Below are 72,089 nucleotides of genomic sequence, written 5' to 3'. Positions count from 1 at the left end.
GGACAGGGAAGAAGAAGGCTCATTCAGCAGTGTTTGAAAAAACAACAAGCTGTTCAGCATAGGAGAGTGTCCCATAACTCAGCAGAACATGGCATGCACGGCACAACACTGCAAATACAACTGAACATGAATAGGTTTTACAATGCAGCTTTATACAGAGCAGGAGTGAATAATGCAGGCAGTAATATTATAGTAAGCTGTCCATCCAGAGGGCGTTGGAAGCTTTTTCGTGCAGCAGCCGGGACAAAAGAACAAACAACAAACATTGCAAGTAAGACTGTGCCTCGTAGAACGGATTTTGCCACAGCCATCATCATGAGTAAGGACAGCCACCACTTTGAGAGCCATATCCTTGCCATCCTGGGATCGGGTCAGGCGGACCCGTTCCCTGCCCCAGTTGCGGTCCTCAGCCGGACCTCGTTGACCACCAGAGGGAAGTTGAATTTGCCTGAAGAGAGGATGAGTCCAAAGGTGTGAATTCCATCTCTTATTTAATTAGGTTATCCAGGAAGGAGCACAGTTCCCCCGGGTCGAAAAAGTCTTTGGAGCTGCAATCCTTCGTGATACATATGTGGGCAGGTACAAACAGTCCAAGCCTGCGGCCCAATTTTCTGCATTTGAAGCAGCAAAGCCAGGAAGGCTTTCCTTTTACCATTGGTCTCCCAAGAGTAGTTGGCAGCTGTTCAAATCTGATGTCCCTCATAGGCATATGAACAATGGGAACAAGCTGCTGTCAGGTGTTGCCGCACCTACTTAGGATAGAGGAAACAGGTAATAGGAGGCCATGCCAAGTGGACGGGGATTCCAAACGGTGGGGCTTTTGTATTTCCAGGGGAGGTAAGAAGGTTAGCCCAGTGAGCATGGGGAGTAGGTCCAAGAGGCAGCCTCTGGCGTCCGAGCCCTCTGTATATTTTGGAAATCCCAACAACAAGACATTGTCCCTGTGGTTTTTATCTTCCAGGTCTGTTAGCTTGCTCTGCAGGTGAAAGGTTTCCGGGTCTCACTCCAGAAATGCAGTTGAGGCATTCTTCCACAGTTGAGAGATGACGCTCCACCCCCTCCACCATGTTCTGAGAGCCTGCAATGTCAGATCGTATGGATTTATACTCTATAAGGAGGTCCAATATCTTGGAGTCCATGCCTTCCAACCAGTAACCCACAGCAGTGAGCTCCTGTAAGTTGTGGTACATTGTATTTTCTGGCAGCAGGCAGGGGGTGGCCACAGTAGCCAAGGTGGTAGACATCGCTGGGGGAGTGGCCATGGAACATCTGATGAGTAGCTGGCGAGAGCATTTGCCGGAGGATTTACCTGAGCACATTGTCAAGGCAGGGTATGAAGAGAAAAAAGCTTGGTCACCCAATGAGATGTGGCAAAATGTGGCTGATTGGTGTACAATTCCCTGTAGTGCTGCTCTGTGTAGATAAAATGTCCATGGACAAACAATGCCCGGAGGGCAATGCGTCCAGGTGACAGTGCTCAAGGTATGCGGCGTGCCCCACACCCACCAGGTTCTTTTCAAGTGGGACTGGTCAGCCCCTCCGCGGGTTGTGTTCTGGTGTCAAGGTCAAAGAGGTGGGGGAGAAGCAGAGCACCGAAGTTCTGAACACAAGAAGCTCTGCAGAAAGTCCCAAAGGACAATACACTCTGGAGCAGAAGACCTGAAGTTTTACCTGTCACTTACTAGACCAGTGGCCGGCATGGCTGTTGTAGACCCGTGGGCACAGTCCCAGATTCTCTGTGGGCTTGGTGCCCTAAGATATAGGGCTGTGGCCTGAGAGGGGGGCTAACAGGGTAGGAGGGGATCACTGGCTCCCTAAAGGGTTGGAGAGGGGTTGGGACTGCATGGCCTAAGCAGAAGCAGTTGTGCAGGTCTGTGAGTGTGCCGGGGATCACTGTCCCATTGAATGTCCTTGGAGCCAATTCCCTGTGTCTGATGGGCTCTTGGCCTATGGGAAGGAAGCCCAACAGCAAATGCGTGGCCACAATTTTAATAGTAGTAGTTGTATTTGTAGTGGTGGGGGCAGCCTGCAAAGTAATGCTGCCACTGAGAGTAGCAGATCGTAAGAGGTCACAGACTAACCTGGGTGTTGTATTGTAGGATATTCACTGGGCCCTGGAGGTTGAAGGGTGAAGAGGGCCCCTGAGTACAGCTGAGTGGGAGGGCACCGCATCTCCAAGCACATCATGCAGAGTCAGTTAGGTTGCATCCGGAGTTACCTGATGGACTGTGGTGAAGCTGTGCAGCCTGCCCAAGGTCAAGGGTGCTGTGTGCTACAGCAGTTATAAAGTGGGCAGCAGGTGTGTTGTAAGGTGTTCCAGACCCCCCCAGTGGGTCACCAATGAGGACCTAGTAGCACGCTTTACAGGGAGCCCGTCTTCTGGAAAATCAACAGCAAGGTCACGTACAATTCCCCTCCAGATGATATCACCATTGGTCCTGTCAGAGAGGGTTTAGGCCATGTACAGATGACAAGTCTGTCAGAGCAGCTGCCAAATCGTACGGACAAAAGAGATGTAGAGGCTTCTGGTAGCAGCAGAGACTTTAGAAGTGGAGACTATCTTTTATTGATAACAAATGAAGGATCTTCAGTGTCTGTTGTGATCTTATTATTTCAAGCTAGACATTGGCTGAGCATTCTGCTGTCAAACTGTAGTTTAAACAGAGATCTCCTCTATAATGCTTTGTCGATGTCATTACAAAAGAGCTGTGGCCACTGAAAGGACTACTGAGATAACCTTCGGCGATTTGGATGAGATGATCGATTCTACTAAGAAGTAGATGATGGACAGTTGATTCAACATCATTTATTTGAAGCAGGAGTAAGACCTCACTGTCCAACCATACTTCCAATGAACCTGTGCACTCCAAATGCTTTTCGGTTAACTTCTTTTTTTAAAGCGCGGTCATGTCTTCAGTCTCAGGCGCCATCCTATGTGCGCAGTGAAATGCTGCTCATTTGATCTGAGGAGATAGAAATTTTATGTGGTCAGTGTGTCCCCCACTCGCACCCTATCCATGTACCTATGCCCTATGTATGTTCATGTAATTCCCTTCCCGTGCCTGTAATAATAATGCCCCCGCATTTCCGTCTAAGGTTAACATGTCTGTTATTAATAAGCATGGGCGGAAAATCCGTTTCGCTCGCGGATTTTGCGGATTTTCGGTAAATTCGCAATCCGCGAGATTCGCGAATCTCCCGCAAAATCCGCAAATCCGCGAGCAGCGGATTTTGCTCGCACTGCTCGCACTGTTCGCGTGAGTTCGCGGCTTCCCAGTACAACTTCGCGCCCCGCGAATAAGTGCAAAATTACAGAAATACAATCTTAGCAAAACTGAAACTACTTACCAGGTTCAAAAGTTCAGGCTCATCATTAGTAGCCATTTCCTGTAGTGCTTCCTGAGGGGCCCCTCCAGAGTTCAGTTGCCAGTTGCAACTATTATGTGACCCTGCTCTGAACCTCAGAATAGTTACAGATATGCCACAAAGGTCCTGAATTACAGCTAAGGGAGACAAGCAGGAGCCAGGCTGGAGGTTCAAATCCATTAATCAGCCCCTAATTCATTATTGTCAGTTGGGGCAGGGCAGGTGTTGTAACTAATTTTGCAACAATGAAAGCACTTAGCAAGTGCAAAAGATCACTAATCAGGAAGCACTAAGGAAGCAGGTGCCAGCTAAAAAAATATTCTGTGACACATTAATCAGCCCCAAATTAATTCAGGTCACTTGAGGCAGGGAAGGTGTGCTTGCGTTGCCACAATAATGTACACTGACTGGACAACCAGAGGGTGCTGTGATGAAACAGAGGGTGGCATGGGTGGGCCAGAGGGTGGCATGAGTAGTCAGAGAGTGGCAGTGGTGACAGAGAGTGGCAGTGATGAAGAAGAGTGTCCCAAACAGGCTGGACACGTAGAAACAACAAGTTCGCGAAACTTGCGACCCGACAGGTAAGTTCGCAATTTGCGACATTGTACAAAACCCTCGCGAACTGGAAGAAACCCGCGCAAACACAAAAAAAAAAATCCGCAAATTCGCGAGAATTCGCGGATTTTGCGGATTGCGAGTTCGCAAATCCGCAAAATTCGCGAACGCGAGATTCGCAAAATTCGCCCATGCTTAGTTATTAAGCCCTCCATGTATGAAACGTTAATTCTGCACTGAGGCCTACGTTGCCAATGCATTTACATGGCACACGTTTAAATGTCGAGAAGCACACGTTTTTGTGGCCCAGCCGAGCCAGGCCCTGAATTCAGACTCCGAGCCTCTTCTGTCTCTGAAAACTGCAGTTTAGGTATGCATCCCTGACCTCTCCCTTACTTCCTGCCCAGCCGAGAGGTGCCCGGCCTGGCCTGCCTGCCAAGACGGTATTTTGCCTACAGTTATCTGTTCAGCCTCCGCAAAAACACATTCCAGTCTAGTGAAAGAGGTAAACATTTCCCGCCTGCAGAGCATAGGGCCTAGCCTACATGTCTCCATGCAAGTGATTTACTGAACCCGTTGCCATAGTAGGCCCAAGGCCCCCGCGTAATGCACGAAGAAATATATACGCACACTAGTATTTAGTGATGAACAGCCTTTACTCGAGAGACCTTTACTTCAGACAATACATCCTCCAAACACAAGATATCGGATGTGCCAAAGGTGCAGGTTGTTCTGACATCCCAGACTCCAGACTCCTCTACTAGTGCTAAAGTCACAGCCCCCAGTTTTCCCCAGTTACACGTCAATTCCACGTCATGACCAGTTGCGCGCACATGTAGGTTAAAGGTTTCTGCTGATCCTGCAGACCTCCTCTATGCATCCACCCACCTATGACACACCTACGTGTACGCCTCCTTACACGCCTTCTTTTACGCCCATATGTTCTTATCTCTCTCTTTTCACATTGCTCCGCCTGGAGTGATCCGCCTACTGTATTCGTTACAATTGTATGGTTTTACTATTTATAATGTGTGATGTTAATAAAGTGTGTGATATCCCTTCCTGAACCTTAGTGGTGATGGAACCCGATTCTCCCCCTGGCTCGAGCCATTGAAATAAAGCCCTTTTAACTCGGACACCACGGACTCTGCCTCTCATTTTATGAGCTATCCTTATTCTTTATTATAGAAATTATGTCTGGGTAATTATATTTACCACAGAGCTATCCTGTGCGGCAGAGCGAACAACTGATGCCTTGCCGTCACCTCGCCCCATAACAGATAAGATCCCCTTTCCTTCCCACCACAGTGGGGTCATAGGAGCAATGAGGCAGTGGGAGCTGTCACAGATTAGGATCCCACAGCCGTTAGGGTCCCGCCACCATCTCTTAGAATGCTCCGGCGTGCACAGCACTTCGGTTAGCTGCCATCTCTGTCCGTGGCCAGACCATGCCCCACGTTCTACATTTTCATGCAGGGCCGGACTGGCCGTAGCGGGCACCCGGCGTTTTCCCAGTGGGCTGGAAGGGTGGGGGCCGGTTTTGTTACTAGGGGCTGGCTATGTGGAAGTGCTGCAATATCGGCCTCCTGTAGCAAAAGGGGCAGCAGTGACAAAGCTGCCAGCGGCAGCAGCTATCCCCTCTCCCCAACTTCTCTGGGGCTGGTCCAGCTGTCTTTCCAGGTCAATCAATCAAGGGCACTTGTATAGCGCGCTACTCACCCGGAAGGGTCTCAAGGCGCTAGGCGGGAGGGGTCCGTTACTGCTCGAAGAGCCAGGTCTTGAGGAGCTTCCTGAAGGAGAGGTGATCCTGGGTCAGCCGGAGGTGGATCGGGAGGGAGTTATATGTCTTGGCTGCCAGGTAGGAGAAGGATCTTCCCCCGGCGGTGGCTTTGCGGATGCGTGGTACAGCGGCGAGGGCGAGGCTGGTCGATAGTAGCTGGCGGGTGGGTGCGTAGAAGGTCAGGCGATTGTTAAGGTACTTGGGACTCAAGTCGTGGAGGGCCTTGTGTGCGTGGGTGAGGAGCCTGAACGTGATCCTCTTGCTGACGGGGAGCCAGTGCAGGTCTCTCAGATGGCCGGAGATGTGGCTATGTCGGGGGATGTCCAGGACGAGTCGTGCGGAGGACTTCTGGATGCGCTGGAGTCTTTTCTGAAGTTTGGCTGTGGTTCCGGCGTAGAAGGTGCTTCCGTAATCCAGTCGGCTGGTGACGAGTGCCTGGGTGACCATCTTCCTGGTTTCGGTGGGGATCCATCTGAAGATCTTACGGAGCATGCGCAGGGTGTTGAAGCATGATGACGAGACGGTGTTGACTTGTCTGGTCATCGAGAGGGAGGAGTCCAGGATGAAGCCCAGGTTGCGTGCATGGTCCGTTGGTTTGGAGGTGGTGCCCAGGGCAGGGGGCCACCAGGAGTCGTCCTAGGTGGAGGGCGATGATCCCAGGATGAGGACTTCCGTCTTGTCTGAGTTCAGTTTCAGGCGGCTGTTCTGCATTCATTCGGCGACGTCTTTCATCCCTTCGTGTAGGCTGGTTCTGGCGGTGGCGGGGTCGTTGGTAAAGGGAGAGGATTAGCTGGGTGTCGTCGGCGTAGGAGATGATGTTGAGGTTGTGTTTGCATGCGATGGCTGCGAGAGGGCTCATGTAGACGTTGAAGAGGGATGGGCTGAGTGATGACCCTTGTGGTACGCCGCAGATGACTTTGGTGGCCTCGGATCTGAACGGGGGAGGCGGACTCTCTAGGTTCTTCCGGCGAGGAACGAGATGATCCACTCCAGTGCCTTCTCTCGGATTCCGATGTTGCTGAGGCGCTGTACTAGGGTGCGGTGATTCAGAAAAGGGGGTGGTGATGAACAGAGTGTCTGAATTAAGCAGACCACTCTTACCCAGTCCAAAGATCAGGGCTTGATCCATCACATCTGAGTATACCCTTCCACGCTTATGGTGGACAAAAATGATTCAGAAAAGGGGGTGGAAGGGTATACTCAGATGTGAGTCCCTAGCTCATTGCACCATCAGGATTCAAGCAAGCCGAAGACGGCTGAAATGCCAGAAACCGGTCCCCGGTAGCTTGTTTCCTTCCTAGTATAAGAATTGGCTTGGTAGTTTGGTCTGCCCTGTTCCCATGATGCACTGGGCCAGGGTCAGACTGATTTGCATATAGCCAGGTTCTGAGCTGGGATGGTGCAGTGAGAAAAATAAAGGTGATGGATCAAGCCCTGATCTTTGGACTGGGTAAGAGTGGTCTGCTTAATTCAGACACTCTGTTCATCACCACCCCCTTTTCTGAATCGTTTTTGGCCACTATAGGTGTGGCAGGGAATACTCAGACATGAGTCCCTTTCTCACTGCACCATCAGGATTCAAGCAAGCCGGGCCGAAGACGGTTGAAATGCCAGAAACCGGTCCCCGGTAGCTTGTCTCCTTTCTGGTGAAGAATTGGCTTGGTAGTTTAGTCTGCCCTGTTCCCATGATGCACTGGGCCAGGGTCAGACTGATTTGCATATAGCCAGGTTCTGAGCTGGGATGGTGCAGTGAGATAAATAACGGTGATGGATCAAGCCCTGATCTTTGGACTGGGTAAGAGTGGTCTGCTTAATTCAGACACTCTGTTCATCACCACCCCCTTTTCTGAATCGTTTTTGGCCACTATAGATGTGTCATGGTATACTCAGACATGAGTCCCTTTCTCACTGCACCATCAGGATTCAAGCAAGCCGGGCCGAAGACGGCTGAAATGCCAGAAACCGGTCCCCGGTAGCTTGTCTCCTTTCTGGTGAAGAATTGGCTTGGTAGTTTAGTCTGCCCTGTTCCCATGATGCACTGGGCCAGGGTCAGACTGATTTGCATATAGCCAGGTTCTGAGCTGGGATGGTGCAGTGAGATAAATAACGGTGATGGATCAAGCCCTGATCTTTGGACTGGGTAAGAGTGGTCTGCTTAATTCAGACACTCTGTTCATCACCACCCCCTTTTCTGAATCGTTTTTGGCCACTTTAGGTGTGGCAGGGTATACTCAGACATGAGTCCCTTTCTCACTGCACCATCAGGATTCAAGCAAGCCGGGCCGAAGACGGCTGAAATGCCAGAAACCGGTCCCCGGTAGCTTGTCTCCTTTCTGGTGAAGAATTGGCTTGGTAGTTTAGTCTGCCCTGTTCCCATGATGCACTGGGCCAGGGTCAGACTGATTTGCATATAGCCAGGTTCTGAGCTGGGATGGTGCAGCGAGATAAATAATGGTGATGGATCAAGCCCTGATCTTTGGACTGGGTAAGAGTGGTCTGCTTAATTCAGACACTCTGTTCATCACCACCCCCTTTTCTGAATCGTTTTTGGCCACTATAGGTGTGGCAGGGTAACTCAGACATGAGTCCCTTTCTCACTGCACCATCAGGATTCAAGGAAGCCGGGCCGAAGACGGCTGAAATGCCAGAAACCGGTCCCCGGTAGCTTGTCTCCTTTCTGGTGAAGAATTGGCTTGGTAGTTTAGTCTGTCCTGTTCCCATGATGCACTGGGCCAGGGTCTGACTGATTTGCATTCAGCCAGGTTCTGAGCTGGGATGGTGCAGTGAGAAAAATAACGGTGATGGATCAAGCCCTGATCTTTGGACTGGGTAAGAGTGGTCTGCTTAATTCAGACACTCTGTTCATCACCACCCCCTTTTCTGAATCGTTTTTGGCCACTATAGGTGTGGCAGGGCATACTCAGACATGAGTCCCTTTCTCACTGCACCATCAGGATTCAAGCAAGCCGGGCCGAAGACGGCTGAAATGCCAGAAACCGGTCCCCGGTAGCTTGTCTCCTTTCTGGTGAAGAATTGGCTTGGTAGTTTAGTCTGCCCTGTTCCCATGATGCACTGGGCCAGGGTCAGACTGATTTGCATATAGCCAGGTTCTGAGCTGGGATGGTGCAGTGTGAGAAAAATAACGGTGATGGATCAAGCCCTGATCTTTGGACTGGGTAAGAGTGGTCTGCTTAATTCAGACACTCTGTTCATCACCACCCCCTTTTCTGAATCGTTTTTGGCCACTATAGGTGTGGCAGGGTATACTCAGACATGAGTCCCTTTCTCACTGCACCATCAGGATTCAAGCAAGCCGGCCGAAGACGGCTGAAATGCCAGAAACCGGTCCCCGGTAGCTTGTCTCCTTTCTGGTGAAGAATTGGCTTGGTAGTTTAGTCTGCCCTGTTCCCATGATGCACTGGGCCAGGGTCAGACTGATTTGCATATAGCTAGGTTCTGAGCTGGGATGGTGCAGTGAGATAAATAACGGTGATGGATCAAGCCCTGATCTTTGGACTGGGTAAGAGTGGTCTGCTTAATTCAGACACTCTGTTCATCACCACCCCCTTTTCTGAATCGTACTAGGGTGCGGTGGCAGACGGTGTTGAACGCTGCAGAGAGGTCCAGGAGGATGAGGGCCGCTGTTTCCCCGTTGTTGAGCAGGGATCTGATGTCGTCAGTGGCTGCGATGAGGGCGGTCTTGGTGCTGTGGTTGTCCTGGAAACTGGACTGCGAAGGGTCGAGGGATCCGTTCGTCTCGAGGAAGGCGGCAAGCTGTCTGTTGACGGTCTTTTGGATGACTTTGGCAGGAAAAGGGAGGAGCAAGCTGGGGCGGTAGTTTTTGAGGTCGGTGGGGTCCGCTGTTGGTTTCTTCAGGAGGGCACTGAGCTTGGCATGCTTCCAGGTCTCCGGGAAGGTGGCGGTGTTGAAGGAGGTGTTGATGATGTCCTGGAGTTGGGGTGCGATGATGGAGTCGACCTTGCTGAAGACGTGGTGGGGCAGGGGTCGGTTGGTGATCCGGAGTGGATGGTGTTCATCGTGCGGGTGGTGTCTTCGGTGCTGATCGGGGTCCAGGCGCAGAGGGTGGTGGTGGGGGGCATTGGTTCGGTGGTTGGGTGCGTGGTTGGTGCGCTGAAGCTGTTGTGTATATCGCGATCTTGCGGTGGAAGAACGAGGCGAGTGAGTTGCAGAGGTCTTGCGAGGGAGTGATGTCGTTGTTTCCGGCGCTGGGGTTGGAGAGCTCTTTGAGGATGCTGAAGAGTTCCTTGCTGTTGTGGGCGTTGTTGTCCAGTCGTTCTTTGAAGGCTGTCTTCTTGATGGTGTGGATCAGCTGGTGGTGTTTGCGGGTGGCGTGCTTGAGGGCCGTCATGTTGTCCGTGGTCTGGTCGTGGCGCCAGGCTTTCTCGAGGGTGTGGCAGTTCTTCTTGGAGGTCTTGAGTTCGTCGGTGAACCAGGGGGCTTTCTTGCTGCCGGGTCTGCTGGGAGGGTACTTCAGTGGTGTGTTCTTGTGTACGATAGCGATGCCTCCTCCAGTCTGGTTGATGCGGTCCTTCCGGGTGATCTTGTATCCATCCGGGATGGCTATGGCGATGTCAGGTGCTGAGGAGGCGTTCGCCCAGGTTTCTGTGAGGAAGGCGACGTCAGGTGATGTTGTGTCGAGCAGGTTCCAGCGTTCGATGGCGTGTCTGTGGATTGAGCAGGTGTTGAGCAGGATGCATTTGAGGTGGTTGGTATTGGTGCTCGGCTTGTCGGCTGCGGTGCAGGTCCGGAGGCAGGTGAATTTGCAGGCTTGGCAGGTGAAGGGTCCGTGGGTGCGTTTCGGGGTGGCTCGGTAGCAGGCGGGGTTTCGGCAGGCGTTGAGTGCGTGGAGGGTGGCGGCGCCGTAGGTCTGTTGTGTGGTCTGGCGGCGTCGGGGGCCAGGGGTCCTGGTGCTGGGCGTGGTCCAGGCACCCCTGGGCTTGCCTTTGGCGCACCTTCGGCGCACAATCGGCGCGGCCGCTGCGCGTGAACGCTGCGCGTATACGCGGGTCCCATTTAAGGGGAAGAGGGAGGGAGGAGCAGCTGGGAGGCGGGAGCGGGGGGCAATGGGGTTAGACAGAAATGCAAAGGGGCGGGGCTGCGTGGGAGCAGCGGCAGGAAGCGGGGAGCGGAGGGGGGATCACACAAGGGGAAACCGTGACAGAAAACAAGGCTCAACAGTTCTACTTACAGAAAAAGAAGCACTAAACAGGAATACAGTCGAAATACAGGCACAGAGGGCAAAAATCGACAAAATACGGGCGAAAATCGCGAGCAGCAGCGAGGGGGCACCTGAGGCCAGGTCTGGTTTGTTTTCCCAGTCTGGCCATGTTATCGAGCAAGTTGCTGTTGCGGCTGAGAATGACTGGAATGCATACCATTTTTAGGAAGGACCTGAAAACATTTTTCTTTGTTAGGCTTTTATTGAGTCAGTAAACTAGCTCTACATTCAGTTTTGTTCTTTTGTGCCAAAGTGTCATTAAAGATTGGACCCAGAATTTTACAAAACAAAAAAGATTGGATCCAGGTTGTTTAGGAGCGCCCCACAAGGGATATTAAATGTTTTGCTGATACTCAGGATCACATACGTTAATAAAATGGAGAAGGGGTAATTAGGAATAGGGTCGGATGCCCATCGGTAATCATTTGTGATTACCAAATAGCAAATGTTTGTGATTTGCTATTTGGTAACCATAAACACCAACGTACAAATGTGTATTTGGCACATTCTGCAATTCCCAGTGGGTGCAAATAGAACTACCTCATTAATATTCACGAGGTAGGTCTAGGTTGGCGACCCATCGGGAATCGCAAAAATCAGAGGGATGGTGGCCTGCTGGGGTCAGCAGACCACCATGTCTGTGCTGGCTTTTCATTAAAGCAATGTTTATTTTTTTACATTCAGCCCATTTTCCTTAAAAGAAAATAGAAAGCGTTTCAAAAACAAAAATTAAAAGTCCCTTTATTTTTTAAGAGCAGACAGTGGTCTGTGGGACTAGTACCTGTTCTTAAAAATTGTTTTTGCAAAGGGTCACTAGCTCCTTGTAGTAGCAGGTAAAATGTGAATGTTTTGCAACTACATTTCAGTTGCAAAACATTCACACATACCACTGTAGTTCAGTATTCGGAAGGGACGCCCTATACACACTCCTTCCTAATACCAAATTGCAAACCCAATTTGAAATTCGGTAATAGGTTAACAAAAAGCAAATTGGGCCTTCGTATATTGTAAAAAAACTTTTTTTGTTCGCAAATGGCCTGATTCTGCGAAAAAAATTGTACATCAGGCCCATGGCTTTCTAGATACAGAGTGAGCAAAGTGACCTCTACGCCACGTCTATTCATTGCAGTGTGCCCCACATTTTTCACCTGCCGTTTTAATGTGCATCATAGCTCCTACCAAACGTGGAAATAATAACCGAAGGGCACCATCTGAACCATGGTTCAATGAAGACCTTAAACTAACCAACAATCTTGCAGAAGACTAGAGAGGAAGTGGAGGCTAAATTACAGTGGTGGGGACAAGGATTCTTATAAGCAAAAGACACACAATTGATGGACGGAATGCAGAGCAAATCAAAACATTCACCACCAGTCAAGAAATCTGGGTTAAATCCATCATTCTTTTGATCAGGATTCTTATAAGGCAGAACTATTACACTATAAAAAACTGCTGACCAAAACCAAATCTAACTTTTTTATAAATAAAATCAACTCAACATTGAACACTCTCAAAGAGTTATTTTCTACGGTGCTCAAGCGTAGCAACATCCCATCAGCCAGGAATCATAATGCGGATGCCTCCTTCTGTAACAGACTTGCTAAATTTTCTGAAAATAAAGTAGAAGTTATCTTCAATGTGTTAACCCCCAGCTCAAACCCAGCAGGAACCTGCTCGAACATTAACCCACAGTCAGAAGCTTCCAATGGGCCCAAAACAGGAAGTGTTATTAGTAAAGCCAACTCTTTGGAAACTGATTCCTCAGTGCCCTCTCTATCTAGGAATACTATTCTGTCAGCATTCTCCCCCCTTACAATTGGTAAAGTAACCAACCTGTTTAGACAAATTAAATCGGGGTCACTGTTGGACCCTTGTCCCCCTAGTTTTACAACTAGCCCCTACCATAGTCTCTGGACACCTCTTAGAGACCAAATGACCCACTTTGGTTACTTCCCCCAAAATTGGAAAATTGCATCAATTCTTCCTCTTTTAAAAAAAAACAGATCTGGATGCAGACAACCCCCACAATTATAGGCCAATTTCCCGACTTCCCTTTCCGGCCAAGCTGATAGAGAAGACCATAAACACTGAGCTTTCTCTATTCATCCAGGATCATAATCTACTGGATCCGCCCAGTTTGGTTTCAGAACCAACACAGTACTGAGACAGCTTTGATCACAGCTGATGAATACATTAGAACAACCTTAGATAAAGGGGGGATACTGGGATGCCCTTGGGTAACCACACTCTTTACAAATGTTCCTTCATTCATACTGTCAACCATGAACTTCAAATGCCTGTTCGAGTTAGGAGTTAGAGGTACCACTCTCATGCTCCTCCGAACCTTTCTCACTGACGTAGCAGTTTGCGGAATGTAATGGCCACAGATCCACCTCTTTCACTCTTCCTTGTGGGGTACCACAAGGGTCGGCGTTGAGTCCCACCCTCTTTAATCTGTATGTCACCCTGTTAGCCTCTCTGTTCAAGGGTCTTGGGTTCTCAGTTGTGTCCTATGCTGACAACACACAAATTGTAGTGTCAGTCCCAGAAAACCCTGACAGCAATGCAGAGCGTTTTCACAACTGCATGTCACAGATTGGCTGCTGGATGTCCAACAATAGTCTGATGCTCAATACTGATAAAACTGAAGTGCTGTTGTTTGGCAAGCATACATCATTTTGGTCCCCTAACTGGTGAGCTCAAGAAATGGGTGCGCTCCCAACTCCTGTGCCTATAATGGAAAATATGGGAGTTCAATTTGATGAAAAATTCTTCTTGGTGGGAAACGCTAATGCCATTACCTCGTCTTCTTTATTCATTTTCAAATCACTGAGGAAGGTTTTCCTGTTCATCCCTCAAGACCTACGGAAAGCAGTGATCACTGCTTTGACCTTATCTAACATTGACTACTGCAATGGGCTTTTTCTGACTGCCCATAAGAAATCTCTAGACAAGCTCCAAATGGTCCAAAATGCAGGGCCAGATTGCTTTTAGGAATACTGAAATATCAATCAATCTCCAAGGCTCTCCCCGCACTACACTGGCTCCTGGTTAAAAAGCGGGTGGTGTTCAAATCTCTATGCATAGCTTTAAGGCCCTTCATCTTGTGGGCCCTGAATTGATCAAACAACTTTTTCAACGATACACCCCCCCCCCCAGAACTTTAAGATCCTACTGCAAGGCTAATCTGGTGGTACCTAAATTTAGGAGCGCCACCTGGGGAGGCAAGAGCTTTGCAGTATCCACTTCCAAACTACTTACGTTTCGCAGGGCCCTTAAAACCAGGCTATTTAACAACTAGCTCAGGATCATCACCTACTGGTGCCACACACGCCGTTGACTGATGTTGTCCTTACATTGGTTCACCCCTGGAAGTCAGCGCCTAGACACCTACGGGTAGGAGTGCATTTTTTAAATCCTAATTTACTTTCATTTCATGTATAGTGCATCCAGGCAGATACAAAGGTTAACTGAACATTTGCAGACACCTTTCTGAAATGCTACATCAGTTCTAACAAATGTGAAGCAGCAAGGTGTTCTTTCTGGCAAATAAAATTGCAGAATTGAGAGTGGATTTTTTTTCTGTGGCTGATCGTTAATTTTTGTTAGACCTTCTGCAAAATAGGTGCTCCAACTGAATTTAGTTGCCTGCGAAGGCTCAAAATGCATCGTTTATTTGCTTATTTTAATATAATATATGGTATTTAACACTAATGTTAAGATCTTTTCAGACCCCTCCTAATTTTGACAAACAAATAAACTAAGGCATATTTTTTTTTTGTGATGATTGCGACTACATTCGTAATACTAGCTTTTACAATATCCCAGCAGAGCGGTACTTATTTGATAGGATAAAGGTGAGCCGAATTGGTAAGCAGAACTGGTGATTAAGCCGTAACCAGCCAGTTGAAAAAAAGATCTTTATTCTAGTGGCGTTAACATTCCTAGCGAGCAATATTACCATTATCTGCATTGTATAAGATGTTCACTTATAATAAAACAAGCATTAGCAAAGTCAATTGGTCTGGCATTAGCATCCAGTCTATAGGCTTTGCCCTTGCTTGTTTTGCCATGGTTTTTACACAACATTATTGTTGGGTTAGCTGCCGGCTTCTTGTACATCAAAAAACATTTTTAAACGTTTACTGAAATCACAAATATTTATTAGGTGTCATAATTACACATTGCTGTAGAGGCCCCAAACATTTAAGTGAGCTACTTTGTGTGTAGATGGGGTCCTTCTGAAATTTCAGGTCATCACTCACAGGGAAGTTAGCCAATGGATTAACTGGGCTGGATCACTGCCCCATACTGTATGGTGTAGGGGGTTGCATTCAAATGTGAACGACACATTAACAGACCAATGAATGAAGAGGACTGGTTGAAACACCTTTTAAGTACACTATACAAGTAGGTTTAGTGAAATCAAAAGGTGTTGGCTAGCACCAGAGCTAAAAACGGTGCTTAGCCATAAAGGTTTGATTAATCAGGGGTAAGTACTGAAATGTTGTTTTGAGTACATCCTGGTGGGCAAAGAAGCAAGGTAGAAAGAGCAATGCTGAGGAATGATTTTGCCCCAACTGCTTACTTCTGCCAGAACATGGAAGCCTGGGGGAAAAAAAATCATAAAAACTAACCGCCTGCGGAGGTGGCAGTGATTCATCTCAGCAGCAGCATTGGTGTTCACCTATGCTGCCCATGCATCGAGGTGGCTGTTGTATCTTACATCTTCCTGCTGCTCAGCTTGTATGTATGACTTGTGGAATGTTAGATGATTGGAATGTTGGTGTGCTGTGAATGTCAGTTGGGTACGGGCTGAGCAGCAGGACAGCTGCTCCTGATGGGGTTGTCGTTATAACTTATGACTTAACATCTTAACTAATAAAGTAACTTAAGAATCTACAGTTCCAGCTTCCTTCTGATTACTTCATTTGGCGACATTTGGTGATCACTGTGAAGAAGAATTTACGCGTGCAAATTTAAAAGAAAAGAAAAGAGTGAAACGATGAGGAGAAGAAAAAGGGGAAGGAAGTGCAACTGGACAGAAAAAAAAGAACATTGTGGAAAAGAACAATCTCGAGGTAAATGAATTTTAACTGTTGAAGAATGAATGTTTCAAACGTTGTATGGCACAGAAAGGAAGAACGCCATCAGTGACCTTGCCATCGGTCGCCCTGATACCCAGGTGTGCCAGATAAGCGTATAAAACAGTTTAAAATCAGCTGTGTCTTCAGTAGATTTAAAGTTGGTTGGTTGTTCGGGGGCATAAAAAACGAGCCTCGGTGAAGTGCAAAGGGCGCTTATCAGATGATGGAAAATTTGGGAATGAAAGAGTTACTGCCAAAGTCGAAATCGAGCTACTGTTCAAAAGATCAATTTGGGAATGAGAGAGTTACTGCCAAAGTCGAGCTACTGTGGTGAATGATTTTTAAGGAAAACTGAGTAGCGAGTTCAGACTGCACTGGGATTACTAAAGAGACCATACGAAATTTGCCGCAAAGGAATCCCGACATCGTGGTGTGTGTAAACATCTGTCTGGTGTTTTCATATTGCTATTTTCATTTTGTGCAGCAAAATGAGGGTTGATTTTTGAAGTCGCTAAGTACAGTCAGCTTTGTGCGTTTTTGAAAGGGAGCAGTAACGCTTACCGCGAGACTGAAAGAATGCTGCCATTGCCATCCTTCGTGGGTTGGAAGCCGCAGCTCCGGGTGACTCATCCAGTAACGTGCTGATGTGATGATGTCTGTGATGGCAGCCATTTGTCTTTTCTTAGCAACAATGATGGTTGCTAAGTAACGCGAGGGGAACACGGAGATGACAGGCAGCTTGATCCTTTTTCTTTTCGTCAGGAAACACCGAAGCAGTTTTAAGAAGGAGAGGCAGTCCATGAGGACTTTGTGCATCTACAGTGGATTTGAAGGTAATGTTTGCCTTTAACCTTCATTAGAAGCGCTGCATGGTTTCTTGAGACTTCGCTGTTCATTGGAATGTTGAGACTGACGGCACCCAGGAAAATTATTGTGATGAAAAGAGAAGAGGGAAAGGGAAAGCAACAGTGTAATAGGGCAACAGTGCTCATGAAAACAATGTTTAAACGACCTGCCACACAGATGGAAATCATTTTGAAGAGTTAATGGGCTCAAGTTACAGGAACTGCACAGAGGTCCCTGAAACTGCACCAGAAGTGACTATAAAAAGGAAAGTGTCCCAGAAACTGCACCAGAAGTGTCTATAAAAAGGAAAGTGTCACAGAAATTGCACCAGAAGTGACTATAAAACGGAAAGCGTCCCAGAGATGGAAACGCAAAAGAAAACATATGAATGTTGTCAGAAGTACATATTTGTGTCAATGGTCTCAGGACTTCTCCAATATAGGGTTTAGGTTTATTAAGGTGTCATGTATGGGTGGTAAGCCTTTCATTTGTTTGTGTTGTGTATGGGGTGACTGCAGTAGGGTTAAGTCTCTTATTTTTAGTCTTTGGTTGAGTAGTATGAGACGTTTGTAGTTGTGTCACTCAGTTCTGGTGTAGTTTGGTAGTTGATGTAGTGTCCCTCACACATCAGGGTTGTGTTGGGAGTGTGTTTTGCCTCGCACGTCATGGTTGCGTTGGCAGTAGCGTCCCTCACACGTCAGGGTTTTGTGTTGGGAATTTGTTTTGCCTCGCATGTCATGGTTGCGTTGGCAGTAGTGTCCCTCACACGTCAGGGTTGTGTTGGGAATGTGTTTTGCCTCGCACATCTTGGTTGCGTTGGCAGTTGTGTCCCTCACACGTCAGGGTTGTGTTGGGTATGTGTTTTGCCTCGCGCGTCAAGGTTGCGTTGGTAGTGTCCCTTGCACGCATAGTTGTCTTGCGTGTGTAAGGATTGTCTTGTGTTGTTTGGGTTTGAATGGTTTTATTTGTGCTTGTTAATTTGCCATGAGGTGTACATGTTGTTTCCTGATATATTGGGTGTATAGGGTTGTTCGGGTGTGTGTCGCTTATTGTACTGGTCTGGCCAACTGGTATGGTTTGTGGCGTATGGATGTTGGATGTGGTTTTGTTGCTTATTTCAGGAAGTAATGTGTTGCATGTGATACCTGTTCAGACTGTTGTGCGCGTGGGTCTGTATGGAAAGGGATAGGATGTGTCTTTTAGCGTCAGTTTTTTTTTTTTGTGTTGTTGGTTGTGAAGTGAGGTATGTGGGTACCTATTGTTAATTGATTACATTGCACATTTCATCTTACTGGTGCTTTGTTTGAATTTATTGAATCTATTGTTCAATTGTATTTGACATGTTGTCAATGTTTTATTTGTTTTCTTTAATTTCCCAACAAAGGGAGATAATGTTGTATCTTACATCTTCCTGCTGCTCAGCTTGTATGTATGACTTGTGGAATGTTAGATGATTGGAATGTTGGTGTGCTGTGAATGTCAGTTGGGTGAGGGCTGAGCAGCAGGACAGCTGCTCCTGATGGGGTTGTCGTTATAACTTATGACTTAACATCTTAACTAATAAAGTAACTTAAGAATCTACAGTTCCAGCTTCCTTCTGATTACTTCAGTGGCACTGCAGACAAAGCACGTATTTCTCTAGTTCACTACAGGGTACATTGTCTTATAAAGCAACATCAGCAGCAAGTGTTTGTTCACGAGGAGGGATTAGCCTCCCAATTTAAACGAAGGACTTTGACTTTCAAGTGCCGTCAGGAGGTAGACAATCTACCGCATAATACATTCTTACTATATCAATTTATGCTTGATTTATTTCATAATTGCATTCATGTATCAATTTCAATAAAATGTCTTACGCTGTATGTGATTCAGAAAAACGAGCTAGAAAAGCATCACAATATTACGTATAATTCATTAAATACCACATTATAAAACACATGCTTAAAACATTGAAAGGATTTTAAAAAAACAGTACATTATATATAAACATTTTTAATCATGATCACAAATTTGGCATATAACCAAAGGTGGAAAATTGAATCATCTTACACTAATTCATTGTGTTTCCCATGCCATTCATGGCATCTCTGAGACAGTTAACAGAGGAAAGAAACATGGCAACTCTAAAACAAATATTCTCATTAGTCAGCTCATACAAGTACTTAAAAACCTGCCAGTAGTAAATATTTCTTCCAATTAAAAAAGGGTCTGATATAAAACTTCCTGGGAGCTGAATAAAACCCCCCGAAAAGTGGAATGTGTTGGGTGGACTGGGTGGACTGCTTGTCACAAAGGCATTTCTACATAATAGTACCCAATCCCGCTTTCTGTGGAAATTCTATTTTATAATGGAAAAGGAGAAGGCGGAAGCGTGTTTAAAGATACCTATGATAGGTATTTTTAATTAGGGTGACAGCCCATGTTTTATTTAGTTCTGCGTAGCGTTCTACTTGTACCTTATTTTTATCCAATTTGGACCTTTTTTTCTCTGTATTAAGCCCCTTAAGTATCTTTTAGAATAGGTGGCAATATCCTCTGGGAAGGCCCAGGTCCCGTAAGGATTTTTTTATGAGCTGTAGCCATGGGATTTCATTTGCCTGGTCCAAACCCATGCAGTCACTAATGATGTCTCTTGTGAGCTGGGTTTCTGGTTTACACCATATGAAGTGCCACAACTGCAGAGGATGGGTTTCTAAAATGCCATAAAGATACTCAACTCCCAATTCATAGTGGGCAAGGAAGTCTGAAGTTGAGGATGCGACCGCCGCCAAAAGGTTTTTTAAATGTGTTTTATTCTTTTTTCAGAGGACCTTTGGCATAGATTCATCAACCAAAATTGCGATCGCAATAGTTGCGAAACAGCTATTGCGATCACAATTTCTGGTCCCGCAATTCATGATTGAAAAACCAACCAAATAGCGAATTCGCTAAAAATATTTTTCGAGATCGCAATTAAATTCGCAGAATCAGCGTGGAACCCCCTTTGCGATTCGGTAATAGCGATGTTCCACTGATTCTGCGAAATAATTAGCAAACTCGCAAAATATTCGCAAATCCAATTCATCAAAAATCGCAATTAGCGAAAAAAAAACAAAATCGCTATTAGCGAGGCGCTATTTAAGGAGAAGTAAAACCAGGTGGTAACCATAAAGTTCAATTGGAAAAGAAATTAAAAAATTCAAAATGTAAAACTGGGCGGGGCAAAACAAACACACTTAAGGAGATACAGTAGGAGCATGAGGACATTCACAATGCCAGGTCTATACATCGTGGCAAGGCGGCTGAGGCTCCAGCGTGCAGCCCGGAACCAACGCAGGATTCAGTAGCGCATCTTCTGGCTGCGGATAACACTCCTGGGCCAGACTGATGAGGAGGTCTACTCCAAATACAGGCTGAATGGGACAATGATTAAGAAGCTCATTGATGACCTTGACCCCCTGATGCAGCACCCAACACGGAGGAGCAATGCCGTGCCCACCCATGTCCAGGTCCTGTGCTGCCTGCACCTCCTGGCCTTCGGAAGCTTCCAGGGGATAGTTGCATATGCAGGGGGGATCTCCCAGAGCACACTGTCACGCTGCCTACAGTGTTTCCTGGACGCCATGCTGACCCGGATACACCACTACATAACCTTCACAACCACCCAACAGGACTTAAATCAAACAAAGCTTGCCTTTTTACAATATCGCGCATTTTCCCCATGTAATTGGATGCATTGACTGCACCCACATCACATTTGCCCACCCGCTGAGACAGAGTACATGTACCGGAACCGCAAGTCCTACCACTCATTGAACATCCAGATGGTCTGCAATGCAAAGACAATCATCACTGACATAGCGGGCCAATACCCGGGGATCACGCATGATTCCTTCATCTTCCGGCACAGTGGCATACACACTTGCTTGGCCAGGGGTGACTATGGGGTGACTATGGCCAAGGACACCTCCTAGGTAAGTACACATGCCCACATACAGTATGACAAGACTATGTAGCTGCGCATAACAGGCACTGACCCTTTGCTCCTTCAGGTGACAGCGCCTACGGCCTCCGTGAGTACCTCCTCACCCCATACCTCAACCCTGCCACACCACAGGAACGGCATTACAATGCTGCCCACATTCGCACTAGAAATTGCATTGAACGGACATTTGGGCTGTTAAAGAGCCGATTCCGCAGCCAACATAAGACTGGTGGGGCCCTCAAATACCAGCCTGAGGTCTGCTGCCGCATCGTGGCCATGTGTGCCATACTCCACAATATTGCTACCAAGCGGAGGATACCTGTGGAGATCTCTGGCAGTGAGTCGGAGGGGGACAACCGCCCACCAGCACATGTGCATCATGCACGCGGGGAGAATCCTGCAGAAGCACACAGGCGCCGCAACCAAATCACAATTAACTATTTCTAGTGCCTCCATACCCCTCACACAACACTGCACTCATGCATGCCAAATGTAATAATGACATGAGTCGGATTTACATTTGAAATACATTTTTATTGTTATTTTCACAATAATATGTCTTTAAATGATATTTTCACAATACATGACAACTGTATTTCCTCATACAGTCCCATGATAGCAAAGCAGGCGTGCTTGTCTTATCAGCATGGCACTGCTGCTAGAGTACATAGAGTCACTGGCGCCTCCGGCCGGACGCACCCAGTCGCCTCTCCATGTCCACCTCGCCAGTATTGGCCTGTGATGCTGCACTGGGCCTGGTGCTGCGGCGGCGTACGGTTACCACCGGCACAGACAGGCTGCTGAGACTTGATGTGCCCTCACTGTCATCATCCCTTCCCCTTGCTTGGCCATGGCCACACGCCTGCTGATTCTGGACAGCTGTTGTGACCTGTTCCAAGGCCCTGGCGACGTACTGGCAGCATTGAACTATCTGAATTTGCATCCCCAGGGACCGGCGCGAAAGTTGAGAGGTCGCATTACCAATCAGATGGTTGGATCTGGTGTATGCTGACAGGCGAGTCTGACTGGCGGGTGATGTCCTGCTGTGACACCGTGATCTGGCTGTTCTCCCTGACAGCATCCGTCAGCACCTGCACGCTTTCCGTGAGCTGGCTCACGTTGCACGCTGTCTTATAAAGCTGCAGCTGCATGGCTGCCATTTGCCGTGCCTGCTTTTGGTGGACAGCAAGCATCCGGCGTTCTATGCCTAGCCCAGGATCTCAGACATATTCCCCCCTACCAGCGCGTGTTGACACGTTGCGCTGCTGCCTCATCCGTCTGCTGGACTGCGAACGCACAGTGGCTGTGCGCCGTGTCTGCCTCCTTGGTGATGGTGTGGCCTGTACTACTGCCATGGGTGTCACATGGGTGGTTGCTGTCCTCCTGTGGCTGCAGGGGTGGCACTGTCCACATGGGGAGGTGGTGGTACTGGTGCTGGTGGTTGTGATGGTCCAGGTCGTGGAGCAGGATAGCCCTCTCCCTCTGTGTCCTCAGGGTTCTCCTCAATCTGGAGTGCCTCGCTGTCTGTGCTGGGTTGTTCTGTGATGTAAATGGGTGCACGATTAATGATATGTATCTTGCACGTGGGATGTTGCAACATGCATGCTGGCTTGCATACCCTGACTGGCTTTAGGGATATGTTTCACTTGACACGTCTGGCTGTGTGTGGCTATCCGGGAAATATTGTCACACTACAGGTCCCACAATGCGATATGGCATTTCAGGTGTGCATGGCCTGCATTACTGGGGTTATCAAATGGTTAGCTCTGGAGGCATGGGCATTGTTAGGGGATGGGGTCGCAGTTTCATGGCACTTACCTTGGGAATGTTGGGTGGGTCGGGAGGTGTCCAGCCGCGTGACCCCCACGCAGGCTGCAGCGTTGAGTGTGTCCTCCACCCGGTCTTCAAGTGGAGTGTTGGGCGCAACTGTGGGGTCTCCCCCTCCGGTGGCATGTTTCTCCCCCAGCCTCTCAGCGATGCATTCTTTGGCACGACCTCTGAGTTCATAACACCTCTTTTTCAGCTCATCAATGGAGCGCTGGGTCACTCCAACAGAGTTCACCTTGGACCGGATGCGCAGCCAAATGAACCTCTTGTCGGCTTCAGGCACCTTCCGGGATTCCTTGCCAAACAACCTGACATGGTAAATCGAGCTGACCTTTCACTGAGGATTAGCCCTTACAGTTTTATGGCACACTTTTTAATGCTTTTCCCTTCATTTCCACTCTGATGACCCTTATAGATTTCCTATATAAATACATAGGCCAGTGGGAATGAACACGAAGGACTAACCTCCTAGGTCGATTAAGTAGTGAGATTCAAAACAAAATCTTTGTTGAGTCCATTAGTGCTAAACAAGAAAAGGACATTATACTGGTGTTAGGTGATTTTAACCATAGACTAAACCCCCGAAGAGTGGATAGTTGGTACAAAGAATTCTTGGAATCCCACCATATTGAAGTAGCAATCTTTCCAAAGGGGGAGATGTCACAGCAGGACGAGACGTTCACTCAGCTAATGGGGTCTCTGGGCATGGTATGTGCAAATGGGAGATTCCAGCCAGACCGGCCAGCGGGACGGACCTTTGTAAGAGGCCAGCAACTTTGTCCAATAGATTATGTGTTTTGCCAGGCTTTGTGTTTTGATTTAATTAAAAATTTTGAGGTGATGGAAACGACAGGCAATGACCACCTCCCTCTGAGGGTAGAACTACACATACTGGAATGTGAAAGTAGAGAGAGGGCTTCGCAGACCCATGTTGACTGTCCAAAACGGCAAACAACTTGTATATCGGTTAAGCATATTGAAAAGTTAAAGTTAATCCAGCAGTCAATCCCAACTGAAGAAATCCAAACCAAGGTAGGAATTCCTTGGTTCAAATCAACCATAGGTAAGCTGGCGGACTCCCTAGAAAAGGTATTCAAGACAAAAAAAAAGATAGGATTAGGTAGCCATGCTGTTAATAAAAATAGGAAACCCTGGTTTGACGAAGAGTGCAAGGTAGCCAAGGCACAGATACAACAGAAATAGAGAAGACTTAGGGCCATGTTTAAGGTGGACCTAAATCAGGCACTTCAGCATCTAAGGTTAAAATATAAAACATTAACTCGAAACAAAAAAAGGATGTATAAAGATAAGTGTTGGGCAAATATGCTGGTAATAATTGAATCCAAAGATATGAGAGGGTTTTGGAAATCAGTACAAGAAAGTATGGGTAGGAATACAGGACCCTTGGTCTGTATGGTCCATGAAGATAATTGGGTAGGCTACTTGGGAGAAATTTATGGAAAATGGCAGGTACAAGAACAGCCAATAACCCAAGACTGGCCACAGGTAAGGGATGATATTAAGGAATACTTTACCCCAAGATATATAACTGAAATTATAGCTAGTATGAAGCTTAGCCGTGCTGCAGGCCCAGATAACCTCCCGGCAGTGATAATTAAAACAAGACCAGAATGGTGGGCGGACATATTTGCTAAAATGTTCCTAGTTATTCTGGAAACAGGAATTGTACCTGAAAGCTGGAAGGGTGCAATTGTAAGGCCAATATATAAAGAAGATGATCACAAAATCTCCCAAAATTATAGGCTGATAAACCTTTTAGATATAGGGGAAAAAGTCTTCGCAAAAAGTATATTGAATGCCTTAAAAGACTGGGCAGAAGAAAATCAGATTATCCCCTCGGAACAGGGAGGGTTTAAAGCTGGCCATTCCACAATTGATCATTGCTTTGCCCTTTGGGCTATAGCACAGAAGTCGATGGAAACGCGGGGAAGGCTATTCTGTTGTTTTGTAGACTTGCGTGCAGCCTTCAACCTGGTGGATAGAGAGCTGTTGTGGGAGGCCTTAATTAGCTATGGAATTCCAAATGACCTACTGTGGCTGATACAACTGCTCCACACTAAAAACTGGGCCCAGATAATCTTAGCTACAGATGGCAGCCTATCCAGGAAAATAGAAATTGGAAATGGGCTACGGCAGGGATGTGTATTGGCCCCCCTGCTGTTTTCCTTTTTTTTTTTAGCAGACCTGCCATTAATCTTGGGTAATGCCATTGGGGTAAGCCCGAAATTAAATGGCAAGCAGATCGCATGCTTACTTTATGCGGACGATCTGGTGATCATGGATCAGACTGAGGTGGGCCTGCAAAGGAAACTGAATTTATTTAATGTATATTGTTCCAGGAAAAAACTTGTGATCAATATGGATAAGACCAAAACCCTGAGCTTCGGCCGTAAGAAAACTGGATTCTCTTGGAGGATAGGGGAAGAGAAAGTGGAATCAGTTACTTAGTATAGATACTTAGGGCTATGGTTCGATAAAAGTCTGAAATGGAATACCCACCTAGAGGCGTCAAAAGTAAGAACCTCAGCATCAGCGGCCTGAAATTGTTTAACAAAGTCTATGGTGCAATGACCGACAAACCAGTGCTAAAAGCATATTCAGCTATTGTTCCCCCCTCAATGTTTTTGTATGGCGCTGAACTGTTATTTTTAAGTGGCAAGGAAAACTGGAATGTCGAGGAAGGTAAAAACCTAAAAAAGCTATTTAGTCTCCCCATGTCAGCAATGGTTCAGGCCATAAGTCTGGAACTCGTCTTGACTTCATGGGGTATTCAAGTAGGTATGGCCCTATTATGCTTCTGGCAACGCTTAGATATAGGCGTAAACACTAAAATATCTCAACTGTGTAAAAATGAAATACAGAACAGCGAACTAAAATGGGCAAGGGAGACCAGGGGGATAATAACAAAGCTATGTAATAAGATGGGAGTTAATATATGCCCCACTGACCAGGTGACTAATATCGACAAGAAGACACTCAGCTTGATGGGGATGGAAATATCCAATGCACAGGATCAAAATTACCTTGTAAATAAAATCTCGATACGTTTCATGGCTGCTCCTTGGAAAAATAATCAATGCTTCCCTTATATTGATAAGATACCGGACTGTCAATTACGAAATGAAGTGCTGAGAGTAAGAATTGGGGTAAACCCTTTTTATATGAACAATCTGGTAAAGTGTGTTATGATAAATAAGATGGGAGGCTGTACTTGCTCCTTGGGTACTCAATGTGATCTGTCGCATATTTTATTTGATTGCCTGAAGTTCCTGGGCTTGTGTATCATGTTTCTAAAACCAATATTTATGAAATATAAGATTAAAACTAGGTCCCAGGCTGTGATACTGATGACCGAAATGGCCTATTTAGATATTGCCGTGGCCATGGGGAGATTTATGCAAAAATACCTTTTTAATGATGTTTAGCCACTCCTCAAGTAATTTGGGTAATAGTGGGGATTTTAGATTTTAGATTGATTCAGTTTTTAGCATGCATTTATGTGTGCTAATGAAATGTTCTTTTAAGACGAATTTTTATCATTGTTATGTATTGTTTGTGGACCAATGGTCCGAATAAACATGAAATAAACTGTCAAACTGTTAAAAACCTTTCTTGTGAATATTGTAACATGCTGTCTCAATGAAAGAGCGACCCTTCCTTAACCTTTTAGAATTATCTTTCAGCACTCACCCATCTCAGATTAAGAGAAAGTACACAACCAGATGTCCCATGTGCCTTGTCAAAGATGCTGGACAGAAGCATTGTTTTCTTTAAAATCAGGGCTTAATGTGTGCCAGAGGTTGCAGACGGTGCGGACAATGACGTGTTTTTCATCATCAGACTTTCACCCAGAGCAAAAGAAAGAAAAGGAGAAAGGCAGAAGAGATAGATGGTAAAACAGTGGCAAAGAGAGAAAGCGGGGACGAACAAACATTTCCAAAGCCAATAGGACTGGCTTTAACGTATTAAAGCGTGGAAACACAGGCATTAACAATTGCTGTTTGTATGCATTGATGCTGGAGATAATGTATAGCCATATTAAAGCCAGTCCATTTGGCTTTGCCATTGCGAGGAAAATGGTAACAAGGAAGCAATGGTTTCTGTGTCGTATGCATATAGAAAGATAAATAACCAAGGGCCATATTAGCAAGAAACTGTGAAAAATATTGCAGTAAATATTGCAGAGCACACTTAGCGCAAAAATGTTAATCGCCAGCTATCCCTGTGGAATATATCACCACGCTTACGCTGCATTATCAACAATTAGCGCTATGGTGATATATATATTCCAGCGATAGCAGGAGGGAAAGGCCAACATTGCGGCAAAACCAGCGCTGTTGCATGGGGAAGTGGGAAAACCTTGCTGATACAACCCTGTGGTCGTATCAGCATAATCCACCCCCCATGTTAGGTATGGTGAAGTCAGAAAATAGCAGCACAAAACGGCGATGACCCCTGTTAGCGCTGCTAACCAGGGCCAGGGCCTCCTTGCTAATAGGCGATAGATAGGCCTGTTAGCGGCTGTTTACTAGGTCTGTTGATCGGGAACGCCTACTTTGCATGTCATTAGCGATGAATATCGCTGACGTGCAAAGCAGCACCCAAACCGGCTGCTATCGCCAGAAAGCTGTCGCTAATGCCTGTTAGCGACAGCTTGCTGATAGGACGATAAAAAAATTGCTGCTTTAGCGGCAAAAAGTGCCACTAAATCGGCGATAAGGCCCTTGGTAATATGCCCCCAAATGTGTCACAGATACTGTGTGTATATGGGTGTAGAATATCCCCTCATGCATTCCAATGGAGACCCTTGCAAGAAGGCAGCATCATGCATCCAACATCCATTAGCATAAGGCGAGAAAGGATTACTACCAAGCTGGGGAAACAGTAACAAGAAAGCATTGCTTTCTTTGTAGTAAGCACATAGGAGATTCTTAATCGAATGTGACTAACAGAGCGATTGAGTGTGCTTTTCAGATGTAAAATAGTCCCAAGAGAGGCCCTTCTTATAAGGCGAAATGATGCACCATATAGCCAATGGCATAAGCAGAGATAGGATTACTACTGCACTGTCAAACCAAATGTACAAGGAACCCCCAAGAGTTAGCTAAAGAGAAAAGAATGGAGAGGGAGAAAGTGGCATGAGGTGGAGACAAGACTTGGCAGTCTTGGTTTTCGACAGCGGCTGGTTCCTATGAATAACCGGACCTTTCTCTGTACTCATGTTTTTTTAACATTTGGAGTGTTTGAAAACACAACAAACAGCAATGAAAATGTGCACGGTGCTCAGTAAATAACAGTTCTATGGCTGTAATAATAGTGTGAACATTTCTTCACTTTTCTTTAGAGTTGAGCCTGAGCTTGAGGATGCTTCAGACAATGTAAGGGGAGAGGAGTGGCGCAGTGGACAGAACGTCTGACTTTAGAGTGCAGGGCTCACGGTTTGATCCCTTGCGCCGGTGGCAGCTCAGCTCAGCATGTTGTGACTCTGGGCAGTACCTCACTTAACCCCTTCTATGCTGATGACGGCCCCAGTCCGTCACCCACTATGGTGGGCGTGTGCTGATGACGGCTGGGGGCCGTCATGAACCCGCCCACTCTTTAATAGCGACGCACAGGCGCAGAATCGCGGCCCCGCCCAAGGGGTTAATTTCCCGATGGCCCCACAGCGCCTAGAAACCCTTATGGTTGATACGGTCACGCTTCACAAATGTGGAATTAAAATTATTAATATAAGAAATGAGAGGCCAATTGATTAGGTCTTTTGTTTGCACAGTTAGAGTTCTCATTAAAGATACAGTTTGTTTTGACAAGAAGACATACAGTTTGAACCCTGTATCATTTAGTACTGCTTAAGGAGCTACCCAATTTACACCAAATGCAGCAGTCTTTTAAGAACAGGGTCTGGGCATAAATCCAACAATCTCTGGCTTCCAGTTGTTTCTTAATGACTTAGAATGTCATAAGGTTTCTTTTGTACAGTATATATATATATATCAGATCTTGACACAAGGAACAGTATGAACTCTTTTCAAGTCTTTCTTTGTTCAGATGTATGTACCCTAAAAGGGATGATAAAAGAGAGGGATGTTTTCACCCCTTTCACGCAGTTCCCAGTGGACTAGTCTCTCATACATGCACAACTCAATGAGAGGCCAACCAGAGGCTCGGACTGGATTGCTACTCCATCGTAAGCCCTCAGCAGAGACTCCTACACTGGTGGTTAAGTGCAGGGCTGGACTGGTAACACAAAGCAGCACTGAAAGATGTTGTCAGACAAGCCCCATACGGTGCATAGCGAACGAGCCTGACCACTACATGGGGGATTCTATCTTCAATAACATTTAGGGCTACATGGGGGGGCTTTACTTCAATAACATTTAGGGGAAAATTGCAAAAATGGTGCATTCTACAACACATGTTTCATTATTTATTATGTATTCAATTGTATTTATTTTTAAAGCATAGTAAAAGATGATCTTACAGTGCACAAGGATCTCTATTGGGGCTCTTCAATAATTACCTCACTATCGCCCTCCAACAGTGCCTCTCATCTCTCCATAGTCTCTCTTTCACATGTATTTCATGTTTTATATCGCCTCTCATACCAGTGTACGGTGTTGGAGCATTCTACATCACACAGACATAAATAAGCATACATAGACAATGAGCCATGCATGTGTAAGTCAGTGTATAGAAAATGTTACATAAGACAAATTGGACTATAAGGTGTAGGATTCACATGTAATCCATACTTGTAGGCATTTTTTAAGAGTTCTTGGTCTGGGGTAGTACAAACTCAGGATTTAGAACGTAACACAGTGGTTAGGGTTGACTTTACTAATAAGAGCTAATAAGAATTTTTTTCTACCCACACAAACCCTTTTTACCAAAATTAGGGTAATGAAAGACAGGAAAAAAAACACAACTTTCTAACTTAGATTATGATTGTAACTTATTGACTGTACAGTAACAAAAGGATCTCTGTGACAAAAGCAGTTACCCATTAAGCTATGCACATAAAATACTGTTCTGTGTTCTGCATAGTATACGCTCTTTGCAGCAGGCACATTAACCTTCTGTACTACATTAGATGAGTCAAAACTGTCGCTAGACAAAACTCTGATCTCTCTCCAGCAGGTTCAATAATCACCAGAGTTATCTGCTTGGCACTTTTATTGTTGCCAAAAACGGTGGTACATCAAGGAGCTCTGCAAATCTTTTAAAACTGCTGCACTGCTACAAAACCGGCCTCCAGTAACAAAAGCGGCCCTCCACCCTTCCAGCTTCCCGGGTAAATGGCCGATGCCTGGTCACCCAGTCCGGTCTAGGTTACAACCAAGCTGTTTTGCCCCCCACTCCACCATCTAGAGACCTTTGATGTTTGTCCTGATGCTTCCTCTTTCTCCAGTCAGCTTGAGCCAAAAGACCCTGATAGGGGGTCAATCTCTTTTCTTGATCCTTCTGCTCTCCTGACCTCCTCGGATAGATGTCTTTAATACAGAGTCCTTCCACCAGCCTGGAAATAGATCCACTTGAGGACATATTGTAGCAATCTGGATTGTAGACAAGACACAAGACTTCCATAGCGTGTTGGTAGTAACTCTTGACATAACAGAGGATATAAGGTTAGCCAACACACAACCTCCACAGACTGACTGATTTTTCTTTTTAACATTTACATCAATTAGTGTCCTTATCTAAAGCATTCCTGACCGGACACTGCGAACTCCTGCCATTAAAGACTGCCTACATGGCTTTATGATGACATATGTGGCAGTAAGTATCTTTAAGTATATTGAATATATAATTGTCAAAATTTAGGTAAGGATATAGCCCCTGGATCCTAAATATACTTCATTTATTTTAGCCTTAGGAACAGGTTCAAGAAGTAACAATACAATTACTACAGTATTTGAGTTTCATTAGACTTGGGGAATTAAATGTGAATGGCGGCAAAGTGAGTACACAATAACCTCTTTCATCTCTGATAAGAGAAAAGCATAGGGCATCATAGGAACCTGCCTTCCAGTCTACAATCCTGCCAAGTGTATGGGTTGAGCATTTTAAATCCATATGATATACCTTCCAGGGCCGGACGGGGAACAGCAACCAGCCCTGTCTGATTGCAGCCCTATCGGCCCCAGGAGCGGGAAGGTGATGGAGGGGTGGGAGTGTTGCTAGAAAGAAGCACCGCTACATCTTTTGTTAAAGGGGGCCAATATTTCTGCAAAACCGGTCCCCAGTGACAAACCCCGGTGCCCACTTAAGCCAGTCGGCCCTCACACCTTCCCCATCCTATACTATAAGGAGTCAACCTGATGCTTTTGATTTAATCCATTTTATATTAGAAAAGGTTCAACATGCCATTAGTGTGCACCCTGTAAATAAGGCATCTGGCCCTGATGGGTTACAGTTGGGTTTATGGACGTCCAATGTCGGTTTTTGGGCTCCCCTTTTAACACTATATTTAAATTCAGTAGTGAAAGTGTGTATCCCTGAAGCTTAGTCCATTTCTGTTATCGTCCCTGTTTTCAAGAAGGCTATAGGCCCATTTCATTGATCTGCTCCACAGTTAAAATCGGTGGCCGCATTCTGTTCATTCTGCTTGTTGATTGGACATTGGAGCAGAAGGTTATAACTGACATCCAGTACAGTTTTCAGCCAGTCCTAAGCACTATTGACCAATGCCTTAATTTGAATTTGATTGCTGCTAAGTATGCCATAGTGTTGGGCCCGGGGTCACCAGTCCACCTGCGGTAGCTTGGCTCGAGTGGGAAGGCCTAACTTCAAGGCAAATGTGTTATGCTTGCGTCGCACTCACCCAGTAACCCTGCGCCCCTCCACTTGAAAAATGACACCACACCTTTTGTTAGAAAAGAATAGAATGCTTTATAAAAGTTCCTTAAATTAGCTTATTCCATTAGCCATGTATCACTTTAACACATTAAGCACTTCCACATTTGATTACCTGCATCAATAAGAGCCCAAAATTGCATTTAGTTAAAGAACCTTTTCCCCAGGGGAAAGGAGTTCAGCAAATCCACTTAATACTGTAAATTTCAGGCAATTACTTTGCAGTTTAAATAAAAAAAGCAGCAAGAAAACAAAATGCATCTATTGAGTGAAGCAAGATTGTGCATTACTACAGTAAGGTAACCATGTTGCATATCTCTTTTAGTAAGGTTGGTAGATGCGTTAATGTAGCAGGTGCCAGAATTATATACTCCCAGTAAAACAAGAACGTGCATTAAATTCAGTCAGTAAACATGCACTTGATCTGGTAACCTGCAATGCCCTGGCTTCTGTTAAGCTTTAGTGTTGAGCCAGCAGCAGTTCTATGGATGGCAAATCCCTAGATCCAGTAGGGTATTTTTTATAAGTTTAAACTCCTTTGGCTTACATTACATCTGTTACCAGGGTTCAAGAGAGTAGGCCATCCACTAGGCCCCGTGGAGATTTCTCTGAGTTCGTGTCCCGCACCAGCCCCCAAATCCCTGCTTACTTGTGGGCTTGAAGTTATTCGTTCCTGTGGCATAATAACTTGTACAATTTGTATTTAGTACAACAGCTAAATAGCGTTTTTAAGTTATCATAGAAGAGGGGTTTGGCAAAGAAAAAAGCACACTCATACCAAATTCTAGAAAATGCTTTTGTAATTCAGGTAAGACAAATATATCAGCGACATATATACAAAAAGGTGCAATGTGTCCCCAGTGATATTGTGAGCGAAAAAACACAAAGCATAGACAGTAAGTGATCCGTACAATTTTCAACTATGAATATTTACAAGAGGGAAATGACCAAACGCAATAATAAATCAATTTATAATCAGTGACTATCTACAATCATAGAACACTGTGTTTGAGGGCTTCATTCCCTATGGTGTCGACGGCGTTTCGACCTGTTAGATGAAGGTCTCGTCAGGACTAAACAGTGACGGACATCTAAAGGGAAAAGTGAAAAGTGTATAAGTATGTGTATAGTCGCATTACGTGATAGATGTATATGAATTAAATTTCAAGAAATATACCTCGTGGTGTCTTTTAATAACGCAACCAATGCGTGATAAAATAATAGAATCAACTTACAGTGAACCCAGCCGGGCACTGTCAAGGAGCAAAGCAAGACAAGCATTAGTGGTGTCGCACTCACTTTAGTTTAGGCAAAATGAGCAATTCGCCATGTTCTAAGACTTACCACTGTCGTGGAAATACGTGGTAGTCCTATGTGAGGGCTGGCGGTCAATGCCGATACAACGAAGGATGAACAGGGATGTACCTGTTAATACAAATGCGCCTGTTAGTACGGGCGCGCCTTAATGTTAGTATAAGGCCCCGATGTCGTTGGAGATGTCTATAAAGATCTTAAAATAGGTTCATACCTGCTCGCAACGGTAGACCCGCTCGATCGCGTTTCCCGGTCGTCTGTATAATAACAGAATGAGTTCTGGGTATAGACGTCATCACGCTTATAACGTGATGCGTGCGATGCACGCGCAGTAAGGAAGGGGTGGGGAAGTGCTCAAGGTTATTGTTTGTAAACATAGAAAGACTTCCTGCTTCGATGTTATTCACGTAATCATAATAACAATGATCGTTATTTACAAGCATATTGTAATATATAGCGATTTTGTACATAGTCAATAATGCTCGATATGTTACAAACAATTCAAACTCAATTACACACAGCAATTAAAAGAAGGATATGCATTTACAAAAAACAATTATAAGTACCCCACATTTTATATCGTCATTGTTGTAGTGCATAACTCATAAACATGAACCGTTATATCTCAACTGTACATTATTGGAGATCTTTACAAGAGCCTATGGAGATCCCTTCTTTTCATTATCAGTGTACACCCCACACTTTCACTCAATTTGGCGGTTATTGCTCAGAGATAGTCAGTTTTACCAGGTCTAATCAGGTCATCAGAGTAGAGACAATGCCCCTTCATTCATCTGCAGAGTTTAGCACTTCATTAATTGAATTGATTCTATCAATTCAATGGCACTCACGTCGTTGTAATATTTGTGAAATGTCACCCCCTCTCTCAGGTACTGTCACAATGTCTATGACCTGCCATTTCATCTGGTCTGCAGAATGATTTTTTTCTTTAAAGTGACCTACCAGTGGTGCTGTTAAAACCGCTTTTCTTATGCGGCTGTGGTGTTGCCCTATTCTCGCTTTCACTGGTTGTTGTGTCTGCCCAATGTACGGTAAACCGCAAGGGCACCAAATGCAATACACAACATTGCGTGTATTACAATTTGAGAAAAACCTCAGTGTGTGTTCATGACTGCCATGTTTGAAGGAGTTTGTCTTCTCTGTCAGAGGGCAAATTACACGATTGCCACAAGGATGATGGCCCAAGATGGGTGGGAGATTCCATGATGTTTCTAATGTGCCACCTCTCTTGGTAATTTTTTCAGTAGATGACCTAACCAAGTGATCTTTCAAATTTTTCCCTCTCTTATAGGCAAATAAAGGTACTTCAATTTGGGGGTCAATGCTTTTAATGATGTTCCAGTTTTTTTTATAATATTCTAGCGGATCTTATTGGTGTGAATCCCAAAAGTGGTGACACATACAATTTTCTCCATTTCTCTCTTGGGTCTAGTAACCAATAGTTCTTCTCGGGGGCAGTACCAGCCACGTTTAAGTGATTTTCTCACTATTTTATTGGGGTAGCCTCTCTTTAGTAATTTATTCCTTAGTATTTCTGCTTCTTTTAGATAGTCATCTCGCCGAGCACAGTTCCGACGGATCCTTAAAAATTGCCCAAAGGGCAAACCGTCTCTTAGCGCTCTAGGGTGTTGACTCTAATACGATAGCAGTGTGTTTTTTTCGGTTGGTTTTCTATGAAGTGATGTATAAAGTTTACCATCATCATGTTGAATATTCAAATCAAGGAATGGGATCTTATCTTTTTGTAATGTAGATGTAAAGGTCAAGTGTGTTTGAGCAGTGTTTAAATACAAAGCAAATTTCTCAAAGTCCTCTTCATTCCCCCTCCAAATAAGAAAAATGTCATCTATATACCTATACCAGCAATTAATGCTGGTATGGTAAGGGTTATGATCGCTTAAGACAAATTCATTCTCTACGCTATTCATGTAGATATTAGCTAAATTTGGAGCAAAAATTGCCCCCATGCTCGTGCCCCCACATTGTTCATAATATTGGCCATTGGATACAAAATAGTTCCTTTGAAGTGCTACTTCAAGTAATGAAATTATAAAAGAGGTGGGCACATTAAATGGTCGTGGTCTAGTATCCAGCAGATGTTTTATGCAGCCAATACTGTCAACTTGAGGGATGTTGGTGTAGAGTGAAGATATATCTAGAGTTGCCAGCCAGTTTGTATCTTTATCAAATGCCATGTCTTCTACTAGATTTATCATGTGCATTGTATCGCGAACATAACTTGCTTGTAGGGGAACGTAGTCTCTTATGAAAAAATCAATGTATTTACCGATTGGCTCTAGAATCGAGCCACACCCTGACAGAATGGGTCTTCCTGGGGGGTGTGTTACACTTTTGTGCACCTTGGGGAGGGTATATAAGACCGGAGTTCTTGGGTTTGTAGAATTTAAAAACTAAAATTCTTTATTAGTTATGAAACCTTGATCTAATCCTTCTTCAGTAATAGACACGATTCTTTCTCGAATCTCAGTTACAGGATTATGATGGAGTTTCTTGTAATGCTTCTCTTCAGAGATTTGTTTATTTATTTCAATGTCATAGTCAGTTCTTTCCTGGATGACTATACCTCCACCCTTGTCTGCAGGTTTGAATATTATTGAGGTATCTCTTTTTAAATTCTCAAGTGCTTGACGCTCTAACAGAGAGATATTATACGGTGTAAATCGTCTACTGTTTTTTAGCTTATCTACTTCTTCTAGAATCAATTTTTCGAAAGTGAGTATCTCAGGAGGCATCATACTGTTAGTAGGGTAAAAGGTAGAGGGCAATTTTAGACCAGTTGTTGATTCATGGCTAATAAACTCGCGATTTTTAAAGAATATTTTAAGGCGAATCTTCCTGAAAAACTGGAACAATTCAGATTTTAAGTTGAAATAGTTACTTTTCTCTGTGATGACAAACGAGAGACCTTTACTCAACAAGGAGATTTCGGAAGATGACAGTGTATGTTTAGACAAATTAAAAATAGGTATTACCTCCATATTGTCTGTAAGATTGGGTACATTGGGTAAAATAGGTATTACCTCCATATTGTCTGTAAGATTGGGTACAGAATCTAATATGGTTGGGGCCCCCATTGATAATGCTTGTTTCTTGTTTGGCGTTCCCCTGAGTATTGGTGCCAGACTCTTTTTTTGTTGGTCTTCCCTCCTTTGTCTAAAAAAGGTTGGCCCTGATGATTAAAGTTACTAGGCCCTGCCTGACCGTCAGAGTCACTTGAACCTCCTGATGATTCTGAAAAAGTTGCTGGCTGATTTTTTCTAAAACGGCCCCAAGTATTTTGTCTATTTTGATTTGGAAAAGTTGCAAAATAGTCTTCCTTTAAGTAAGGGAAAGCTCTCTCTTTGTTGTAAAATTTGATATCCTTTGTAACTTTGTCTGCCTTCTTTTTTAATTCAAAGGAATTAAACTCATCTATAGTTTTGTTTAGTTTTTCCAGGAGTATTTTAGCCTCAGCGACCCCGTCGTCGCCCAGGAGTTCTTTTTCTAGTTCCCCTATTTCTTTGAGCTCAGCTTTCGAATGTTCTATTGCAGTCTCGACACCGAGAACCATCCAGTGCCGTGAGCCCGTAACAGAAATACCACAGAAACTACCTTTAAATTTAGGATCTTCCCTGAAAATGCCTGGTACGTTCCTTATCTGAAGACCTTGTGGAATTATGCCTGCACGTAAATAGTCAGTGAGCATACGAGCATGTAATTCTGTTCGTACGTGCTTCTTCTTTGCTTTTTTTAACTTCTCAATTAGTACCTGTCTTGGGCTACTAGTATTCACGGGTAATTCGAGAACAAGGAAGGTCCACTTGTTAATTTAGTGATATATTCCTCTGTGTATAGTGGTGCATCTTTCTCTGCCATCCCTAACTCTATATGAACAATCACCCTATTGGTATATAGGGAAGGGAAGAACTCCAACAACGTGGATAAATCCCTTGCGGTGTAGCCACCGCACGAAAATGCGAAAAAGAAGAACAAGGGAGACCCTACTCACGACGGAACCAGGGTAACGTGTTTATCCAAAGAACAATGGTTCCTGTGGAATAATAACTTGTACAATTTGTATTTAGTACAACAGCTAAATAGCGTTTTTAAGTTATCATAGAAGAGGGGTTTGGCAAAGAAAAAAGCACACTCATACCAAATTCTAGAAAATGCTTTTGTAATTCAGGTAAGACAAATATATCAGCGACATATATACAAAAAGGTGCAATGTGTCCCCAGTGATATTGTGAGCGAAAAAACACAAAGCATAGACAGTAAGTGATCCGTACAATTTTCAACTATGAATATTTACAAGAGGGAAATGACCAAACGCAATATTAAATCAATTTATAATCAGTGACTATCTACAATCATAGAACACTGTGTTTGAGGGGTTCATTCCCTATGCCGTCGACGGTGTTTCGACCTGTTAGATGAAGGTCTCGTCAGGACTAAACAGTGAGGGGCATCTAAAGTTAAAAGTGAAAAGTGTATAAGTATGTGTATAGTCGCATTACGTGATAGATATATATGAATTCAATTTCAAGAAATATACCTCGTGGTGTCTTTTAATAACGCAACCCATGCGTGATAAAGTAATAGAATCAACTTACAGTGAACCCAGCCGGGCACTGTCAAGGAGCAAAGCAAGACAAGCATTAGTGGTGTCGCACTCACTTTAGTTTAGGCAAAATGAGCAATTCGCCATGTTCTAAGACTTACCACTGTCGTGGAAATACGTGGTAGTCCTATGTGAGGGCTGGCGGTCAATGCCGATACAACGAAGGATGAACAGGGATGTACCTGTTAATACAAATGCGCCTGTTAGTACGGGCGCGCCTTAATGTTAGTATAAGGCTCCGATGTCGTTGGAGATGTCTATAAAGATCTTAAAATAGGTTCATACCTGCTCGCAAGGGTAGACCCGCTCGATCGCGTTTCCCGGTCGTCTGTATAATAACAGAATGAGTTCCGGGTATAGACGTCATCACGCTTATAACGTGATGCGTGCGATGCGCGCGCAGTAAGGAAGGGGTGGGGAAGTGCTCAAGGTTATTGTTTGTAAACAAAGAAAGACTTCCTGCTTCGATGTTATCCACGTAATCATAATAACAATGATCGTTATTTACAAGCATATTGTAATATATAGCGATTTTGTACATAGTCAATAATGCTCGATATGTTACAAACAATTCAAACTCAATTACACACAGCAATTAAAAGAAGGATATGCATTTACAAAAAACAATCATAAGTACCCCACATTTTATATCGTTATTGTTGTAGTGCACAACTCATAAACATGAACCGTTATATCTCAACTATACATTATTGGAGATCTTTACAAGAGCCAATGGAGATCCCTTCTTTTCATTATCAGTGTACACCCCACACTTTCACTCAATTTGGCGGTTCTTGCTCAGTTATAGTCAGTTTTACCAGGTCTAATCAGGTCATCAGAGTAGAGACAAAGCCCCTTCATTCATCTGCAGAGTTTAGCCCTTCATTAATTGAATTGATTCTATCAATCCAATGGCACTCACGTCGTTGTAATATTTGTGAAATGTCACCCCCTCTCTCAGGTACTGTCACAGTGTCTATGATCTGCCATTTCATCTGGTCTGTAGAATGATTTTTTTCTTTAAAGTGACCTACCAGTGGTGCTGTTAAAACCGCTTTTCTTATGCGGCTGCGGTGTTGGCCTATTCTCGCTTTCACTGGTTGTTGTGTCTGCCCAATGTACGGTAAACCACAAGGGCACCAAATGCAATACACGACATTGCATGTATTACAATTTGAGAAAAACCTCAGTGTGTGTTCATGACTGCCATGTTTGAAGGAGTTTGTCTTCTCTGTCAGAGGGCAAATTACACAATTGCCACAAGGATGATGGCCCAAGATGGGTGGGAGATTCCATGATGTTTCTAATGTGCCACCTCTCTTGGTAATTTTTTCAGTAGATGACGTAACCAAGTGATCTTTCAAATTTTTCCCTCTCTTATAGGCAAATAAAGGTACTTCAATTTGGGGGTCAATGCTTTTAATGATGTTCCAGTTTTTTATAATATTCTTGCGGATCTTATTGGTGTGAATCCCAAAAGTGGTGACATATACAATTTTCTCCATTTCTCTCTTGGTTCTAGTAACCAATAGTTCTTCTCGGGGGCAGTACCAAGCATGTTTAAGTGATTTTCTAACTATTTTATTGGGGTAGCCTCTCTTTAGTAATTTATTCCTTAGTATTTCTGCTTCTTTTAGATAGTCATCTCGCCGAGCACAGTTCCGACGGATCCTTAAAAATTGCCCAAAGGGCAAACCGTCTCTTAGCGCTCTAGGGTGTTGACTCTAATACGATAGCAGTGTGTTTTTTTCGGTTGGTTTTCTATGAAGTGATGTATAAAGTTTACCATCATCATGTTGAATATTCAAATCAAGGAATGGGATCTTATCTTTTTGTAATGTAGATGTAAAGGTCAAGTGTGTTTGAGCAGTGTTTAAATACAAAGCAAATTTCTCAAAGTCCTCTTCATTCCCCCTCCAAATAAGAAAAATGTCATCTATATACCTATACCAGCAATTAATGCTGGTATGGTAATGGTTATGATCGCTTAAGACAAATTCATTCTCTACGCTATTCATGTAGATATTAGCTAAATTTGGAGCAAAAATTGCCCCCATGCTCGTGCCCCCACATTGTTCATAATATTGGCCATTGGATACAAAATAGTTCCTTTGAAGTGCTACTTCAAGTAATGAAATTATAAAAGAGGTGGGCACATTAAATGGTCGTGGTCTAGTATCCAGCAGATGTTTTATGCAGCCAATACTGTCAACTTGAGGGATGTTGGTGTAGAGTGAAGATATATCTAGAGTTGCCAGCCAGTTTGTATCTTTATCAAATGCCATGTCTTCTACTAGATTTATCATGTGCATTGTATCGCGAACATAACTTGCTTGTAGGGGAACGTAGTCTCTTATGAAAAAATCAATGTATTTACCGATTGGCTCTAGAATCGAGCCACACCCTGACAGAATGGGTCTTCCTGGGGGGTGTGTTACACTTTTGTGCACCTTGGGGAGGGTATATAGGACCGGAGTTCTTGGGTTTGTAGAATTTAAAAACTAAAATTCTTTATTAGTTATGAAACCTTGATCTAATCCTTCTTCAGTAATAGACACGATTCTTTCTCGAATCTCAGTTACAGGATTATGATGGAGTTTCTTGTAATGCTTCTCTTCAGAGATTTGTTTATTTATTTCAATGTCATAGTCAGTTCTTTCCTGGATGACTATACCTCCACCCTTGTCTGCAGGTTTGAATATTATTGAGGTATCTCTTTTTAAATTCTCAAGTGCTTGACGCTCTAACAGAGAGATATTATACGGTGTAAATCGTCTACTGTTTTTTAGCTTATCTACTTCTTCTAGAATCAATTTTTCGAAAGTGAGTATCTCAGGAGGCATCATACTGTTAGTAGGGTAAAAGGTAGAGGGCAATTTTAGACCAGTTGTTGATTCATGGCTAATAAACTCGCGATTTCTAAAGAATATTTTAAGGCGAATCTTCCTGAAAAACTGGAACAATTCAGATTTTAAGTTGAAATAGTTACTTTTCTCTGTGATGACAAACGAGAGACCTTTACTCAACAAGGAGATTTCGGAAGATGACAGTGTATGTTTAGACAAATTAAAAATAGGTATTACCTCCATATTGTCTGTAAGATTGGGTACATTGGGTAAAATAGGTATTACCTCCATATTGTCTGTAAGATTGGGTACAGAATCTAATATGGTTGGGGCCCCCATTGATAATGCTTGTTTCTTGTTTGGCGTTCCCCTGAGTATTGGTGCCAGACTCTTTTTTTGTTGGTCTTCCCTCCTTTGTCTAAAAAAGGTTGGCCCTGATGATTAAAGTTACTAGGCCCTGCCTGACCGTCAGAGTCACTTGAACCTCCTGATGATTCTGAAAAAGTTACTGGCTGATTTTTTCTAAAACGGCCCCAAGTATTTTGTCTATTTTGATTTGGAAAAGTTGCAAAATAGTCTTCCTTTAAGTAAGGGAAAGCTCTCTCTTTGTTGTAAAATTTGATATCCTTTGTAACTTTGTCTGCCTTCTTTTTTAATTCAAAGGAATTAAACTCATCTATAGTTTTGTTTAGTTTTTCCAGGAGTATTTTAGCCTCAGCGACCCCGTCGTCGCCCAGGAGTTCTTTTTCTAGTTCCCCTATTTCTTTGAGCTCAGCTTTCGAATGTTCTATTGCAGTCTCGACACCGAGAACCATCCAGTGCCGTGAGCACGTAACAGAAATACCACAGAAACTACCTTTAAATTTAGGATCTTCCCTGAAAATGCCTGGTACGTTCCTTATCTGAAGACCTTGTGGAATTATGCCTGCACGTAAATAGTCAGTGAGCATACGAGCATGTAATTCTGTTCGTACGTGCTTCTTCTTTGCTTTTTTTAACTTCTCAATTAGTACCTGTCTTGGGCTACTAGTATTCACGGGTAATTCGAGAACAAGGAAGGTCCACTTGTTAATTTAGTGATATATTCCTCTGTGTATAGTGGTGCATCTTTCTCTGCCATCCCTAACTCTATATGAACAATCACCCTATTGGTATATAGGGAAGGGAAGAACTCCAACAACGTGGATAAATCCCTTGCGGTGTAGCCACCGCACGAAAATGCGAAAAAGAAGAACAAGGGAGACCCTACTCACGACGGAACCAGGGTAACGTGTTTATCCAAAGAACAATGGTTCCTGTGGAATAATAACTTGTACAATTTGTATTTAGTACAACAGCTAAATAGCGTTTTTAAGTTATCATAGAAGAGGGGTTTGGCAAAGAAAAAAGCACACTCATACCAAATTCTAGAAAATGCTTTTGTAATTCAGGTAAGACAAATATATCAGCGACATATATACAAAAAGGTGCAATGTGTCCCCAGTGATATTGTGAGCGAAAAAACACAAAGCATAGACAGTAAGTGATCCGTACAATTTTCAACTATGAATATTTACAAGAGGGAAATGACCAAACGCAATATTAAATCAATTTATAATCAGTGACTATCTACAATCATAGAACACTGTGTTTGAGGGGTTCATTCCCTATGCCGTCGACGGTGTTTCGACCTGTTAGATGAAGGTCTCGTCAGGACTAAACAGTGAGGGGCATCTAAAGTTAAAAGTGAAAAGTGTATAAGTATGTGTATAGTCGCATTACGTGATAGATATATATGAATTCAATTTCAAGAAATATACCTCGTGGTGTCTTTTAATAACGCAACCCATGCGTGATAAAGTAATAGAATCAACTTACAGTGAACCCAGCCGGGCACTGTCAAGGAGCAAAGCAAGACAAGCATTAGTGGTGTCGCACTCACTTTAGTTTAGGCAAAATGAGCAATTCGCCATGTTCTAAGACTTACCACTGTCGTGGAAATACGTGGTAGTCCTATGTGAGGGCTGGCGGTCAATGCCGATACAACGAAGGATGAACAGGGATGTACCTGTTAATACAAATGCGCCTGTTAGTACGGGCGCGCCTTAATGTTAGTATAAGGCTCCGATGTCGTTGGAGATGTCTATAAAGATCTTAAAATAGGTTCATACCTGCTCGCAAGGGTAGACCCGCTCGATCGCGTTTCCCGGTCGTCTGTATAATAACAGAATGAGTTCCGGGTATAGACGTCATCACGCTTATAACGTGATGCGTGCGATGCGCGCGCAGTAAGGAAGGGGTGGGGAAGTGCTCAAGGTTATTGTTTGTAAACAAAGAAAGACTTCCTGCTTCGATGTTATCCACGTAATCATAATAACAATGATCGTTATTTACAAGCATATTGTAATATATAGCGATTTTGTACATAGTCAATAATGCTCGATATGTTACAAACAATTCAAACTCAATTACACACAGCAATTAAAAGAAGGATATGCATTTACAAAAAACAATCATAAGTACCCCACATTTTATATCGTTATTGTTGTAGTGCACAACTCATAAACATGAACCGTTATATCTCAACTATACATTATTGGAGATCTTTACAAGAGCCAATGGAGATCCCTTCTTTTCATTATCAGTGTACACCCCACACTTTCACTCAATTTGGCGGTTCTTGCTCAGTTATAGTCAGTTTTACCAGGTCTAATCAGGTCATCAGAGTAGAGACAAAGCCCCTTCATTCATCTGCAGAGTTTAGCCCTTCATTAATTGAATTGATTCTATCAATCCAATGGCACTCACGTCGTTGTAATATTTGTGAAATGTCACCCCCTCTCTCAGGTACTGTCACAGTGTCTATGATCTGCCATTTCATCTGGTCTGTAGAATGATTTTTTTCTTTAAAGTGACCTACCAGTGGTGCTGTTAAAACCGCTTTTCTTATGCGGCTGCGGTGTTGGCCTATTCTCGCTTTCACTGGTTGTTGTGTCTGCCCAATGTACGGTAAACCACAAGGGCACCAAATGCAATACACGACATTGCATGTATTACAATTTGAGAAAAACCTCAGTGTGTGTTCATGACTGCCATGTTTGAAGGAGTTTGTCTTCTCTGTCAGAGGGCAAATTACACAATTGCCACAAGGATGATGGCCCAAGATGGGTGGGAGATTCCATGATGTTTCTAATGTGCCACCTCTCTTGGTAATTTTTTCAGTAGATGACGTAACCAAGTGATCTTTCAAATTTTTCCCTCTCTTATAGGCAAATAAAGGTACTTCAATTTGGGGGTCAATGCTTTTAATGATGTTCCAGTTTTTTATAATATTCTTGCGGATCTTATTGGTGTGAATCCCAAAAGTGGTGACATATACAATTTTCTCCATTTCTCTCTTGGTTCTAGTAACCAATAGTTCTTCTCGGGGGCAGTACCAAGCATGTTTAAGTGATTTTCTAACTATTTTATTGGGGTAGCCTCTCTTTAGTAATTTATTCCTTAGTATTTCTGCTTCTTTTAGATAGTCATCTCGCCGAGCACAGTTCCGACGGATCCTTAAAAATTGCCCAAAGGGCAAACCGTCTCTTAGCGCTCTAGGATGTTGACTCTAATACGATAGCAGTGTGTTTTTTTCGGTTGGTTTTCTATGAAGTGATGTATAAAGTTTACCATCATCATGTTGAATATTCAAATCAAGGAATGGGATCTTATCTTTTTGTAATGTAGATGTAAAGGTCAAGTGTGTTTGAGCAGTGTTTAAATACAAAGCAAATTTCTCAAAGTCCTCTTCATTCCCCCTCCAAATAAGAAAAATGTCATCTATATACCTATACCAGCAATTAATGCTGGTATGGTAAGGGTTATGATCGCTTAAGACAAATTCATTCTCTACGCTATTCATGTAGATATTAGCAAAATTTGGAGCAAAAATTGCCCCCATGCTCGTGCCCCCACATTGTTCATAATATTGGCCATTGGATACAAAATAGTTCCTTTGAAGTGCTACTTCAAGTAATGAAATTATAAAAGAGGTGGGCACATTAAATGGTCGTGGTCTAGTATCCAGTAGATGTTTTATGCAGCCAATACTGTCAACTTGAGGGATGTTGGTGTAGAGTGAAGATATATCTAGAGTTGCCAGCCAGTCTGTATCTTTATCAAATGCCATGTCTTCTACTAGACTTATCATGTGCATTGTATCCCGAACATAACTTGCTTGTAGGGGAACGTAGTCTCTTATGAAAAAATCAATGTATTTACCGATTGGCTCTAGAATCGAGCCACACCCTGACAGAATGGGTCTTCCTGGGGGGTGTGCTACACTTTTGTGCACCTTGGGGAGGGTATATAGGACCGGAGTTCTTGGGTTTGTAGAATTTAAAAACTCAAATTCTTTATTAGTTATGAAACCTTGATCTAATCCTTCTTTAGTAATAGACAATTCTTTCTCGAATCTCAGTTACAGGATTATGATGGAGTTTCTTGTAATGCTTCTCTTCAGAGATTTGTTTATTTATTTCAATGTCATAGTCAGTTCTTTCCTGGATGACAATACCTCCACCCTTGTCTGCGGGTTTGAATATTATTGAGGTATCTCTTTTTAAATTTTCAAGTGCTCGACGCTCTAACAGAGAGATATTATACTGTGTAAATTGTCTACTGTTTTTTAGGTTATCTACTTCTTCTAGAATCAATTTTTCGAAAGTGAGTATCTCAGGAGGCATCATACTGTTAGTAGGGTAAAAGGTAGAGGGCAATTTTAGACCAGTTGTTGATTCATGGCTAATAATCTCGCGATTTTTAAAGAATATTTTAAGGCGAATCTTCCTGAAAAACTGGAACAATTCAGATTTTAAGTTGAAATAGTTACTTTTCTCTGTGATGACAAACGAGAGACCTTTACTCAACAAGGAGATTTCGGAAGATGACAGTGTATGTTTAGACAAATTAAAAATAGGTATTACCTCCATATTGTCTGTAAGATTGGGTACATTGGGTAAAATAGGCATTACCTCCATATTGTCTGTAAGATTGGGTACAGAATCTAATATGGTTGGGGCCCCCATTGATAATGCTTGTTTCTTGTTTGGCGTTCCCCTGAGTATTGGTGCCAGACTCTTTTTTTGTTGGTCTTCCCTCCTTTGTCTAAAAAAGGTTGGCCCTGATGATTAAAGTTACTAGGCCCTGCCTGACCGTCAGAGTCACTTGAACCTCCTGATGATTCTGAAAAAGTTACTGGCTGATTTTTTCTAAAACGGCCCCAAGTATTTTGTCTATTTTGATTTGGAAAAGTTGCAAAATAGTCTTCCTTTAAGTAAGGGAAAGCTCTCTCTTTGTTGTAAAATTTGATATCCTTTGTAACTTTGTCTACCTTCTTTTTTAATTCAAAGGAATTAAACTCATCTATAGTTTTGTTTAGTTTTTCCAGGAGTATTTTAGCCTCAGCGACCCCGTCGTCCCCCAGGAGTTCTTTTTCTAGTTCCTCTATTTCTTTGAGCTCAGCTTTCGAATGTTCTATTGCACCTTAGCAGTTTGGGATTCTCGCCCCTCATTTGCATCAGCCAACGAAGGGGCTGGTGGTCAGTCTGAACAAGGAAGTGCGAGCCAAACAGGTATGGCCGCAACTTCTTCAGAGCCCATACCACCGCAAAAGCTTCCCGCTCAATCGTACTCCACCTTTGTTCCCGGGGAAGCAGTCTCCTCGATAGGAAAACCACAGGTTGGTCCAGACCCTCCTCATTGAGTTGCGATAACACTTCCCCAATGCCATGCTCCGATGCATCCGTTTGGACAATAAACTCCTTGGAAAAGTCAGGGGCCCTTAGGACAGGAGCCGCGCACATAGCTTGCTTTAAGGTGTCAAAAGCTCGTTGACACGCCTCTGTCCAGACTACCCGTCGGGGATGTTTCTTGGATGTAAGCTCAGTCAAGGGAGCCACAATTGTGCCATATCCCTTGACAAAGCGACAGTAGTACCCTGAGAGGCCCAAAAAAGCTCGGACCTTGGTTTGAGTCTTCGGGGGCTCCCAGGCCATGATAGTCTCAATCTTAGCCTGGAGGGGCTGCACCTTACCCCGGCCCACCAAGTGGCCTGGGTACACTACCGACCCCTGCCCAATCTGGCATTTGCTAGCCTTGATCGTCAAGCCAGCCTGCTTTAGGGCTTGTAGGACAGCCTAAAGGTGACATAAATGGTCCTCCCAGCTGCTGCTGAAGACAGTGATGTCATCAAGATAGGCAGCAGAGAAGCCCTACATACCGGAGAGGACCTGGTTCACCAGCTGCTGAAAAGTGGCAGGGGCGTTCTTGAGCCCAAAGGGCATCACACAGAACTGGTAGTGGTCCTCAGGAGTGGAGATGGCTGACCTTTCCTTTGCTCCATCTGTAAGGGAGATCTGCCAGTACCCTGATGTGAGGTCAAAGGTACTTAGATATTGGGCAGCTCCCAACCGGTCAATGAGCTCATCCGCCCTTGGGATCGGGTGAGCATCAGTCTTTGTCACAGAATTCAGTCCCCTGTAGTCCACACAGAACCTGAGTTCTGGAGTGGTGCCCAGCGGGGCAGCTTTTGGTACCAGAACCACCGGACTGGACCAGGGGCTGCTTGAAGGTTCAATCACTCCCAGCTCCAGCATCTTAGTGACTTCACTGTGGATGCTGGCCTTCACCTTATCTGACAGCCGGCAGGACTTGGACTTCACAGGTGGGCTGTCCCCTGTGTCCACATCATGGGTACACAGGTGGGTCCTTCCCGGGATAACGGAGAACAGTGAGGAATACTGCTCCAGGACTTGACGGCAATCTCTCCGCTGTTTGGGAGTCAGGGATGGTGAGAGGATTACCCCCTCCACCGACCAATCCTTCTCTTGGGACGCAAAGAGATCAGGGAGAGGCTCACTTTCCTCTTCCTCTGTTCCATCAGTCACCATCATCAGGATGACTTCGGGCCTCTCATGGTGGGGCTTGAGGCGGTTGACATGAAGCACCCGATGGGGGTGCCTGGGGGTCTTAAGATCTACTAAGTAAGTGACCTTGCCCTTCTTTTCAACCACTTCAAAGGGCCCTATCCAGCGATCCTGGAGGGCACTAAGCTCTCCAGGCTCCATGACCCACACCTTCTGGCCAGGCTCCAACTCCACTGGGCGAGCATTGGGGTCATACCACTCTTTCATGACTGCCTGGCTGGCTTCAAGGTTGTCAGAAGCTTGCTTCCACAACTTAGCCAATTGGCTACGGAAAGCCAGCATGTAACTCACCACATCCTGGGGTAAGCCTCCTGGGAGTATTTTCCCATCCATCTTTCACCAGGCTGAGAGGTCCTCTGACGGGGTGCCCATACAGAAGTTCAAAGGGGCTGAAGCCCACTCCTTTCTGTGGCACTTCCCTGTATGAGAACAACAAAAAGGGTAGGAGGATGTCCCATTGCCTCCGCAGACTCCTGATCATGCCCTTTAAGGTTTTGTTAAACCTTTCCACCAGTCCATTGGTCTGGGGGTGGTAAGAGGTGGAGAACCTGTAAGTAACTCCACATTCCTTCCATATAGCCCGCATGTATGCTGACATGAAGTTGGCCTCTCTGTCAGACACAACTTCCTTGGGGAAACCAACCCGGATAAAAATCCCCATTAGGGCCCGAGCCACCGCAGGTGCAGTAACAGTCCTCAAAGGAATAGCCTCTGGGTACCGGGTGGCATGCTCCACCAGAACCAGGATAAACCTGTGACCGGCTGAAGTAGGTGGATCCAATGGCCTAACAATGTTGATGCCCACCCTTTCAAAGGGGGTGCTAACGACGGGTAGTGGTTCCAGGGGATCCTTCAATTTAACCCCTGTTTTCCCACTGGCTTGACAGGACACACACGTCCTACAAAAAGTGTCGGACGCAACCTTCATCTGGGGCCAATAGAAATGGGGGACAAGCCGGGCAAAGGTCTTGTCCTGCCCCGGGTGTCCTGCCAAGGGAATCTCGTGAGCCAACTCCATGAGAAAGGCTCGGTAACGTTGGGGAACTACCAAGGCCCGTGACGAACCGTGCACCGGAGCCTTGGGTTCGCTGTAGAGAAGGCCATCCTCCCAGTAGATGTGGAAGTTCCCTGCAATATTACCTGCTGCCTGGGCTGCGGCCTGTCGCCTCAGATCCTCAAGGTTAGGGCACTCCTTCTGCCCCTGACAAAACTCTTCCCTGGTAGGTCCTCCCTCCACATGCTACTCTGCGGGGATAGGTAAGTCCTCCAGGGAGACAACATCCCCCTTTGTGGACTCTGGGACTACAACCTCAGGTGCCCCATTCATCTCACAGGGTATGGACGACGAGGCAGGTTTTTCCTGTCTCCGGTTCTTCCCCTTTTTGACAGCTGGCTGTGCCTTTGTTCCAGGCTCCAGCCCTTGCGAACTCCCCCTCCGGGCAGTCGCGGACCGTGTGCTTGCACAGGTCCAATCAGGTGAACCCAGCATTTCTTTATGCGTCCGGAATTCCACCTCTTTCCAAGCATTGTGCTCCAAGTCATTCCCCAACAGACAATCGACTGGCACAGCAGGGCTCACCGCAACTCGTAGGAGACCTGCAACCCCTACCCACTCGAAGGGAACTACAGCCACAGGATAGTGACATATTCTGCCGTCAGCCATCACAGCTGGGTGGAGTACGTTTGGAATCACCTGCTCTGGGGACACCAGCTGTCTCCTTACCATAATCATGCTGGCACCTGTGTCCCTCAGAGCCTCCCCTCTCTGGCCGTTGATGGTGACCCACTGCCCATACTTGGTGGTATTCGGGGGCACCTGGATCTTAGGAACCATCTCGCTGTGTCCCAGGGACACTAAGGTTATCCCTGCCCATTCACCTCCCTTATCTAGGGGCAATTCCTCCCCGAGCACTACACTAGCCAATCCCGGGGTTTTTCCTCCAGTGGGAGGGGGTGGTCTCTTTGGGCACTTGGCATCTCCCTTATAGTGCCCAATCCCACCACACTCATAACAGCGGACAATCCTAGGCTGCTGACTATGGTCAGGATAGGGAGATTTTTGTTGATTAACCTTAGGAGGGAAACCTGATCCCTTCCCCTGCGAGCTATTTTGGGGGCCTTTCGAGAACTCCCTCTTTTTGTCTTCCCCCTCTTTCTTCTGGGGAGTGCCCTGACCAGTCCTTTGGGAATCCCCTCCAGTCCCCTTTGAGGACACCCGAGTACTAGCCCAGATGTCCGCCTCCTCTGCAAGCTTCCTAGGGTTAGTCAGCCTGCTGTCCACCAGGTGTTGACGCAGCTCCGGAAAATATTTTTCGAGGAGGTGCTCCCTTTAGAACAGATCATACAACCCCTCGTAATCAGTCACCTCACTGCCTTGCACCCAACCCTCCAATGCCTTTTTAGCGTAGTCTAGAAAGTCTACCCAATTTTGTGTAGCTAGTTTGTGGCTGTTTCGAAATTTCTGCCTGTATTTTTCAGGGGTCAGACCAAACTTCCTGATCAAGGCAACCTTCATGGTGGGGTATTTGGTCTGTTCCTCCGGCTCCAGAGCTAAAAGAGCATCCCTCCCCACTGGAGGCATGTACTTGTACATGCTACCCCCCCCAATGGCTTTCCGAAATCCCATGGACTCTTAGCGAGACCTCATAGGCAGCCAACCATTTGGCAATGTCATCCCCTACACAAAAACTGGCGACTGCATCTTTGGGTAAGTAGGGTCTGGGCTCCCTGGTAACCTCCTTAGGTACGCTGCCGCCAATAGAATTGCTGGGGGTCCCTATCTGTAGGGCTTTGAGGTCTAACTCCCTTAAGCTAAGCTCAGAGAAACCTCCTTTACTCCTGCTCCTTCTCCTATCGGGCTAATTCTAATTTTAGTTGTCTCTTCTCCCTCCTGTCCGCTAGTTCTGCTGAGGACAGGCTCCTTCGAGACACACTACTGCCCGCCCTCGAAGGTGTCCCAGGACCTGTTAACAGATTACCCCCTTCGGTTTGGTACAGCATGTCCACCTCTATGATGGTGTAATGATCCCCTTCTCCCTCCCCCTTTTCTCCATGTGGGTGAGCTGCCACCCATGCTCTCAAGCTGGTTTGGAGTTCCACTTTCTTCGCACCACGCTTGAAGAACACCCCTTTCTCCTGGCAAAATTCCCTAAATTGGACAGCTGTGTAAGTCTCTAACTCAGCCAACTCAAACTCCATTTTACCAGGCGGGCCCTCAGACATTTACTTGGGTTACTCAAGAGAGAGGTGTCAAATAAGGGCTACTTCAACCCACCACCAGAAAGGAATTTGGAAAACAAAAACGTCCAATCAGGGAGACCAACTAGGAGAAAACTCCAAAACTTCAGGTGTAGGGTGCGTGGTGCACACTGAGCCACTGTCAAGTGGACGCAAGCACAAGCCCTAATCCCACCACTGAACACCAATATGTTGGACCCGGGGTCACCGGTCCACCTGGGGTAGCTTGGCTCGAGTGGGAAGGCCTAACTTCAAGGCAAATGTGTTATGCTTGCGTCGCACTCACCCAGTAACCCTGCGCCCCTCCACTTGAAAAATGACACCACACCTTTTGTTAGAAAAGAATAGAATGCTTTATAAAGTTCCTTAAATTAGCTTATTCCGTTAGCCATGTATCACTTTAACACATTAAGCGCTTCCACATTTGATTACCTGCATCAATAAGAGCCCAACATTGCATTTAATTAAAGAACATTTTCCCCAGAGGAAATGAGTTCAGCAAATCCACTTAATACTCTAAATTTCAGGCAATTACTTTGCAGTTTAAATAAAAAACAAGCAGGAAGAAAACAAAATGCATCTATTCAGTGAAGCAAGATTGTGCATTACTACAGTAAGGAAACCATGTTGCATATCTCTTTTAGCAAGGTTGGTAGATGCGTTAATGTAGCAGGTGCCAGAATTATGTACTCCCGGTAAAACAAGAGCGTGCATTAAATTCAGTCAGTAAACATGCACTTGATCTGGTAACCTGCAATGCCCTGGCTTCTGTTCAGCTTTAGTGTTGAGCCAGCAGCAGTTCTATGGATGGCAGATCCCTAGATCCAGTAGGATAGTTTTATCAGTTTAAGCTCCCTTGGCTTACATTACATCTGTTACCAGGGTTCAAGAGAGTAGGCCATCCACTAGGCCCCGTGGAGATTTCTCCGAGTTCGTGTCCCTCACCAGCCCCCAAATCCCTGCTTACTTGTGGGCTTGAAGTTATTAGTGGCAGATTTAGCCGTCACAGGCAGCTGGGGGAGCTTACACCCTCACCGACAGTCTCCTGATAAAGCATCCGCTCCCTCGCAGGCAAGGCCGGCTTACACACTGGGCCTGCGCTGGGGAGAGGACACTTCCGCTACAATGCCCAGACGAGATTGCCGTGGCTTAGCCACCTACACAGGCAGCCACTCCTCTCCTCCAAACAGCAGCGCTCCACTGGGCCTGCGCGGGAGAGAGGTGTCTTCAATGCGGCGCCGCCCCCTTGGGGAAGCCGTCAAACCCTCCACTGGGCCTGCGCCAAGGGAAGGACACCTCAATGCCCCGCCGCCCCCTCAGCGAAGATCTCCTCAGCAAGGGGCAGCTGTACCGGCGCCGGATCAATTTCCGGTTCCTCACCCCGGGAGGGAGTCGCGTTGCCCATAGGAGGGCACACCTAATCTCAGAGACCTAAGGTCAACACCAAAAAAAAAAAAAAACAATGTAGTGGACAAAAATTCAGAGGGGCAAAAAGGGGAGAAAAATTAGGAGGGACCACCCAAAGGACTGACAGGTCTAACACATAGCAAACCAAGGGGCGTTACATCTTGCATTTAGGGACCTTAGTACAGCTTTTGATAAATAAATGGGGAGAATCTTCGGGCTATTGAGCTGGAGTTGGGGCAGGTCCCCAGCTTGTTTTTTTCTCACTGGATCTTCATTTTAATCTTACTGCATCTGTGAGATTTAGTGAGGGTGGTAAACGTACAGAGCTTAATCTCAATCGGGGTGTTCGTCAGGGTTGCATTCTTGCCCCGTTTTTATTTACACTTCATGTCAACAGTCTGGAAAAGTCACTGATAGAAGTTGACAGGTACATGGCCAAAATAGGTGCTCGTCCAACCCCAGTATTGCTGTACGCGGACGATGCTGTTCTACTTTTGAGTACCGCATTGTAGCAAGAGGTTCTGCTTAACCAATTTGCAACATTTATGGAAACTCTTGATCTAAGAATTAACTTTTCCAAGGCTCACGTAATGGTTATAGAACCGTGGTCAACCAAGACAAAGATGTATTGTATTAACGGCCACATTCTTAGTTGTGTTTCTGTTTTTTCTTATTTAGGTGTTTTATTCAATCCTACCTTGTCTTGGGTCCTTGTGAGATCTGCTAGAGGGCACATGTTGACTAGAAGTACCGCTTTCATGTCTAACTTTGCCTTCAGGTTGGACCGAAACATGTCAAGTCTCTGGTTGACATATATAGGGAAAAGTGTGTTTTTGTAGCTGCTTATCACGGCAAGCTTTGGGGTCAATATGTCATCCTCTCAATTCTTTGGGAATACATTTCTAAGGAAGTTACCCTCCCTCCCACAAAGTGGATTATATTTTATCTTTCATGAGGAATTGGCGATTGACTTCCTGGAAGATATGTTGCTGTTGCAGCCATTACTGTACCCATTACCTTTATCGGTCTCAGTGTGCGTTTGCCCAGCAAAACAGTTTAACCGCTTGGCTTTAAATAGTATTGCCATGCCCAAAATTGCCACCAGGTTTAGAAGGAACCCTGTAGTCTCAGGAGAGTTAGCAGGAGTACACATCAGGTCCTTAGAGACCCCTTCAGTTCCATGGGAGCCTACAGGAACCCCAGGTGATGTTGGTCTTCCCCACGAGCAGGAACAAGTGCTTATGGTGTTGGTGACTGACTGGGACACAAGTGAGCCCTCGACAACCTACCTACCCATTCTAAGATCTGATTGCTGAATCCTGAAAACACTTCCCCAAGTACTATATTTCCATCTGCTAACATTATGGCAATGTTTCAGAATAACCTGAGAAACTGTCAAAAATCCTCATGAAAACTATTTATTCCCATATTTTTTGGGTTTATTTCTTTATTTTCCATTTCAAATGTTCTTTTTTTTCAATCCGGTGTCCAGCACCTCGCTATCATTCACTCACACTATGCTTACCATTTCTCCCACAAACAAATTAGTGCCATCAAATACTTGAATCTTGTGAAGCCATCTCCATGGGGGATGATGGGGGATTGTTCCACCTCCCAAATTAATTTCACATTTCCCTATACTACTTCACCACTAATCCTTTCTAGGTTCCCGAGTAGCATGTTACTCGCTGAAACACCGCTTCGATGCTTCTTCAGGAGTAGTAAGTGCTATATAAATGCTATTACAATTACAACTGTGGAAGAATTACCATTATGTTGCGTGTGGTAAGAGGCACTTGAACTTAGTTGAACATTAATTTGGGCATAGGTTACTACAAGAGCTAAAGAAAAAGCAGTCAGATTCCTGCAGTAAGCCAATGTGCTGCAGGCACTTTGGAGTCCCTCAAGAAACATTTGTACCCACACCTTATGTCGTAAATAGCAAACATTTTTCTGTTTCAGCAGTTTGCTATCTGTTAATTACTAGACTACTTGCAAATAAAAGCAGCAGTCTCACATTCTAAACATTTCACTGAAATGTTTCAGAGCCCTAGAGCTCAGGAAGCTCCTGCATCGTTTTTGCAACAGGTTTACTATTTTGAGCAGCCCTGGGGGGACAGTCCAGTACATGGGTAGATTAATCTGATTGCTCTTGTCAGAATAGTTGCATTTGAGGGCAGGCTCGATTTCAGTAGAGAAATTATTTAGAGTTTGGGGTGAACTGAAGACTTTTATCTGCATCAGTTGGAGGATTTTGTAAAGGAGACACTTCGTCTACTATTAAATTGTTTCTTTCATGATGCCCGAATGGACCGGGTGTGGAGTCCATGGAGCCTGGAGCCCTTCCTGTGACATTTCCTCTCAGTGATCATAAGCAGGCATGTGGCACCGGAGCGGCCTGCCGGAAACAAACAACGGCAGCGGTGAGGGGCTCTGATGCATGCCTGAGAAAGGGGAGCGAAAGGGGTAACTGAGTTTCCACCCTGAATGCTATAACCCCATGGCACATGGCACTGCCACCTGGATAAGCTGATGCCCGGGGGCTAAGAGAGTGACCTACACCATAATGAGAGTACACAAGGCTGGGCTGGGCTGGGCATAGCTCTAGACATAAGGAAGCTGCATAAAAGTGCAAAGTCTGTGGACACTGGGCAAGCACTTTGCTGTGGGTGGAGTGTTACCTCATTCCTCAGCAAAGTTCTTGTACAAGTTGCCATAGGTACTCTGCATCTCAAAATAAAAAAAGTGCTGGTACTCAGTACCGGACAGTACCGGCCAATGCTTTAAATGGGAAAAAAAGTGCAGGTAGACATCAAATTGAGCTGAGGCCTGGGGAGGTGGCAAGGAGGCAGGGCTAAGAGGCGGGACAATGAGTGAGCTAATAACACATTTCAAGGGTGCAAGAATTTTTGGGGGTGTGAATGATGACAAATTGCTTCAATCTGTAATGCATTTTACATACCCTTGCATGTATTAAGGTTACTTTTAACATTCTCTTTCAAATGTTGCATATGAAATTGCCGGTGCGCAAATGGCACATGAATCACATTTATTATTTACAGATTCAGCGACTATGGGCAGCTGATAGAAAAAAAGTAGACAACAAATTTTCTACCAACCAATACTAGTTGACAGATTATTGAATAGGTGGCCATAAGGTTTTCCTTTTTGTCACAGGCATTGGTCCAATGAAAGTACAATCTAGAAATCAGTCCACCAAGATCAGTTGCATAAAACAAAAGTTATTTATCTAACAGGACACAGTTTAGTTAAAACCCAACATCTTCAGAAAGCCCGACCTAAAGTACTGGATCAAAACAAAAAAGCGAAAACGTTGTGGGACTGCATTTGGAAGCTTGCAAATTGCCATTAAATGTTATAAAAAGATCAGCAGTGCTTCTTGTCATACATCAAAAAAGCGTTCACATAGATTAAAAGGGGGGCTTTTCTCCCCCCTGGTTGAGTAAACGTCATACTATCGTCAGCTGCTCTCTTTCCTAGTTGAAGCAATGTTTTAACATATGGTAGTTGTTCAAACCTTTTAGTAGGTGGGCCAACACATTTCAAGAACAGAAGGGACAACAGACGATTTTTTGAAAGACAATTTCTCTTTGGTGTCAGCAGACCATTCATAGAGCTAAAGCTTCTTTCACATTCCCTGGTGTGTACAGCAACAGTTTCAGCAGCTTTCATTACTGGCAAAATCTACAGGTATATAGGCAGCTTTGACTTCCTTGTACTCTCTAAATCCCCTGGTACTATCCACCACATTTACTCTCAAGATTTGACACAGCTGCCTCACATCCTTGTCACCATATTGTATATACATGCTGTCTACAGGCCAGTTTTTGGAATGAAGCAGTTTGATGTGCTGCGTTAACAATTTCAAGTTGTTTGCTTTGGGAGTGTCTGCCATTTTAGTGCTAACATGTGATTAATTTGTTGTGGAAAATCTTGTTTTTAAGTTTTCAGCTAAGCTCCTTTAGAATTGACCTGCATTTATCATTGGAAATGAACTCTTTTGATGCAGGTCTACAACCCTGAATGTAAGGCTGCTGCAGGCTTCCATGGCTTCCTCAGTGTATTGACCAGGGATGTTAACCATTGATTCAAAGGCCCTGATTGCCCTTTTCAGCAATTTTTCAGCATCTGGAAGAGTTGTATCAATGTGCTGAAGCTGGCGAGAAAAGTCACTCAATTCTGCTAGAGCATCCGACATAACACCAAGATTCTTCACAAATGAGCAAAAGGTCAGAATATCGTTAAGGGCAGCATATTTTGCTCTTTCTCTGTCATTACGTTTTTGGTCAGCAGCAGCTTTTGAGAAATGCTGGTGTAGTGAAGAAAAACTCTGCGAAACAGCCTTTACACTCCTTTCACTTGAAGCAACCCAGCAAATGGAAAGAATCTGTCCAATTACAAGAAAACGCTGCTCAATTTCTTTTGCACACTGCCTTAGTTCCCTTCGATTTTAGGCAAAGAATGGTACAAAGAATATAGTATGTCAAAGAAAATCTAAAAGTGATTTATGCCTGAAATTTCTTTCATAACATCTCCCACAGCAAGCTCCAACTGATGATTTCTACAGTGCCACACAAATAATCCTGGATAGCGAATCTGAGGCTGTGTTGCAACTCCAGCCTGCTTCCCAAGCATAACTGATGCACCATCACAGGCAAAGGCAATCAAACCTTCTCAAAGAAAGTCCTCATGAAAGCCATGCTTATGTAGACACTCTGTCATGGCAGTGATGATATCATGAGCTGTGGTGCCATCAAGTTCAAGTAAGTACAAAAAAAGTATGCATATCAGAATCATTTGCGACTACAGCACGCAAGAAAAGGACAAGCACAGAGTTTCTAATAAATATGGTGGATTTGTTAATTAACAAGCATATTTTACGTTTCCTTTTCAAATATGTCCTGTACAAGTTTTTTCCTCATGCCTAAAGCTATATGATCTAAAATGTCAGCACATGAATTGTTACTGTGAAGAACACGGCCCATATTCAATCCATTTAGCTACTGCACATCAACATCCAGTGACATATCTACAAACGCCACCCATATTTCCATATTTTATATGCGGTAAGCAACACGCTGCATGTTGTTTCCTGTTCTGCAATGTGTATTAAATGGGCATGGGTTTCCATGCTCTGTCTCAGGGACTCTTGTACAGTTTGTTTTGCAGTGACAAGAGCTATTGTATGCTCTCTGATTTTTTTTCGTAGGGACATCTGCTGCTTACATTTCTCCTTTCCATAAAGAGTTACGTTGCAATCGGACCATAAGCCTTGGGTTTTATTTGCACCCAGTTGTGCAGCCTAATTTTTTACTTTCAGCAATTAGGCCACTATATTCTTTACAGAAATATTGCATTTGCTCAATATTCCAGCAGTCCTGTATGTCCCCCTCTTTGAGCTCCTTTGTAGCAGCTGTAGTAAAAAGCATTGTTTTGTTTGGCAAACAGGACAAATTCTCACTAGATTGATGCACAGCAGTGTCCACAGTAATATAATCATCTGCATTATGATTAGTATTACCACCATCGAATACAACACATTCAATATCGTCAGCACACTCCGGCTCCATTTGCTTCCCTTTAGTGCCTTGAGAGGCATTATCCTTTTGCAACCACTTCAGCAAACTAATTTTTAACATGTAGATTGAACTTGGATCTGTAGCAACTTAATGTCTGACACCCACAACCTCTCCTTGTTTGTAATGTCTTACGAAACCCCACACAGTTAAACTGAAGGAATCTTTTTTTGCTTCGATATGCAATTACAATACATAAATGAGGCACAGATGATGTAAACTGACTTGTCAAGAGGAAATCTTGCACACATTGATATTAAATTGATAAACTGCTCACAAGGTGAATTCTGAAATATTCCAGCAAGCAGTCCCATCCATAAATCAAGTGAGTTAAAGAGATGAGGTAACTTGCTCAGGATCACATAATTCAATCTTAGCAGAAGACTCGCTTTGAAGGATGATATAGCTTCCCATAACCAAGTCTTGATTTGCATTGGTGGGGGACGGTTTTGGGCCCCTGGGGCCGTTTTTGTTGCAGGGCCGTTTTTGCAGCATAGCTGCATAATCAGCCCTGTACTTAAATCGGCCGAAAACTGGCCACGGCAAAGAGCTCAAAGAGGGGTGGGGGACGGCCGAGCACTTTGCCAGGGCCGGTTGTGGTTCCCAGTCCGGCCCTGGGGAAGAACAAAAGTACATGACAGGGTTTGCATCAAGAAAAGACAATAATGCATGGAAAAGTCAATTATGCATCAAGAAAGGACAATTGCAGTGTAATGCAGCACAGTCTGTGGCAGTGTCACTTCACTCTTGAGTGATTTGCACATTGCCACTCTGGGTAGCAAGATCACGCTATTGTTGCACAACAACTGGTACAATTCTACTGCTTCACTGTGCCCTATTCATTTATAACAGTTTGCTGTTAATGTAACTAGTTTGACATGCCATCTCCGCATGACATTAGCTAGAGTGGCCACAATGAATATTCACATAGCGGGATAGTGTTTAAGCACTTTGGCAATATGATGTATAATAAAACTGCTCTGATTTGCTACTAAGATGATACTTTTGCTCATATCATGATGAACCTGCACTCTCTATTCTGGTTTATGATAAGATTTCCTATATAAACCCCTGATTTTAGGGGTTTGTCAAAAGACTTTGACATTCTGCTACAGATAATGCGCATTACTCGCTCATTTGGGATTTAGAATAATTCTGACTTTGCACTATCCTGTTATGCTCTATGTACTGATAGCCTTTATGGGTAACTGGAACATATTGGTTGAATTTATGTATTAAATATTTTAAACATATTCTTCTGATCTAGAACTTAGTTATTGATTAGGCCTTTCCTGGATCTATTGTATTTTTGATGTGTGTGGAGTTGCCTTGACTCAGGGACACATTGCCTCATGAAATTGAAGTATAACACTGTTTCAGAATTATCTATTCTGTTGCCAAGTTATAGAGGTAAATTTCAGGACGTTCTTATTTGGGAGTTCCTCATGCCCACACCTTAAATATGGTGCTTAAGTTGGATGGTGGACACATGAGAGCTGGCGACTCAGGTGTTTGAGAAGTGTAAATGAGAGGATGCATACTTTGAGAAGAGTACCTAAGGGGAACAAAAGTATCATTTAAGGAGGCGTCTTCAGAGATATAATAAAAAATGCAAGAGTAAGGACAGACTAGAGTACCCTGATCTCCTCACAGATCGATGTACCCTAATACTCTTCTGTAAGACCTGGTGCCCTGCATCTATGTTCCTTGGGTAACCTACACATCTGCCCACAGGTGCCACTTTCTCAGTACCTTTTTGGACGGGAACCCGCTGCAGTCCCTGACTCTGTACCCTCTGTTGGTCTTAGGTTTGTTCCCCATGCAAAATCCTGTGCCACTGTCCATGTGTTCTCTTGTACCATTTGGTACCCTTTGGTACCCTCAGCCTTCTCTCCCTAAATCCTCACTGCACTGCATTTCTACCCTCTGCCACAGCACCCTCAGGGCACTGCATCTCTACACTGTAACATCTCTGCCACTACAGCCTCGATGCACTTCTTCTGTACCATCTGGTATCTTTGCCCCATGAGTACACCTCATCGCTACCCTCTGGTCAGTCAATCAGTGCTTGTTAAACGTGGCTACTCACCTGCACAGTATAGCGATACCCCCTATATGGTTTTAAGGAGATGTAGCATTCATTACTATACTTCACAAGTGAGCCGCTTCACAAACTGAGGCCAGAAGACGCTGTGTATGTAGGATAGAGACATCATAAGGATTTTTGGGGCCCTAGGCCAAATGTATTAATATGTCCCCTGACTAAAACATTGTTACATTTATGATCTAATTTATGATCTTTTATGCCCACTTTGGCCAGGTCACTCACAGTGCACAGGTGCACTCGTCTAAATTCAAAATGCTTTTAAATCTAATATTCATGGAAAGTGATGTGTTTTAATATTCTAACAGCAGCTGCTCACCAATATTACTGCAAATGAACTGAGACCCCTCTATTTCTCATATGTTTTGATCTAAAATAAACTTTAATAGATGTTGCATGAAACAAAATTTATCTGCAAAATGTCTGTATTAAACTCACACATCAACCACATTAAAAATAAATTACATGAAAACGCTGTTTCAGACGATCTGATTAAACAATTATTCAAGGTCATTGGGACGAAGCTCTCTGCAGAACAGAGCAACCTTTAGGTGTTTAATCCGTGTGCCTTTGACGTAATATTGCTGTAATGATGAACTTACACATTCCGACTGCCCTTGGTTTACATAATTTAGTAAACGCTGTTCCTGTCCTCTCATCTGTCTCTCTCTCTCTCTCCCCATCTCTCCATCAGGTGTAGATTACCAAAGTTCCCTCCCGGAGCAGTCTAACCTGCGCAGTCAACTGAATCCCCCTGCAGATAGCTGTCCCACTTAGCTGATAAGAAACTGCTATCCTGTGCTGGATAGATGGGGAGAGGCAAGGGCATAGCCTAGTGAATGGAATTAGGGAGGGTGTGAGCTTCAGATTTCCAAACAAGCACCATTGATTATCCAACTAAAAAGGAGAGGTGGTGGACAAAGGCATTGATTTAAAGGGCATACTGATGAAACCAGGGTGGGGCATGTCGAAATGGTGGAAGATGCTAACCACAAGCCAAGAAACACCATACCTTGCACCATAGTAATGGACCCTCACATAGTAGCAAAGCAAGTGGAGGAAGTCTGAATTAAAGACAAGGGTTCCAATATGATCAGTGGCAATTGGCAGTAGAACCACACACAACAGGAGAAAATTTTGGATGAGAACCTATTAGTAAAGTGTGCATTTATCCCTTGAGGTATTTTGGTGCTTTCTGAAAGATGTATATTATAACCCAAGTCAATGTTACACATTTTATCACCCTCAGAAGGATGAAAGGCTGAGTGAACCTCCAAGGATCTAAATCTGAGACCAAGAGGTCAAACACACATTCTTTAAGTGGTGCATTAGGGGATGTACCATGTTACAACGCATACCATTACGACTACCTACTGTTACAATGCGACCATTACAACGCATACCATTACAACGCATAGCGCTTTGAGGTGCTGGATAGTGGTAAGTATAATTTACTATTCTAACTCCAGTCCCCGTGGACACTAGGGAAGGTGTTGGATAGTAAATTATACTTATTCCCTATCCTAGAGCGCCCCCCAGCGCAATGCGTTGTAATGGTATGCGTTGTAAAAGTTGCGTTGTAACAGTAGGTAGTTGTAAAAGTTGCGTTGTAACAGGTGTATACCGCATTAGGCCACTGAGTAACCACAACACCAACCTCTACCAACCTCCACCCTACTTCTTGAACATCGAGCAAGGACCAGCTAAACCTGGGGCAGGTCTGCTTTTATTGCTCTTACCTTGCTTCTAAAAATGCTACTCTAATAGCCACATTAGCCGATTCGGGTAGTGAGGGGGGTAGAGAAGAATCAGTGTAGCTGTGGAGCACATCTAACCTAACTGGTTTGACCCTGACTTTTCTCCACCTGCATCAGTGTCTTTCCTGAGTCCCGACACGAGAAGCATCACTGTGAAAATAGTCTGCTGCATGCACAGCTCTAGCAGTGTGAGGGAGAGGCAAGGGTCTATTGCACATTACTGGCCCACAAAAGAGTTTGTTGTAGGCTTCCACATTGAGGGCAGCCAGTAATACCGCTTTTAGTATGCTTTCTGTTTCTAGTTATGAACAGAATGCTCTACAGCACCGACCTTTAGGTGCAGCCCCTGATCAACAGCAACACTAGGTTTGAGTCTACTCGACTAAGAACTGACATCAAAAAACTGTTAAATAAACATACAAGCATTTATTTAAAGGTTACTTGAAGTTAAATAAAGTAACTAGGGTGTCCTGCACCTCTTAACTTTACCAACACTCATTTTTAAACACATCTTGCAGTATATAAAGTCTCTTCCAAATTCAAAAACGTGTTATTTTATTAACATGTAGAACTGCTTATCCCTATTAGATCAGATTATACCAATGCGTTGATAAGCATTTTTTCTTTTACAGTGATAGTTCAAATGTAAATTTAAAAACTTAAATTCTTCCCTCCACCCTGGCAACAATGCCAATACTGAATTAAAAGTTAAGTCCATTATGTGCATCCTCTTGAGTGGTCTGGGTTCCTATTATACATGAACAATATTATAATTTATCAATCAAACACAGGGGAGGATTTTGTAAAGCGCATACCCTGAAGTCATATTGCAAGGTCCTCCTATATGTGATAATGAAGAAAAAGGAGGGAAAGTATAAACAATTGCCTAGGATCACACAATTTGGTATAGTGGGAAGGCCAGGATTAATACCAGGTTTTCTGGTTTTATATTGTGCAGGTCAACTGCAAAATCTTAAACCAGAAAACCTGGGATTAGTCCCCACTTCCACACTTTACCAAATGTTGTGATCCTAGGCAAACAAAAATGCTAGCGTGTACCCTTGATATTCACTAATCCACTTGTTAGCTACAAATCTGAACACCACTTCTGGTGTAAATTTGAGAATTGCATAAATGACAAAGACCATAAAAATAGCAAAATACTGAAGACGAATCACCACCCAATAAAATTGAATAACACTCCAGGGATCATCAAAAAGGATAATTCCATCTCTGTGCTCCCATCTGTGATTTTTGAAAGGCCTGCTAGCCCAGATAACAGTCCCTGCTGCCCAAATGTTGTAACTGTACCAACTCCTGGCATGAATGCACGCCACAGAACTGTCTCGAATGCAAAATATAATTGGTTTGGGGTTCACACCGTACAAACCCCTTAGAAAATTCGCCCCTGGGGAGAGGAGCCAGGCCAGCAGCAAGGACTAGAGCGAAACAGAGCAGCAGAGGCAGAAACAGCAGGAAAGGGGTTCCTTTCGTGTTGTTCTTGCCTCTACTGAAACACAGTATTGGTTGAGCCCCTTGGAGCGGTGTAATGCGGCACACAGGGGTGAGGCGCTGCAGCCGCCCCTGCATTACAGTGGTACCGTGCCTGAAACAAATGAGTGTGCTTGTGTAATGCAGGGGTGGCTGCAGCGCTTCACCCCGGTGCCCTGCATTACATCTCTCCAAGGGGCTCATTCAATCCTGCATTCCAGCAGAGGCAGGAACAACACAAAAGGTGTGCAGGGTACTTACCTATGCACCAGAGTTGATGAGGGAGGTTCCTCGCTGGGTCATTCTGGCGACGGCAAATTCCTTCTCTATAGTGCTCTTCTTCTGTGCTTCAAATTAGTGATCCTGTAGCTCTGTTTGCGGCCCTCCTTCGCTGGGAAACCAAAAAGGGAAAACTAGCCCAAACTGCCCCTTTTAAAGGGCTTCTGTTCCTTCACACTACCTGGCGTGTGATGTCAACTCATGATACGGTTGGTGATGCTTGCGTGGGTTTGGCGCAGCGGAGCTAGCGCCTTTGTGCCAAACTCATAATCGGGCCCTTAGTCTCTATTAGTCCACAGTAGCCCCGATACAGGGTTGGTCTCAAGCTCACAAAACCGGTTACGGATTTTACATCCAAATCTAGTTTTGTAGGGAGCCAATGAGTGTTCTGCGGGAGAGACAGTACTGATCTTATAAAGGCATATTCTGCCTTCTCTAAGCTAGATACTTCACAATGTCCCCATAGTTCTGAGCCATGAATGGCTGCACTTACTGCTTGGGCTCTATGAATCTTGAGAATGGGTGAAATAGGTTGATATAGTTAGTACCTAACAAATTTGGTTATGTACAAACCTCTGTGCTGTAATAGAGCTGCACTTTTTGATATTTCCCCATAAATAATTCTCATAATCAAACTTCTCACTCTTTCTAACTTGCTTTCGCCTTTGAATATTTTACCTTTGAATTTCTTCTGGAGATTGAATACCATTAATCTTTTGGGCATTTATCTACACACCATTGGTAGACCAAATTGGATGAGTCCCTCCAAGATCTCCCCATGAAAAGGTAGTTAATATTCGAAAGAGAGCTGCTGGAAGAGGAAATATGTTAGAAGTGTGGAATACAGCACTGAAACATCTACAAAGTTGAAAGACATCAGGAGCCAACAGTATCCCTGAAGAGCTTTATTTTAATACTTTGTGACACTCCCTATACCACCACCAGCAACAATGTTGTAAAAGTCCATGGGAGCTGAATTGATTCCCCTCGATCTTCGAACTGCAGTCATATCAATCAATCAATGAAGGATATATAAAGTGCGGCAAATCACTCGAGAGGGTTTCAAGTCGATAAATTATAGGCACAGGGAGCTTAAGTGATTTGCACAGAATCACAGGATCTTGAGGTGGATACTCAAACCTAGCTGAAGTCGGCAGCTCAGGCCATTACACCAGATCCTCTCCCGGTTATACATAAACTTAAGGTTCCCGGTCCGCTCCGGCAGAGGGCCGTTTGCGCGGAGGGTCCCTGCACGAGCGCCACTTCCGGCTTTGCACCACTTCCGCCCTGCCTCTCCACCGTGCAGGTGAGCGGGCTAGTGGTTGCAGAGCTTTCTTCCATATCTTGCTCAGCTTTTGGCCTCGCAGGTCGACAATCGTGGCTACGGGCCACGGGCGTGTACCAGCGCTGCCGGTGAATCATTTTAACTTGCATTCCAGCTGATTACGAGCTGGCTGTCATTTTTAAACTTGTACTTGTTCTTTTGCTGCATCGCGCCCGCATCTAAACCTGTACTATTTGAGCTGCTGCTTACCTCATTTCTCCCGCTCTAGACCCCGGTCCGCCCCGGCAGAGTGCCGTTTGCGCGGAGGGTCCCTGCACGAGCGCCACTTCCGGCTTTGCACCACTTCCGCCCTGCCTCTCCACCGTGCAGGTGAGCGGGCTAGTGGTTAACGTCGACTAGCATAAATGGCAACCTGGAGGACGCACAGCGGACGAGCGCAGCGGGAGCGCCGACTTCGCGCCGAAGTCGCGCTTAAGTCGAGCCCGTCTGCGCCCGTCCGCGGCCGACCGGGGCTAGGGGCCATGCATGCTGCTCAACGCATTACTTACACCTCCTTGGAACTTCGTTCATGTTTTTCCCGTGCTCCACCTCCCCCTCACATGATTGCCATCGCCCGGACTCATGGTATTCTCTCCCCTCTCTCACCTAGCATCCCTCCGGCTGCTCCCTCTACTTCCCTCCCCCCCAACTCTACCACTCCCACACTTCCTAGGCCTAGCTCCTCTGGTACGCGCTCTATCTCTGTCGTGTACCTGAACACCCGCTCTCTTCCCAAACATCAGTTTGAGGTCTTCCAACTTCTCGAGGCTGGCAACATTGACATCCTGCTCCTCGTTGAAACTTGGCTACATGCGGACTCCTACCCTGACATCTTGGCCGCAATACCCCCGGGCTACTATATCCTCCATTCCAACAGGACCTCTGGTAGACCGGGTGGGGGAGTTGCTGCCATCATTCTCTCCAACCTGCAATTCACTTCTTTAACAACCACCCCTATATTGAATTCTGATATTCTTATGTTGAAATTTTCCTCTCCCAAACACTCCTTCATTTGTGTCTTAGTGTACCGTCCCCCTGTTAACATGCCCTCTTTCCCATCTTTGTTCAGTGATCTTATTTCGCAACTAACCATTAACTCCGCTAGGATCCTGATCATTGGTGATTTTAATTACTGGCCATCTGATCCTTCTGAATCCTCCGTGTCACTTGAATTTTCTGGTTTTCTATCTGGCCTAAATCTTTCCCAACACATCTCAGCTCCGACTCACATCAAGGGCCATACCCTGGATCAGGCGTGGACCACTAATCTGGACATTTCCTCTCCTCTGGTGTACCCTTGTACCTGGTCCGACCACTTTTTCATTTCTTTTTCCCTACAAATCATTGCACCCACCCGCCCCCCTCCAACCTCCAACTTCTCTGCACGCAATTGGAAGCACGCTGATATTTCTCTGTTCCACTCGACCCTTGCTTCCACCCTACCCCCTAGCCACTCCGACCTGAACTCCCAAGCAGCCGCAATGGACCTATGGCTGTCTCAAGCCAGTGACGCAGTCGCTCCAGCTAAATCCATTAAATCGAAGCGGCCCCACGACGCTCAGCGCTGGTTCACTGACCAACTCAAGGCCAGCAAACTCCTTCTTCGTCAGTCTGAGCGCCGATGGAGGCGTAACTATGATCCCTCGTTGAAGTCTGTCTACATCGACTTACTTAAATCTTATAAAAAATCCATCATCCTAGCCAAATCTGCTTATTTCTCCCAAAAAGTAATTAACTCTGCCTCTAAGACTAAAGAAATCTTCTCAATTGTCGCTGAACTTTCTCTTCCTGACCGTGTAACACCTCAGCCTCAGCCATCACAAGCCTTGTGCGACTCCCTCAATTCTTTTTTCATTGATAAAATTGCCACAATCAAAAACAATATTCCCCCCACCACTATGTCTCACATCAGCGCCCTTCCTCCTCTGAACCCCCACTCCCTGAATGTTTTTCCCCCGATTTCTTTAGACACCTTCCGCTCACTACTCTCGGCTGTGGGCTCAGGCTCCCCCAAGGATTGCTGTCCCCCCCAAATCCTTAGAGATGCCTTCATGTCATGTCCCGACCCTCCTCTGGACCTCTTAAACCGGTCACTTTCCACAGGCTCTGTCCCCAATGCCTTCAAAAGCGCTGTGGTGGTACCTATTCTGAAAAAACCCGGTTCCGATCCTGCGGTACTGGGTAACTACCGACCTATCTCCCTTCTCCCATATCTGGGGAAGGTCCTGGAAACCTATGTCACCCGCTGCCTGAGCTCTTTCATCGAGGAGACTCATTTCCTCAATGACCAACAGGCTGGTTTCAGACCCTCCCATTCTACGGAGGCAGTGGTGACAGCGGTTATGGACACGCTGAGACAGGGGGCGGACAAGAACTTGGCCCAGGCCCTGGTGCTACTTGATCTTTCGGCCGCTTTCGACACGGTCGACCACGACATCTTGGTCGACCGTGTCAGAAATGCTGGGATATCGGGCCTGGCCCTGTCTTGGATTGTGTCCTTTCTCCAACTCCGGACCCAATCTGTTCACCTATCCTCCTTTTCTGCCCCTTCCACTTCACTTTCTTGCGGTGTCCCCCAGGGTTCTGCTTTATCCCCCCTCCTGTTTAATCTTTATATGCAGCCTCTTCTGGTCTCCCTCCGTCACTCTTCTGTTACCACTTTTAATTATGCAGATGACTTACAACTTATCTTTCCTATTGACTCTTCTCCTCTTTCCTGCTCTAATTTCCAAACCACCATGCTCTCCATCTACGAGTGGATGAACTTCAGCCAGCTGAAGCTCAACCCTAGCAAGACAGAGCTGGTCCTGATAGGCGGGCCCCCTCATCCTTGGACTTCCAACTTCTGGCCCCCTGCCCTCGGACCCCCCCTGCCCAGTTGACTCCGTGAAGAGCCTAGGTGTTGTCATCTCCAGTGACCTTTCGATGCGGCCGCACATCAATGATGTTACCTCGGCCTGCTTTTTCCATCTTCGCAGGATCGGGAAGATCCGAAGGTACCTGTCCCCAGAGGCTCTTATCCTTGTCAGACTTGCGCTGCGCAACAACACATTCATTAGTATGTTACATCATTCCCATCAGACTAACAATGCTACCAACTGCTGGATATGTGGCCGACTCCCTCCCTACCAGAAATACAAGGGAGCTCTGCCCCTCTTTCCGTACCCGTTCACTCACAATGGCTCCTGTGGTGCCTGGTTTAGAATAATAAATTCCGTAGATCCTGATATTGCTGTTTTCAAAGGGAGCTGGGTTTGGGGAAACTTGAACTTAGTTCTGCTTAATGCCTGTTATCCTGACAAGAAGGGACTCCCCATTAGAATAGGAACTGATCTAGAAAACGAAGTTTATGGACTAGGTAATTACACAATTAACCTTATGATCCTTACAGTTGAATCCGAATCTGCTCCAGTTCTGCCCGCTATGTCAGTACTACCAGTCACTGGTGAATTATGTGTCCGCAAGAAAGGTTCAGTACACTTAGGCCATAGTAAATGTACTATTGTGGTCGAATTCAGTGATCAAGGCAAGTCTTCTTTTAAAGCTACCCGTCATTCCTATTTTGTTTGTGGTCATACCGCATACATACGCTTACCTCCAGATTGGGATGGTACCTGTTACATTGCATTCCTTCTGCCACCTGTTTTTCTAGCTCCTCCTGACTATCACAGAAATACAAATCTAGTAAAGAATAGACTCAGAAGAGATATCTCACTTGTCGACTATACAGAAACAGCATGGGAACAGTACACTGATTTTAATAAAGGATTCTTTTTCTTTTTAGGTCCCGTCCAAAATAGTAAACTGATACGCAGATTAACTAGAACCCTTGAAGCAGTAGTGAATGAAACTGCCTCCGCTTTAGGTAACTTAACAGAAGAGCAGTCCGCCATGCGGGTTGTTGTTCTTCAGAATCGTCTTGTTATTGACGTCATCTTGGCAGATAGAGGTGGAGCCTGTAAGGTCATCGGGTCAAGTTGCTGTATTTTCATTCCCCAAAACGCACCATCTGTATATCAAGCTATTACACGTCTTCATAAAATTGCAAATCTGATACATCAGAATCCAGGCACCTGGACTTGGTCCGGTTGGTTCTGGACAACGTTAACCGCTTGGGGATGGAAGATCCTATCCTTCCTAGGCATTGGCCTAGTCCTAGTATTCGGTTGCTGCCTGTGCCTACAGTGTGGGCCAGCGATTTGTGGACTGTGTGCCACATCATGCATTGAACATTCTAGTTTACTCTCAAAACGTGAAAGAAAGAAAGAAGAGCAAATGATGTTACAAGAACAAACTGATCGATTCATGAGGATCGATATATCATGAAGGGTCCGTAGGGAACAAGGAGGGAATGAGGAAATATAAATTTTATGGTCAAGATTGTGTTCCCTAGCGTGTACCCCACCGACTCCATATACCAGCTTAAAGTGCATGTAACTTCCCTCCTGTGCCAGCTACGAAGACGCAAATACATTTGCGTCCAACGTTAACATGTCCTCTTTCAGACCCACCCTGAATGGGTTGAATAGTCCGTTCCTAAGTATGCTATGCCAACGTCTTTTTGTAGTGTACCTTACACATTTTTCAGCTCTGGCAATGTAGGCCCTGAATTTCTGCCATCGAGCCATTTTTCTGGCTTCTGACTCTAAAAACCTCAGCCCAGGCTGCCTCTGTATCCGTGAACTCTGACTTACTTCTAGCGCGGCCCACCGTGCTCAGCTCAGCCTGCTGCCTGCCAAGACTGACTATAACCTTCGAGTTATCTGTTCTGCTCCTCGAAAATACATTCCTGCCTGCTAGCTTCAGTAAACATCTCCCTCATCTGTAGAGCAAAGGGCCAACCTGTCTCCGTGCAAGTAATTCATAGCCTCCGTTACCATGCTCCCATGGAAGGCCCATGCCCCCACGCTTCTCATGTAGACACTCAGGCGCTTATACACGCACTCACAGTCAGTATAGAATAGCTTCTGCCCCAGAGACCTTTCCCTCCAGATAGTATGGTTCCCAAACATCAGATATCAGATATGATAGAAGTACAAGTTGATCTGACATGCCAGACTTCTGTCTCTTTCCGTCAGTGTAAATGTCAAGTTTCCTGCACCCTCCAGTTACACGTCAATCACACGTCATGCAGCTGCGCGCGCATCCAAGTTTCCGATTTCTGCTGACATTGCAACATTTCTGTTAGTGCCACCCCTTCTGTGACACCTACCTGGTGACGTTTCTAGCACACACCTCTAGTTCACGCCTAGTTCACGCCTTCTGATTACGTATTGCTAACACGTGGTTACTGTTATCTTGTCTTCTCTCAGCTGTTACGCCCACCACATGTTTTTCTATGACAATGAATTAAGTATATAAGCTATGTACTGTCAATAAAGTGTGGTGCGCACTCTTCTATCCCTTCCTGAACCCTGTGTGGTTGCGGGAACATGATAGCTAAACTATGACCATTCCTTTTTAAGGAATAAAACCCCTAAGAACTCTAACACCACGGACTCTGCCTCCTTCTTTCTGATTGAGTTATTATTGATTAAGTACTTACCTGCATAGAAATTAAGAGAGTAAATTAAATATTTACCACACTGGCCTTGGTTACCTCACGTTTAGACTATGCCAACTGTCTATACGTGGGGATTCCAGCCTACCATCTTCAACGGCTTCAACTGGTGCAAAACCAGGCTGCCAGATTAATTTTTCAGCAACCAAAACATCAACATGGCACCCCTCTGTTAAAAACTCTGCACTGGCTCCCTGTTGCGCAACGATGCATCTTCAAACTTGGCTGCACCGTTTTCAAATCTCTTTTTGTCTCCGCTCCTGCTTTTATTTCTCTTTGCCTACACCTTTATATCCCTCCCCGAACCTTAGATCCTCTGCCCACAATCTGTTGGTCACTCCTAGGTTCAGACGCAAGAAGCACGGTGGTGCTGGCTTCTCCTTCCTTGCCCCATCTACTTGGAACTCCCTTCCCCTCCCCATTCGGCTCATCCCTGACTATCCCTCCTTCCGCAAATCTTTAAAAACTCATTTGTTCCGTCTTGCCCACGGTTAGCTGTCCACACCCCCTGTGCCCTAGCCCACTGTCTTCGAGCGCCAAGAAACCAATTGGTGTATGAGCGCGGTATCAAAATCCTTTAACATAACATAACATAACATAACATAAGGTTTGTGCCGCTCTTCCACCACGTTACAAGAGCGACACAAACCATAGTAAATAGGCACAAAAGTCACTGTAAATGATAGTGTGAGAGGTTTCTAGAAAGATCCTTTGCAACAGAAAACTGGTTAATGGTATTTGTTAGCTCTGTCAGGGACCGTTAGTGGGACGAGCAGCAGTGGCCTCCTGAGAAATATCTTGAGCCCTGGCACTGATTATTTTATGAATTAAGAACTGCATGTTAAACAATGGAACTAATATACTAAGAGAAATACGACGTTCCATTTAAAAAAAAATGTTTTATTATTTATTGACAGAAGGGTACAATAAAATCATATACGGAAGACAAACAAAGCAAGACAAACAAAAAAGAAACCAGAGATAATTCCTTCAGATTCAGCATTAAGGAACATAATAAGAGTAGAATTACATTTAAGTACATACATTGAAAATATAAGTGAATACTAGATACCCCTATTGATACTTAAAATATTTCCATATTTGTTTGAGTCTGAGCATTGAGCGTATGGATCTTGTTTTAGCCAATGCACGCTCTTTTTCATATATATCTGACAAAAGAGTGAGCATTTCTGAAAGAGTAGGAGGTTTAGGACTGATCCATTCCCTCGCAATACACAGACGGGCACTTGCTAATACAATAGTCAGAAAGCGCATTATAGCAATATTATCATGTTTCTTAGTCCCCTGAAAGACCTTCTTAGTAGTAAAAAACAAATCTGATCCAAGACATTGGCCAGCAAAATACGTAACCCGCTCCCAGAAGTCTGGTAGACTAGGACATGTATGGAACATATGGAGAATATCTGCTGCCCTCTGACCACATTTAGGGCAGCATGTCTTGTCCCAAACCTCAGTAGTAGATCTTCGTAGAGGTTGTTGCCACCTATTGATTTTCTCCGGTGTATAATATAACATGCATATTGTTCGAAACTGTTGCAGTTTCAGGCTGACAGAGTATACAGAACTCTCCAAAGTATCTAATGCAAATTTAATTTCTGATACATCAGTGATTGTTCTGAATTTCCGACTCCATTTACTAGCTAAATGACTAATATCTGATTCCCTTAAATCGGACGACTGCAAATAGATAGAACTTATTCTAGCTTTAAGGGAAGGATTTAAATAGTGAGACAGTAATGGATGAGAGCATGGGTTCTGAAAGGATTGCCGTTTAAGAAGATAGTCTCGGATTCGTAAATATTTAAAGAACGACTGTAAGGGAAGTTCAAAAGATCATTGTAAGTCCAAAAAAGTTAAAAGACCACTATGCTCAAACAACTGAGCCAATCTTTCTATCCCACATCTTGGCCAGCCACATGCTGTAGAGTCATGGAATATATCCGGGAGATATAGATTATTCCACAAATTAAAGTATTCATGATTAATGATGTCTTCAATGGAAATCTTTGAATAGTTTAAAATGTC

The sequence above is a fragment of the Lissotriton vulgaris genome, chromosome 2_2 (assembly GCF_964263255.1).
Source record: "Lissotriton vulgaris chromosome 2_2, aLisVul1.2, whole genome shotgun sequence".
NCBI classification, from domain to species: Eukaryota; Metazoa; Chordata; class Amphibia; order Caudata; family Salamandridae; genus Lissotriton; species Lissotriton vulgaris.
Note: the sequence above shows the minus strand (reverse complement) of the source record.